This window comes from Mus caroli, unplaced genomic scaffold, assembly GCF_978045245.1.
Source record: "Mus caroli unplaced genomic scaffold, Mus_caroli_1 scaffold_8, whole genome shotgun sequence".
Taxonomy (NCBI): Eukaryota; Metazoa; Chordata; class Mammalia; order Rodentia; family Muridae; genus Mus; species Mus caroli.
Window position 1 is genome coordinate 118,869,651 of NW_028227263.1, and position 60,948 is coordinate 118,930,598.

Consider the following 60,948-nt stretch of genomic DNA (forward strand, 5'->3'; position numbering starts at 1 on the left):
AGGCTGGGTTTCAGTTAACAACAAAAATAATAGAAAGCCAACATACTCATGGAAACTGAACAACTCTCTGCCCAACAATAACTTGATCAGAGAAGAAATAAAGAAAGAAATTAAAGACTTTCTAGAATTCAATAAAAATGAAGGTACAGCATACCCAAATTTATGGGACACAATGAAAGCAGTATTAAGAGGGAGATTTATAACACTAATTGCCTTCATAAAGAAATTGGAAATATATACTAGCATCTTAACAGAACACCTGAAAGCTCTAGAACAAAAAGAAGCAAACATACCCATACTCATACTGAGTAGACAGCAGGAAATAGTCAGCCTCACAGCCAAAATCAACCAATTAGAAGCAAAGAGGACTATACAAATAATCAACAAAATCATGAAATTCTCCTTTGAGAAAATCAACAAGAGAGATAGATATACCCTTGTCCAAACTAACTAAGGTAAACAGAGACAATATCCAAACTAACAAAATCAATCATGAAAATGAAGTCATAACAACAGAAACTGAGGAAATTAGAACAAAATCATAGAATCCTACTACAAAAGCCTATACTCTGTACAAGTAAAACTAGAAAATATAGATGAAGCAGGTGATTCTTGTGATGTTTATAATTACTTTTGGGTGATCATTTTACTGGCTTTAAAATGTTTGTTACGTATTTGCATAATACTGTGAGTCACCTAGATAGAAAAAAGGGCCATATTTACTGTACAACTCTATAATTTCTAACATATATATTATCTATCCCTAACAAATTTACTTAAAAAGGAAAGGTGGAAGATATAGTGATATATGTAGTAATTTTTTTGTGTCTGGCATTGATTGAAATGTTCTGGCAAAGCCTTTGCTATGTTTGGGCCAATCAGTAGAGGCTTAGAAATTGTTATGAGACTGTTTGAACCTTGAAGAAATGTTGACTCTTTAGAAAATCTGCACTTGGGACTGCTCGAGAATGTGCAACCTTGGTCCTATGGCACTCCTGGAAAACCTGGAGTTCTTACTTGTGGTTATGGCTAGCCATGGCCAACAGAGACAGATTTGTGTGGGTTGTCTGCTCTCATGTGAAAAAAGGCCAAGATAACTTTGGTAGCTGGAACCTTACCCAGCCCCAATTAACCTTGTTTACTGCTTGATTAAAGCAACTGGAGTGCCAGGCAGTGGTGGTGCATGTCTTTAATCCCAGCACTTGGGAGGTAGAGGCAGGTGGATTTCTGAGTTTGAGGCCAGCCTGGTCTACAGAGTGAGTTCCAGGACAGCCAGGGCTATACAGAGAAACCCTGTCTTGAAGAAGAAAAAAAAAAAAAAAAGGAAAAGAAAAGAAAGAAAAGAAAAGAAAAAAAAAACAAACAAAAAAAAAACTAAAGCAACTGGAGTGAGCTAGTTGGGTGTTAGTCTTTTCCAAGAAGGTTGAACTCCTCAGTTTCTTCAGACAATGAAGGCTTAGCATCTTGGTGAGCTTTTCTCTCTACTGTGGCACCTATCAGCAACATCAATCAATACTTGCTGGGAAAATGCCCTAATATATTGTTTGAAATTCCTATCACAGAGAAGCACAGAATTGGCTACAGCAATATTGATGAGAATTACTTGTGTGGTGTGGATCTTGTTGATGCCAAGCAAAGTTTGGAGAGAGATTATGGACAAACAGAAAGACATTTGTCACAGTCCCAATCCTAGCTTGTCAAATCAAGAAAGACTATATTGCTACTTCATCAGTAGCTTTTGAAAATTCTTTTGGAAGAGCTATCAGATTCCTACTTAATTCAGTTTTTATTCACAAAATAGTACCCATCAAAATTTCTGTGAACTTAACAATTGTCATTATATTGGATAAGAATATAATGACACATATCTTAAAATATATAATTTGTGTGTAAGTACACAAAAGAGATACTTTTTCCCATAAATCCAGCAATTAGTGCAACCGGACAGATCCTACTTCTAACCCCTACCTAGGATTCACATAATGTTTCCTGCCTCTCCTGCAAGCCAGCATCAAATCTGCTACTGGCCATGATCTTTTTCGTCTTCCTGTCTCAGAAGCCAAACATCTTGCCTTCCTTCCCCTAGGTGCTATACCGGTTGTCTCACTGGGTAGTCTCTCCTTCTTTATCATCTATAGACTGCAGGAAGCCATGGGCAGAACAAAAAGGGAAATTACAAATTTAAGAAAAAAAGCAATAAATACACATCTTTCAGTAATTAAATATAGTGTTAATACATAAAGGGTAAATACATGGCTAAGAAACAAGATCCATCTTTTGGTTCTCCATAAGCAACTCACCTCATCTTCAATAACAAATATTACCATAGCACGAACATATGGAAAGGAAGAGCAACTGATTGGTTATCCAGTGCTATAAGATCAGTCCTGCAAATATACATACAAGGAACATTATATTAACATATGTATATATTCATGTCAACTAATGAAGAAATAGTCTGTGAAATTCAAAGTGCAAGGAAAAGTATATAGGAGATGGGTTTGGAGTGAGAAAAGGGGAGGGAGAATTAATGTATTTGTATTAGTCTCAAAACCTAAGGGGTTACCCCAATTTCAGGAAATGACAACAAAAAGCAAATGTAATCTGTTATCTCATAAACTAGATCTTAAGTAAAAAGTAATCAAATAATACAATGGAGGGCACATTTTGGTCAAGACAACAGTTAGTGCATCAAGAGAACATAACTAAATTCTAAACATATACACTTTAAACTTATGTACACTCATTAAACAATAGTTGATATTAAGCCAAACATTAAACCAAACAGTAATTGTAGGTAAATTAATTCCCCAACCTCCACACTAGACAAAACTAAATGGAAACACCATTATTAAATGATTTCATAGAGTAAATGGACCATCAAGACAAATGGACCCTTCCACCTTACAACACATTCTTCATAGCATTCCAAGAAGCCATATAAGAGTGAAGATAGTAAACTGTTAATAAACATCTTAAAAAGTGTTCAGCACCATTACCCACTGGAGAATACAGGCTAAAACTGGTGATAGAGATTTCATCTAACACCAGTCAAATTGGCTATCACCAAGATCTCAAAGAAAGACAGGTATTGGCAAAGCTGTGGGAAAATAGGAACATTTCATCATTGGTGTTGAGGGTAAACACTGATGTAAAACACCATGAAAACCATTGCAGAAATCCCCTCTAAAAGTTCAAAGTATAATTATCATATGGGTGAACTATATCTTTACTGCCCACATACCCAACAGACTCTGCATTTTAACTACAGAGACACTTCCTGATCCATGGTTATTGCTGCTCTACTCACAAGGAAATGAAATCAGCCTAGATGTCCATCAACTGATTAAAGGGATAACAAAAACATGGAACATATGTACAGTAGTGGTTTTTTCTGCTGTAGAGAAAAATGAAATTTGGAGGTAAATGTGTGAATCCAGAAGTTATATTGAGTAAGATAAACCAGAAACAGAAACACAAGTGTTGCACATACATTCTCCTTCACACATGTGTTTAGCTTTGAGTTTTTGATTTTCTGTGCTTCATGAGGAGCATAAGTGGGAGAGTGAAAGGCAAAATGGAGCTAGTAGGAAGGATTGCTTTATGGAGGGAGGAGAGTTAAATATAGGTAACTGGAAAGAAGAAAATGGTGATACTGCATGGAATACATCAAAAATGGAGAGGAGGTAAAGGGGGTAGCAAAAATGAAGGTTCTGAGAAGAAGATTTGAAGATTCATGAACTGTACTGCACGCCTTTATTCTCAGAACTTGCGTGGATGAAGCAGATGAATCTTTGTGAGTTCAAGGACAGCCAGGAGTATATAGAAAACATTATCTCAAAACAAAACAGAACCAACCAACCAACTAATGGAAAAACAGAAAAACAGAGAGAAGCTATATGTAAACCAATTTTTAATCATATAATTTAATGAAAAAAATGTTGGCAGAGAGATACTCTCCATAGCTGGAAACATCTGCTCCTAAAACAAAAATGCCAAGGCCAGGGGTGGGATAGCTCCTATTAAGCTATTGTCAGGGAAGTGCCAGAAGCCCTCAAATTAAGACAAGCACTTGCAGTTTATCTCATTTACTCACCATAGAGAGATAAGAACCTATTGATGAAAATTCCACACAGTGCAGGGGTGTGGTTGAGAAACAGAGAATTCCTCCTTGTCAGCTAGCTTGCATACTTCCGGAAGTTGCTGTGCAGGTGAAATCATTGACCTGTGAAACATGGGAACTAGGACATCAAATTCCAAGCAAGTGTGCACACTTGTGCAATTGTGGTCCTTGATTCATGACAATAAATACCTGGAATCTTTTTGAATTTGAGATCTACTCCATAGAATGGGATCCATTTTTGGTCTCATAAATCCTGTAAAAAATATGAGAACTTAGACTTTATAGAGGAACAAAATAGTGGTGTCTTGTGAAATTCACAGTATCCAACTGTCTTCGAAATATTTATCTTTCTACCCATAGACAAATCTCATCTTTAGACTTAATCCAAGAACCGTATTTTTTCAAAAAATGGTGAGTACAGAAATTCCTGACTACATAAGCACTGGGCATGATGAGGGATAGGTGGTTAACTTTAAACAAGACTTGTATGGCATTTACTCAAAGGCTCAGGAAGTATTCTGGAAGAGGAAGTATTCTAGAAACAATGCAAGAGCAAGCAGGTAGGGTGCCAGACTGAAAAATCCCATCTTGTGAGCAGGACATATCTGTGGAACCAGAATCTCACAGCATTTGTGAATGCTTGGAACTACAGAAATACATGTCTGTCAACAGGAGACATTGAGGAAGGGAGGACTCAGTGTGCCAAAACCTCACACTGCCAAGCTGTCAGTGATAGAATCAGGGAGATGGTTAGTTTGTACCCACTGGTGACTCCCATCCAGCACAGAGAATTTGAGCCTAATGATCACACAGTGGTTTTGTTGAATAAATACATCACAAGGTAATACCAAAATTCATGATTCTGAGAAAAGGACTGGAGGAATGAGGCTTTGTTGATCAGAGGAATAAATGTGTTGATAGAAATGGGAGGGAGATAAAGAAAAATGAGGGAAGAAAGTAATAGAGTATTTTTCTACATGAATGAAGTCATCAAAGAACAAAATTAATGAATTAAAATAACATAAATGAATCTAAAACAATAATACCTTTGTATCATAAACACTGTAGCATAATCATCCTGCATAACTTGGTTTGCTTATCAGAATGGTATTATTTTATGATGTATAATCTTCAAATTTAGACCAAAAAGCATTGAAAAGGGAATATGGATAATTTTAGCCATGTTTTAGCAGCTGAGCAGAAGTTAGAAAATGATTGCTTGATTCATATTGGATAATATATTTTTGGAAGTAGTGTTGCAATTAGTTGTGGGAAAGCATTATTTGAGAATGGGCCAAGGTATTTGTTTAGTGCAGAGGTTATATTGCACAGCTCTGTTTCAATCTTCCAAACCCACGCTGACAACATGTCCTTTAATTAGGACCACTAGTATATGATGTAGAGTTTGGTGTTAGCTCTGAAGTCATTACATTCTTCTATACCAGGACCATGGCTGTATACTGTCAATATATACCAACAGAAATCTTTGCTACTTCCATCAGAATCCTGGGGCTATTTCAGTGTCCTCCTTTATCTATGCAGATTGTGGCTTTTTCTTTTCTGAAATACCCATGGACCCTTTTGCACCCCAGAGAACTAATATGTTGCTACTTTGTAGAGAATTCTTCATAAAAAGAAGCAATCCTGTATGTACTGTCAAGGATATGGTTTAGACAATCATGAAATATAGGGAAGTAGTGCCTGTAATTCTAGCATATGAAAAGCAAGAGAAAGGGGAATTGCATCTTAAGCCTTCCCTTTTCTATTTCTATTTGATTCTAGCCTGTGCTACCAAGATCCTACCTCAATAAGAAAGAAAGAAAGAAAAAAAGAAAGAAGAAAGGAAGGAAGGAAGAAAGAAAGAAAGAAAGAAAGAAAGAAAGAAAGAAAGAAAGAAAGAAAGAAAAAAGAGAGGGAGGGAGGAAGGAAGGAAGGAAGGAAGGAAGGAAGGAAGAAAGAAAGAAAGAAAGAAAGAAAGAAAGAAAGAAAGAAAGAAAGAAAGAAAGAGAAAGGAAGGAAGGGAAGGGAAGGGAAGGGAAGGAAGGAAGGAAGGAAGGAAGGAAGGAAGGAAGGAGAAAGAAAGAAAGAAAGAGAGGGAAAGAGAGAAAGAGAGAAAGAAAGAAAGAGAGGAAGAAAGAGAGAAAGAAAAAGAAAGAAAGAAAGAAAGAAAGAAAGAAAGAAAGAAAGAAAGAAAGAAAGAAAGAAAGAGAAAGGAAGGAAGGAAGGGAAGGGAAGGGAAGGGAAGGAAGGAGAAAGAAAGAAAGAGAGGGAAAGAGAGAAAGAGAGAAAGAAAGAGAGGAAGAAAGAGAGAGAGAGAGAGAGAAAGAAAGAAAGAAAGAAAGGAAGGAAGGAAGGAAGGAAGGAAGGAAGGAAGGAAGGAAGGAAGGAAGGAAAGAAGAAAAAGGAAGGGAAGAAAAGGAGGAAATAAACAGTTATTGAAGTAATATAAGAATCATTCATTTATATCACCTTTGTCAACTGTAGTCTCTTTCCTTCCCTGAAGTGACTTTGGCTCACCCAAAATGAGGACAAAGCTAACACACATGATTCTAGATGCCCTATAACCCATCTAAATTCTGGACAGATATTAAGGACTCTCAGTTAATTCAGCATAAAGTCAGAGACGTGTATCACATCACTCACCTTCATAGGCCTTTGGGGACTTCAGGCAGGCAGTTTGAGAGCAAAGACTTGGGTATCTTTGCTCCACGACTGTCTTCATAGCCATCTGAATTGAATACACGGATCACATATTCCTAGGTCCGAGCCATATGAAACCCTTCTCCTAGCACTGTTCAATCTACTGACCTCATTTTTGAGGTCAAGAGATGTGCCCTTAGTAGCAAACTGGGGCTCACTTTAGGAATCTATCTAACTCTGTGAAGATTTTGCAAGCAGCTGAAAATAGATCTATCACATCACCCAGCTAGACTACTCTTGGCTAAATGCTCCAAGACTGTATCCTACTACAGAGCTACATTGCATCCATATTCATTCCTGGTTTGTTCTTGATAGCTAGGAAGCAAAATCAGCCTAGATATCTGTGGTCCTTTGAATAATCTTGGCCCAGGGAGTGGCACTATTAAGAGGTATGGCCTTGTTGGAGGAAGTATGTAACTGTAGGGGTGGGATTTGAGAACCTTCTCTTAGATGTCTGAGGACAGTCTTCTCCTAGCTGCCTTTGGAACAAGATTTAGAAATCTCAGTTCCTCCAGTACCATGCCTGCCTATATGCTGCCATACTACTGCCATAATGATAATATACCGAACCTCAGAATCTGTAAACCAGATCCAAATAAACATTGTCTTTTGTAAGAGTTGCCTTGTTCATGGTGTCTCTTCATAACAATGGAAACCCAGACGAAGACAGAAGTTGGTATTGGGGAATGCAGCATTGCTGTAATAGTCCTGACCATGTTTCTGTTTGGAGGAATGCGGATTTTCAGACATTGAATTTGGAAAGGCATGGAATTCTTTAAGTGGGACTTAATGGGCCATCCTAGTAGGAATATGGAAGACATTGGTGCTGAGGGGAATTTGAACTCTGGAGATTGTTCTTATAATGTTCTCTTTAAAAAAAAAAAAAGTGTTGCTGCTTTGTGTCCTTGTCCTTTGAGTATGCCTGAGGCTAAGGTGAAAAAACTCAGATTCATTCCATTGAAGAAGGAAGTATCAGAAATTCCCAACATAAACTTTGTCCTCTATTTTATTCTAAGGAAGAGCATTTTGATAGAGTAGCAACCTTTAAAAAATGCAAAATGTATGTGTCAAGTATTAAACAGTCACCAGGAAGTACAATCGATCTAAACCCTGTATTCAAGGATATTAAACAGATTAAGGAAGTGGTATCCTGTGGACGAGATCCTGCCTACATAAGCTTATTGTTTATGTTTTCAGTTGAATAAGGAATGCATCAGGTTAAGTTATTGTTACTGTTTTCATTTTGACTTTTAATTGGAATGAACTGCAATGTAGAAGTAGAGGGTACACGTGTGATCCAGATTTGAGGATGGAAGACACCAGCTTTTGATCTGGATCTTGAGGCATAAAGGCTGTGTGAAGTGCTTAGGCATTGTGCTACACATTTTTAATCTCAGGAGACAGTGGCAAGCAGATCTCTGAGTGTGAAGCCAGTCTGGATCAGAGAAAGTGGCAAGCAGAGAAATGTGTAGATCCATCTGTGGTGGTACATGAATTTAATCCCAAAATTTAGGAGACATAGTCTGAGTTTAAGGATGGTTTAAAGAGATGCTTCCAAGATAGTCAAGCTTTCATTGAAGGGTTTATAGAACAAGGGGTCTATATTAAAGGCCCACCAAGAAGTAGAACTGGCAGTTTTGGTCATGTGGCTCTGGTTTTAGAGTCAAGACTAAAGGGGCTACTGGTACAACCGATGATGATTAGCTGGAGATGAGAAAATAGTAATGAATAAGAAGAGACCTGTGAAGGTTCTTTGTCCCAGTATAGGGGAATGCCTGGACCAGGAAGTGGGAGTGGGTGTGTTGGAGAGCAGGGGAAGGGGGAGAGGATAGGATATTTTCAGAGGGGAAACTAGGAAAGGGGATAACATTTGAAATGTAAATAAAGAAAATATCTAAGAAAAAAAGAAAAAGAAAGAAATTACTGTCCTCTAAAATAAAAAAAAATAATTAAAAAAAAAAAAAAAGAAGAAGAGACCAGTTTCACTGAGGTGAAATCCTTTGGGAAGTGTTTTCTGAGAGTACAAAGAATCTGTGTTCGAGGAATGACCAAGGTTGTACCTTGGAAATGTGTAAGAGTCCCTCAGGTGGTACTAGGTTTGAAGTCAAGAAGGGGTCATGTAGAGGAATTGAGATTTGGCACTGTGATAGACCAGGAAAGGCCATTGGTACAGCTTACACCTCAGTCCATCAATTGATGAGCAGATAATGAGAATGTGGAGCATTTACACAAAGGAGTCATCATTTGTAAACAAAAATGGAAAATGAATGAAACTAGAAAGTGAGTATAGTTAGGTAAGGCCTATACATGTAAATAAGCCTTGCTTTCTTTCATGTGCATACCCTAGCTTTTAACTTTTATGTAAATGATTTTATGTGGGCATAGTATACCTCAAAGCTGATATACGTCACCAAGTATACTAGAAAGGAATCCAAGAAAGTTGGAGGAATGGAGACTTTCAAAGAAAATGGTGGAAAGAATAATAGAAAAGAGTGATAATATGATATTAAGGTATGAAAGAAATCACTGGAAATTGGAATGTGAAGCAGGTATAAAGGGCAGGGAAATGGGCAGATAATGGATAGGGAGGAGACCCAACCAAGATGATATAAAAATACTATAAGAAAACTGCTACTTTGTAAGTTAACTTTTTTATTGTGCAAAAAACAATTTCTGAGTTCGAGGCCAGCCTGATCTACAAAGTGAACTCCAGGACAGCCAGAGCTATACAGAAAAACCCTGTCTCGAGAAAAAAAAAAAAAAGAAAGAAAGAAAGAACGAACGAACGAACTTTGGGTTTAATAATATCTATCAAATTATAAAATTCAGAATAAATAAGCTAAAAAGATTTCAGATTTTCATTCATATATTCTATAACCCATGAATGGGGTTTTATAAAAAAAATTAAGTAATAAAATAGATGTTAAATTTTTTGTGAAACCCTAAGTTTAAGGAGATACATACTACTCATTAAAAATACATACTGAAGAAAGTCTTAATATCTTTTTAAAATTAATTTATTTATTTTAAACTCTGGACCTGGGAGGGAAAGGGGATGGGGGCGGGGCGGAACAGGGAACATGATCAGATATTGGGTGGGAGAAAAGGACTGAAATCCCTGAGGACCAGCAAAAAGAATGGAAACATGCAACCTCGGGAGGTAGGAGATTGGGGGGACCCTCCAGAATGTACCAGAGATCTGTGAGGTGAGAGACTCTCAGGACTCAAAGAGAAGGACCTTAGATGAAATTCCCTGCCTTGGGGAGAGGGAACTTGTAGAGCCAACCTCCAGCAGAAAAACAGGCCATCAAGTGAAGGATGGGTTTTCCATCCCACTATCAAAACTCTGAATCATAATTGTTCCTGTCTAAAACAACTACAAGGATGAAAATGGAGAGGAACCTGAGGAAAAGGAGGTAATCTAACTTTAAAAAAAAAAAGAAAGTTTTTTTATATTGCCATAAAGTATTTTTATTAGATATTTTCTTTATATACATTTCAAATGCTATCCCGAAAGTTCCCTATACCCTACCCCCACCCTGCTCCCCTACCCACCCACTCTCACTTTGTCTTGGCATTCTCCTGTACTGGGGCATATAAAGTTTGCAATACCAAGGGGCATCTCTTCCCAGTGATGGCCAACTAGGCCATCTTCTGCTACATATGCAGCTAGAGACATGAGCTCTGGGGGTATTGGTTAGTTCATATTGTTGTTCCACCTATCTTTTCAGAATCACTAGCCATCAGGGAAATACAGTTTTCAAAATGCAAAACCAACTAACTCAAACCTCAATTGCTCTTACAAAAAGACTAAAGAAGAGTTCCATAGACCACAGGCTGTTCTTGCTGTGGACCCAGCTTTGGCTTTCAGAATCTATCTTAGGGAGTTCACATCTGTCTGTGACTCTAGTTTTGTGAGACCTGTTATTCCATAATGGCCCAAAAATACTTAAAGAAATGTTCAATATCCTTAGTCATAAGGAAAATGCAAATCACAGTGATTCCAAGATTCCACCTTACACCCATAAGAATGCTTAAGATAAGAAACTCAACCAACAGCACATGTTGGTGAAAATCTGGAGCAAGAGGAATACTTCTCCATGCTGGTGGGAGTACAAACTTGTACAATGACTCTGGAAATTAATTTAGTGGTTTATCTGAAATTTGAGAATAGTTCTACCTCAAGACCGTGCTATACCCCTCCTGTGTATATATCCAAAAGATGCCTTAGCCTACAACAATGACACCTGTGCAACTATGTTCATAATAGCTAGGAAGTAGAACCAATCCAGATGTCTCTCAAGTAAAGAATGGATAAAAAAAATGTGGTTCATTTATACAACAGAAACACTAGTCAGTGAAATTTGCAGGCAAATTGATAGTGCTAGAAAATAGCATCCTGAAATAGTCATAAGAGACAGAGGGAGGGGCAGCTGGGGGAGAGGGGTGAAGAGGGGAATGTGGGGTTCAAAATCAGGTGTGGAGAAGGACAGGAGAGATGGTAATATGGTCATGAAAATGAATGGAAATCTGCAACTGATGTGGGTGGGGAGGTGGGGAGAATCTCCAGAACAAGACAGAGACCTGGTATAAGAGAGGCACCCAAGAATCAATGGGTGTGTCCTGAGCTGTGACTCACTACATTTGTGATAGAAAATCTGAAGAAGCCACCTGCTGTAGTCAGACAGAAACCCCAGTGCAGTGATAGAGACACCAAATCACCCATAAAAATTTCAACCTAAAACTTATCCTTTCTACAAGAAATGCAGGCACAGAGGATGGAGAAAGAGTTGAGACCCATACCATGGGCAAGAGCCAAGCCCTAACACTATTAATGATACTCTGTATGCTTGCAGACAGCAGCCTGGTATCCCTAAGAGTCTCTACCCAGCAGCAGACTCAGATAAGGACACTCACAGCCAAAGAGTGGATGGAGCTTGGGGACACTTATGAAAGGATAGGAGGGAGGATTGCAGTCCCAGAAAGGGATAGAACTGCCACAGGAAGTCCAAAAGAGGCAATTCATCTGAACCTTTGGGGAACATTCACAGGCTGAACCTAGGCCTCACTAGTCATATGTAGCAGATATGCAGCTTGGTGTTCATGTAGGTCCTGAACAACTTGAATGGGAGCTATCCCTGTAGGTGTGATATGTTCTACTAGCTGGACTGCCTTGTCTGGCCTCGGTGAGAAAGAAAATGCATAGCTTTGCAGAGCCTGGAAGTGGCAGCATGGGAAGAATTCCTATGGGATTCCCCACCTGCTTGGAGGAAAAGGGGAGGGGCAAACCATGAAGTGGGAAGGATTGTAGGAGTGGATTACAGGGAGGGGGCCATGAGCAGAATGTAAATTGAGTAAGTAAAAACAATAAAATTAAATTTTAAAAATTGAAAAGAAAGAAAAGAACATCCTAAGTGAGGGAACCCAGACCTGACCAGATACACATCCTGTGTACTCACTAATCTATGGATATAGGCCATAAAGCACCGGAAAAACATGCTACAATCCACAGACCCAAAGAAGCTAAGTAACAAGAAGGGCTGAAGTATGAGTGCTTGCATCTCACACTCAAGGGCAAATAATATATTCATGTGAGGTCGATGGAGGGAAGGAACATGATGAGAGCGTGGATGAGGATGGGAGCAGAGGCAGTGGGAATCAGGCATAGGGAGAGCCAGGGAGAGAAGGCCTGGAGAGCTAGAGGAACTCAGCAGCAGTTGGGGGGTCATCTCTAGGATGCACCACAAACCTGGGATGAGGAATGCTCCAGGGAGTCTATAAGGGTGACTCTAACTGAGTGAGACTTCTAGCAGTGTGGGATATAGAGCCTGAAGTGGCCATCTCCTATTGTAAGTTAGGACTCGCAGTGGAGGGATAAGAACACCAAACCACACACAAAATTTCTGACACAAAATTTGTCCTATCCATAAGAATTGCAGGAACTAAAATTGAGCAGAGACTGAATGACCAGCTAGTGACTCACCCAACTTGTGATCGATCCCATGGGCAAGAACCAATCCCTGATCCTATTAATGATACTCTGTTATGCTTGCACACAGGAGCCTAGCATAATTGTCTTCTGAGAGGCTCCGCCTAGCAGCTGATGGAAACAGATGCAAATATGTCCAAGGAAATATTAGATGGAGACTGTGGAATCTTAATGGAGAGTTGGGGGAAGGATTGAGGTACGTGGAACAGAGAGAGACTCTACCAGAAGACTGTCAGTGTCAACAAAACTGGACCCTTGGGGGATCCCAGAAACTGAACCACCAATCAAAGAGCCCCCCCCCATATATATAGGAGATGAGCAGCTTGGTCTTCATGCAGATCCCTCAATAATTGAGGTGGGGATTTCCTGACTTTGTTGCCAGGTTGTGGATCCTGTTCCCATAACTGGGCTGGTAGTCTGGCCTCAGCTTGAGAGGATGTGTTTATTCCTGCAGCAAGTTGATGTGCCAGGGTGGGTTGGAATCCAGGAGAAGCCTCCTCCTTCTCAGAGAAAAAGGGGTTGGAGCAATGGAGGGTGTAGCTGTGCAAGGGAGCTACTGAGAGGAGAGTGAGGTTGAGATCAGAAGTATGGAGAGCAAATAAATAATCGATGGAAAAAATTCAGGATTTGAAAGATTCCCATACACGTAAGATTAATATAATATATTATACTAAGTTAAAAAAAATCCCCTGGCTTCTAAATACCATTGACAGTACCTATAAAAACCAAAATCTTTGAACCATTTGGACTCCACATAACAGGCAGATATAACTTGTATTTATATATACCACATATATATAGTTAAGCTCATATATTTTAATATATTTATACATTATAAATAATTATTTTGTATTTAAATAAATTTAATTCAAATATAGTCAATTTAAATATACCTATATTTATTTTGTACTTTAATATATTAGAAATATATCATGTATATTTATATGTTATATATACACCTTATGTATATTTATTTGTATACCGATGTATATCCAATATCTACAATCAAGTTAAATTTTTATATTTAGGAGAGCAAAACATATACTAACTTTATCCATTATTATAACCACCCTCATCTTTTCCATCCCTGTCATCTTCATCATCACCTTCTCCATCACCATCTTATCATCAACACCATCAAATTTATTATAATATCAATTTCCTTTTTGATTTTCTTTTTAAATGTCTTTTTATTTTTATTATTTAGATATTTTCTTTATTTACATTTCAAATGTTATCCCCTTCCCTGGTTTCCCCTCCAAAAGCTCCCTACCCCATACCCCTCTTCCCCCTGCTCAACAACCCACCCACTCCTGCTCCCCTGTCCTGGCATGTCTCTACACTGGGACATCGAGCCTTCACAGGACCAAGCGCCTCTCCTCCCATTGATGTCCCACAAGGCCATCCTTTGCTAAATATGCAGCTGGAGCCATAGGTCCCTCCATGTGTACTCTTTGGTTGGTGGTTTAGTCCCTAGGAGCTCTGGGGGTACTGGTTGGTTCCTCCTATGGGGCTGCAAGGTCCTTCCGCTCCTTGGATCCTTTCCCTGGCTCCTTCATTGGGGAGCCTGTGCTCAGTCCAGTGGTTGGCTGAGAGCATTCACCTCTGTATTTGTCAGGCAGGTAGTGATAGAGGCCACAGAAATCACCAAGAAGAGAAAACAAGAACAAATCACCTTAAAACCCTTTAGAATACCGTAGCACCTATCAGAAACTTCAATTAATTAAGTAACTATTTCTTTATGTATTTGGTATTCTGTAGACACGTGTTTCTATGTTGTGTCACATGTGTGAAGGTCAGAGGACAGGTTGGGACTTGGTTCTCCCTGTCTAACTTTTATGACAGTTCTGGGAAGTAAACTCAGGCTGTCCGTGTTTCCCCAGCAAATGCTCTGTCCACTAAAGAATCTCACCAGCCTTCAAGACAATAAATATAAAAACGAAAGAGAGAAACCAAGGCCAGTGAGATGACTCAGTGGGTAGAGGCGCTTGCTACCAAGCATGACACTCTGAGTTTAATCACTGGGAGATATAGGTGGAACAAGAGTACTGACTCCTACAAGTTGTCCTCTGACATCGACAAATGCATGGCTCCCAACAAATAAATATAATATCATGTTTTACAAAGACGTCAAGATGTATTTCTTGTAATGTGTTATCTGACATAGCTAGGTATCATTTAGAGAGGCAATGTGAGGAAATCTGGACAGAATTTCAAGGCAGGTGTGAAGCATTTGTTGGTGGAGATCTTGTAGAGAGGATTCAGAAGCTTCTAATCTCTATTGCCCTAAATAAAATTCAGTCACACCTGTCCACTGCCCCACCACAGGACCTTTTATTCCTGAACAGGGTTCAGGTTTCCTGTAGACACATGGTTCTCAACCTGTGAGTTTAAACCTACTTGGGAGTTGAATGATGTTTTCACAGGGGTTACCCAAGACACCTGGAAGACATGGATATTTACAGTACCAAAATTAGAGTTATGATGTAGCAATGAAAATAATTTTATGGGCAGAGGCGTCACTATAACATGAGGAACTATTAAATGGTGACAGCATTAGTAAGGCTGAGTAACACTGCAGTGGGGCAACATAGAAAAGTGATTAAAATTTGTGTTGACCAGGCAGCTGTCTTCTCAACTCTAGCCTCTTCTCTGATACCCTCAAGTACTTTGTAAATTAGGTATAGGAATATTACTCTTGATATAGGTCAGTCAGATAGTGTGGTGACTTGGTGAGAAAAGCCTTACACACATCAGCTCTCACCTGATGTTAGAGATGCAGGAGTAATTCAGGGAGCTGTTAGATACCCAAAGACATCAGCTTCTGTGCTTTGTAAATGTAACCAGTCATTCAAGAGCCACCATTTACTCCATCACAGACAATTCTTAAATCTTGCCGTTAAAATCCATACCGATAAGATGTTTTCCCTTAGGGAAAAAATCACAAAATAAAGGGAATCAGATATTTTGATTTCTATGTTGAATGGATCCCATAACCTGTCTCTCTCATTGGGAGCAAAAAGCTGTTCAGAGAGGTCCTGGGATTAAACTACTGTCACTATCTTATATTATAATAATGATAATTGCATTACCAGTATCGCAAGAGTTTCCAGGATTCAGCTCGATGGTGATCACTTATACCTGAAACCTAATAGCACAGGTGAAATATTTTTGACAAAGCCTGCAGCCAATGATAGAGCCACAGCAGCCAATGAAAGGGAGAGGTGTACAGCCAATCAAGAAGCTAGCATAGCTTCTTAGTCAGTCTTAGTTTTTCACAGTGGCCCTTCAATAAGTACTAGCCCATGGGACCAGGCCCGGACTGGGTAAGGAACTCATTTTCTCTAATGAAATATCTTTTATCTCTGTCTGTTTCCTCCATTCAATGCTTTACTGATGGTCTACAGAATCATGAGTAAACCTTTGGCCCTCATTCATTATTTACTATGATTTTATATAACTCCATACAATTAACTGTACCATCACTGTATCATTTATTAATTCTTCTCTTACTTATTTAGAGGAATGAACAGAAGAGGGGGATCCAGAGATGACAGCTTTCTTTTTATTGTTGCAAGGAAGAATTCTAATGAAAAGTATGCCAATTTGTAGAGACTGTGTACCTGAGATTTCTTCCCTTTAAAAGTCTGTTTCCCTTAGTCTCAGGGAGGCTCAGCTAGTAAAGGTGTTTGCTACCAAGGCAGCTATCTGAGTTGTATATGTGGCACCCACTTGATAGAAGGAGGGACAACATTCCCAGAAGTTTTTCTGGCCTTCACATGTGCATTGTAGCACATGCATGCCCCCACTCCCCCCCCAAAAATGTAATAGGCTGGACATGGTGGCACACAACTATAGTCTCAGTACTCAAGAGGCAGATGCAGGCATACCTCTGTGAATTTTAGGCTATTCTGGTCTACATAGGGAGTTTCAAGCCAGCTAGAGTTTCACAGTGAAAACTGCCTCAAAATAATTTAAGTAAAAAAGAAAATTAAACTTCTCTGTTTTCCAACTCTAAATTAGATGAAAGAAAAGAATCCATCTAAAAGGAGTCAACACTCATGTTTTGTAATTGTGGATGAAAACATAGTTTAGTTGGTGCTGGCCAGGTCTGGCATGCATGGAGCTGGGGGTTCCTTCCTCAGAATTGTATCATATCAGTAACAGAACTCTGGCCACCTCAAATATGACTAACATGGCTCTGGTAGGGATTACCCTTCTCCCTCATTTCCTCTGCCTTGCTAAATGCCACTAGATTACACCCCTAAAGCTAGTCCCCAAAAGTCTATCCCCTTATTTGGCCAATCTCTCCCGTTGAAGCTGACTACCAAGGACTAGTTATCAAAGTACTGGAAGTCCAGCAATCAAAAGCCTCCTTTGGATTATCTAATTAACATTCCCAGTTCAAATGAAATACCTCATCATAACACCATCTTTCCCCTTGTACTATTATAAACCACCATTGTCCTATGTGCCATGTCTATCTCCTCTTTATCCTGAGACAGTCTTTTGTCCACCCCACCCACAGACATCTCCCGTGTTTGTCCCTTTCTCCTGCCCTCTATCACTCTCTGGAGCCAATAAATCTCTTTTGTGCTGAGAACTTGGTCTGAAAACTTGGTCTTGGGTTCTCTGAGCTGATGCTTTTTCTTTTAATAAGCAATGTTAGACCACAGCTGTGATCCCTGTTCTTGGGAGGTAGATACTGGAGGATTGGATGTAGTGGCATTTTTGAAAATTCTAGAGTTCTTTTTTGTTTTTTGTTTTTTTTTAAAAAAACAACACAGAAATATTATAAGTATGTGCTTTCATTTTATTCCCAGTTGTAGGGAGGTTGGGCTGCTTCCAGTTGTCTGCAAGAGCTGACCATAATTTGACTCATGATCTAACAGAAGCATGGATTTGCCAGCTGCAGATAATTTCTACAATTAAGTGACATTTAGAATTGAACTCTTTTCAAAGAGGGTATAAATGGTAGTACCCTAAAAGGAGTTGTTGGTCATTTCAGGAGGCTGGTTACAGTTTGTTAGTAGCCATGATGAAGCAAACAAAAGGGAAGAAACTGGATTCAGGGACCTCTTTCCCCTCTCTTTTTTTTTCTCTCCTATCTAGTGTCTGGGGTGTGAAAACAGAGATAAAGGGTGTTGAATGGAAGAACCTATAATGTACCAAAGGCCAGCTACAATCAGAATTTTAGGGCTGTTTTCAGACTTACGATGAATCTGAGGTCTGTCTGGGTTCAATAAGACCATATCTTAAACATATTAATTGAAGATCTTGATTTAGAAGCTGTGTATACTGGATAATTAATGGTGAAAGAAATGACTACTGAAATGGAAAGGTCTGTTCCTCAGATTTGGTGTGAATGCCAGTTCTGATTGTGAGATGAACAAAACCTGGGTAGAGAAAAGAAATCAATGCAGGGAGAAACTGAATTAAATCTGTAACCTGTTTTTCTGGTGCTTTGACTGGTTGGATTTGAAGTAATGTTTTGGTACACAGAAAAGGTAGGAAATCCTAGCTGCATGTTGATAGGAAAATCATTTCAACATCAACCTTTCTTTCCCTTTGATAAGCACAAGAAAAGTGCCATAGGTTGAGTAAGCCAGGTGTTGCCCTCTATGAGATGAGAGACAGGTGTTGGCAGGACCATTGAGGTTCATGTCATGAAATGATGGGCTAGAGCCTAAAGTCAGCTCAATGGTTCCACAAAGTTTCATGCAGTGAGGAATCTTGACTGCAGTTTGAGAGGTAAAACTGATTAGTCAAATGTTTGAGACACCTGTGTGAAATCCTGAACCTTCAGGGACAGTCTCAAGCCCAACAGGAAAAGATAATTAGGAAGAGATCGGACACACAGGTTTTTTAAAAAAAACTTGTGGTAAAATATTCTGGCATGGCACTTGTCCCTTTAACTACTGTTAAGAATCTGGAACTGTTGTTCTGTGATTTAATATACCTACTTTCTTGGATTCCCATCCATCTCCAGAACTGGTCAGTAATCTAGACAGAAAATTATTTCTATGAAATGTTTTGCCTCTCTTGTCCTCTTCTTTCAATCCCTAGATTCGACTTTCCCATCCTATGAATTCAATCTAAGTACCTCAAATAAGTGGCCTATGATATCTGATAAGTGGATGATTTCATTTACCATCCCCTTTATAGGTCTGTCCATGTCGTGACCAAATAATGGCCATGTGTTGGAAAAGCCTATGCCATTTCTTGATCCCGTGATGGGTATCTAGCAACTCCCAGCTCTTTGCTGTAGGGAATAGTGCTACTGTGACTGTTGGTATACCATGAAAAATTTTATCCAATATGTGAACTTGTACAGACTTCATTCTACAACCAAAGGTTTTGGGATGTATAAAGATGATGGCCTAGCACATTTAGGACTCCCTCTTGGCCTCTGTCAGGTGTGTAAGGTCCTGCTGTCTAGCAAGAAAAGTCATATATATCCCAGTTAACTTGGAATTTCTGTTCTACTTAATAGGACATTTAATAATTGCTCAAATTCATCTAGCCATTATTTACTATTATATTTGTTGGGTATTTTAAGTTTAGGCCTTTTCAAAACACTTTAATGTTCATTTATTCAGGCACGTCTTTGAACATGTGTGAAGTTGTTACTTGGGAATATCTTCTGGGTAGTGAAATCGTGGGACAAATGTAAGGTTCACTTTCTGTTTTGATGGAGGGAGCTTGCTAGGTTTCAACCGAAGAGTCTATTCACACTTTTACCTTTATACTGCCTTCACCGCACACCTATTAAGTCAGAGGCTCAAACATTTTTTTTAATGTGGTGTTTAAATACTATATATATAGAAATGGAAAAGTGCATCTTTCCGTTATTTTGCTGTGTGTAACAGACTTCAGTTTCTCGTGTACATATGTTCAGTTTTTTTCTTTTAAGGGATAGGAGAAATGTATGGTTAAGTTTTACCTACTTGGGAAACAGGAGCAGCGAAGCTTTGAGAATTTGAGGCCAGCCTGTTCTACATCAAGTTAGATTCAGAAGAGCCAGATCAACATAATGGGGCCCTGTCTAAAAATCTTACAGGTGACTTCTAGGATTTTTGTCTTCCTTTTTAATTGCGATTTTTTAGGGAAGACCATGGTTTCTGATTCAGAACATGATGTTTTAACATGTTTTTCTGATTTGAGAGTTTTCTTCCTAATGGAAGGGAGAGGGTGTTCATTGAAAGGTAGTGAGTTGTGATGTGAAACAGCTTTGTGTGAGTTTATTGCCCACATTTTCACCTGTTCTGAATGAAATTGCTTCTCTTTGTTAGACTTTTTTTTTAACTTCTCATGGTCAAGATAGTATTTCTTTCTAATGTACATGACTTTACAACTAGCCCCTTTTCCTAATGGACAATCAGAAAAGGCAAATGTCATGAGAGTACACTTAAAGGAGTCACACTTAAATTAGTTAAATTCCTAAAGACAGGGAATTGGTCTCATAGGAGGAGAATGAAGAATGGTAAACCTTCTGGGGAGAGGAGGAACAAGGGGATGGAGAAAGGCTGCTCGATGGGATTATAAGAAAATGAGTTATAATAATGAGAATGTGTAACATATAAACAATGGATTATGTCCAGTTATAATGAAAAATTAAAGTATTATTTTTTTAGGAAATGGATAGACATGTGAAGTATAAGGGGGATGACCTAAACTTAAAAAAAAAATGTTTTCCTGCAAATGAATATCATAATCCAAGAGCAAGGATTTCTTTCTGGGGCTGGACAGATGGTTCAGCAGTTAAAAGCACTTGCTGTTCTTCCAGAAAACCTGGGTCTTATTCCCAATACCCATGTGGTGGCTCATAAATATCTGTAACTCTAATTCGAGGGGCTTCAGTGCCTACTTCTGGCCTCTGATGACACAGGTTACACATGGGGTTGTATAGGCATGCATCTGGGCAAACCATAATTATAAAAAGGTTTTAAACTTTTACATTAGCAAAGGGTATATAGCCATGTCAAATGCAGTATGCAAGCATACCCTGAAGGGATCCTATTAGGTTTTCATTCCTAAAGCTGAGAGGTTCTGTGCCTTCCCAAGTGATTACTTACAGTTGTCATGTGACTGACTACTTTAAAGCAGTGCATTTATAAGCAGAATGAATTTTTGATAACGCTTTAAAAAACCTTGATCACATATTTTGATTTCAAGAAATTCAAACCTTGGAGGAACTAGAATTACTTCTAGTTTTTAGGTTTTCTTTTAAATGAAGCTTTTTCATAGATAAGTCTTTGATATAGACACTTCATTTCTTTTATACCTCATATATAATATTATATTTCTCAGGTATGAATATGGCTATAGTCTCACTTAGAAAGAATACTGAAAGGGTAATATTAGTTGTTGACTGAAGAAGGAGGAAATGCAGGCATAAGAACATGAGTCATTAAAGAGGATAAAATGTTTGTTTTTTAAGCAAAGAGAACCCAATATTCCCAAGTGGTCACTCATCCCAGTACTACTCAGGCCTGACCCTGCTTAGCTTCCAAGATCAGACAAGATCAAGCACATTCAGGGTAGGATGGTCACAGAAAAAGTGTTTTCCACGAATTATAGCTTTATTTACTTTTATTGTATGGATGTTTTTGCCTTGCATGTATGTCTGTTTGCTGTGTCAGTACCTGGTCCCTGTTGAGGTCAGAAGAGGGTGTCATGTTCCCTGGAACAGGAATTACAGTTTATAAGTGCTAAGATTCAAACCCAGGTGTTCTGCAAGTGCAGCCAATGCTCTTAAACCCTAAGCTATTTCTCCAGCCCGTGGAGGGTTTATTTTCCTTGTTTAATTTTTTCTCACGGTAGATATATGAATTCTTCTGAGGTAGTCATTTTGAAAGTTATGTCCTTTTTAAAGCCACTGACCTTAGCATAATAGGAGTTAGATGTGGTTAACATTGGTTGCATGGAACCACTTAGAAGTGACTTTATTTTTAATGACTTTATGGAGAGGGGTTTACCCCTGAAATTTTCCCTTTCTTAAATACTATATCAAATCATCCTTTTATAGTATTACTTAATATGTAAATTGTACTCCTATGCATAAAACATTTTATTTAAAGAAAAGTTAGAATAAAAGGTTAAACATATTAAAAGTGTCTGGTGTTCTAATTTATAGTTGGCTGATTATAGACAATAATGTGCATATGTTTTAAGAACATTTGAAGGATTTTTTGATGTTTTCACTACAAAGAAATATTTTTGGAGATGGGTGTTATTCTGTGGTTTGAACATTACCCAGTGTACAAAAGTACTGAACGTATGCAAAGCTCCCTATTGATGAGTATGATTTTTATGCCTCAATGAAAATAGAAAATCCTTTTCATAGTGGAGATTTTATTCAGCAACAAAAATTAATGAAATTGTGTCATTTGTAGGATACTGGGTACAACTCGGAATTAATACTAAGCATATTGGGTCATAGCATAAAAGACACGAGGCACTTTTCTCTAACATTTGGACCATGGGATTTTATATAGAGTATGTGTGTGTGTGTGTGTGTGTGTGTGACATATATATGATATTATAATATTTTATATTATATAATTTATGACAGAAAAATAGAAGTAAATTGTCTAGGGGAGTGGAAGGGACTACCAGTAGGGAAATGGAGAGAGACAGAGGGTAAAGGAATGTTGGAAGGTGCAGGTTAAAGTATATGTTTATATGAAAACATAGCCATAAAACTCATTATTCCATGCAAAAATATGTATCCGTTCTATAAAATGAAGTGACTGGGTGTGATGGCATTCATCCTTAATCCTAGCAAAAATTAGAAGTTAGGCAGGTGAATCTCAATTTGAAGCAAGCTTGGTTTATATACCAAGTTCCAGGCCAGGCAAGGGTACATGAGTGAGACCCTGTCTCAAATGATAAATCAAAGACAATTGGGTAGAAAGAAAGCCCTCAGGATTGAAAGTAGAATAACAATTGTCAGGGAATGTGAGCGTCTTATTTAACTGATAGGATTTCAGTTTTAGAAGATTAAAAACTGTTATGCAGAAAGACAGGGCAATAGTCTGATTTGTGTGATTGATTATATGTGGCAGTATATTAGGACAGAGTTGCCATAAGGGAAGGGGAACACAATTGTATTATCAGTCTTGGTCTGATTGTAGTTAGACTGACTCCTTTGTAAATTCAATTAACAAACTTCATTTTTTACATGTGTATTCATGGATCTTCTCTATGTGTTGAATAGGAGTCATCCTAATCAATTTTCTGAGTTCTATGTGAACCTTTTGAACATTTTGTTACTCGGTTTGAATATAATCCTCAAGTGCAGTAATTCTCAACTTCTGGGTTGCCATCCCTTTGGAGTCTATTTCCGGTACCCACATGGTAGTACACAACCAACTTTAACTCCAGTCTGAGGGGAATCTGGTGCCCCCATTTGGTCTCCATGTATACTGCATGAACACAGTGCATAAACATATATTCATACAAAGACCCTCCCCAAATAAACTTCCTTAGTTAAAAATATATTTGACTTATTCAACCTAGACCAAAGGTGTTTTAAAAATATCCGATATCAAACAGTGTTTATTTTTTATTTATTCTTTAATCTTATTTTACAGTTCAGATATTGTCCCCTTCACAGCCCACACCCTGACTGTCCATATCCCACAGCTACTCCCCCTGTCTCCAAGAGGATGCCCCTATAGCCACACCCACCTCACCAGACCTTCACTCTCCCTGGGGCCTCAAGTTTCTCAAGGGTTAGGTGCTTCTTTTCTGACTGAGTTCAGACACAGCAGTTTACTTACTGCTGTATATGTGTCTCATATCAGTTGTATATGCAACCTGGTTGGTGGCTCAGTGTCTGAGAGATCCTGGGGCCCAGATTAGTGAGACTTCTGGTCTTCCTATAAAGTCACCCTCTTCCTCAGCTTCTTCCAGTTTTTCTGTAATTCAACCACAGGGGTCAAGCAGCTTCTGTCAGTTGGTTGGGTGTAAATGTCTGCATCTGACTCTTTCAGCTGCTTGTTGGGCCTTCTGGAGGGCAATAATGATATTCCCCTGTTTGTGAGCACACCATAGCATCACTAATAGTGTCAGGCCATGGGACCTCCCCAGCCCCAATTTGGGCCTGTCACTGGACCTTTCTTTCCTCAGGCTCTTCTCCATTTTTGTCCCTGCAGTTCTTTCTGACAGGAACAATTCTGGATCAGAGTTTTTGACTAAGGAATGGCAACCCCATCCCTCCACTTGATGTCCTGTCTTTCTACTAGAGGTGGACTCTACAAGTTCCCTCTCCCCACTGTAGGGCATTTCATCTAAGGTCCTTTGAGTCCTGAGAGTCTCTCTCACCTCCTAGGTCTCTGGTACATCTAGAGAGTCTGCCCTTCCTCCTACCTTCAGAGGTTCTCTGTTTCCATTCTTTCTGCTGGCCCTCAGGGCTTCAGTCCTGCCCCCCTCCCCCACATATCTGATAATATTCTCCTCTTCCCCTCCCTGTCACCTTTCCTACCCAGGTTCCTCCTTCCATACCTCCTGTGATTGCTTTCTTCTCCTTCCCAAGTGTGATTGAGGCATCCTCACTTGGTCCCTTCAGCTTATTAGCCTTCCTGAGTTCTGTGGATTGTATCCTGGGAATTCTGTATTATTTTTGGCTAATATCCACTTATTAGTGAATACATACAATGCATATCCTTTTGTTTCTGTGTTACCTCACTCAGGATATTTCCTAGTTCAATCCATTTGCCTGAAAACTCATGATGCCCTCTTTCTTAATAGCTGAGTTATTGTGTAAATGAACCACATTTTCTGTATCCATTCTTCTATTGTGGGACATCTGGGTTGTTTCCAGCTTCTGGCTATTACAAATAAATGAACATAGTGGAACTGGTGCCCCTGTGGCATGGTAAGGCATCTTTTGGGTAAATGCCTAAGAATTATACAGCTGGATCTTCAGGAGAAGTCAACCCCACTTCTTTGACTCTTTTGATGAACTTCACTGCTTTATTGAAAAAATTCAGTTTATCATTCTCTGACTGTAGCCTTAGTATAAATGGTTATGTTTGATTTTGTTGGCTTTTTGAGACTGACAGAGTTTCTCTGTGCAGCCCTGGCTGTCCTGTAACTCACTGTTTAGAACAGACTGTCCTCAAACTCAGAGATTCTCCTGCCTCTGTCTGCTTCCAAGTGCTGGAATTAAAGGTGTGTGCCACCAGTTTCTGGCCATTAATTTTAACAATGAATTCATATAAATTATAGTAAAAGAGTAAAGGATGAATCCACATATATCTGAAGGAAGGTACACATGATATCAATAACTTTGGCTCTTTTTAAGTTAAGACTGAACTCTTGATGTCTTTTTTTCCTCGAGTGTCACTTATTTCTTGGTTTTGAAAATGTATCAACCTCTAGAGTCTGAGATCATTTTCCCAAGATGGTTGACTCATCCAGCTATGGCTTGCTGCAGTATTTTCAAAAACTCAGTGATGAAGAGTTCCAGAGATTTAAAGAGCTTCTCCAGAAAGAGCCACAGAAATTTAAACTCAAACCACTCTCCTGGACTAAGATTGAGAATATTTCCAAAGAAGACCTGGTAATGCAATTGTACACACATTATCCAAGACAGGTATGGGCTATGGTGTTGAACCTGTTTCTACAGGTCAATCGGAAAGACCTCTCAACCATGGCTCAGATAGAAAGGAGAGGTGAGTATGGGGAGAAAGGGGACACACGAAGAAATTTATCTAAATAGGAGATTCTTTCTTAAAATATTACATCCTAACTGCAGTTTCCCTTCCCACCACTCTTTTTGATCACCCTTCCCTCCCCTCTACATCCACTGTTCCTCCATTTACCTTCAGAAAAAGGAAGTCCTCCCAAGACTATCAACCAAACATGCCTAACAAGTTACAATAATACTAGGCACAAACCTTCATATTGAACAGGATGAGGCAAGCAAGCAGGAGAAAAAGTGTCCCAAGAGCATGTAAAAGAATCAGACATCCCCATGCTCACTCTTAGGGTGTCTTATTAAAAACACCAAGCTAACACCCATAATGTGAAAGTGATGTCAGTGTTGAGTTGTCCACTGGTTGAGAAAGGTTGGAGAGAGCAATGAGTGCTATGTACAGACCATCCTTTAAATGGGGTCAGGGAGGCTGTCCTAATGCACATGACTGTTACCAAGAAAAGAAAATGTAGAATCCATTGAAACTAGTAAGGCAGATGCTAATATTAATATTGTTTTCCTTCGCTAGCCAAGAAAATTGTTCACATATTTGCTTTTTAAAAAAATAATATTCAAAACAACAAATGGGCATTCATCCCCCCTCACTCATTTTCTCTCTCCTTAGCCCTTCTTTCTTCTCTCCCCCCTCTCTCCTTTTGTTTGTTCTTTCTATCTTTGAAAATATTTCACTATGAAGCTCAGGCCAGCTTCAAAGTTACTAGGTAGACTAGACATGTCTTGAACTCATGCTCTTTTGGTTTAACTTCCTAAGTTCTGTGTTGACTCTATTGGCTATTTTATTTTGGTTCTCAAAACTGAATTCAGGTCCTCTGCAAAACAGTATGCACTTGTAACCTGTGAGCTGCTACTCCAACCCATATTTATATATTTTACATATTAGTGTGAGTATACTGTTGAATGCGTGTGGAGATGAGAGGACAAATTGTTAGAGTTGCATGTCGGTCCAGTGTGCCCCATCCTTTAAGACGTATTGGCAGCCCAACACTCAACATTTTATAATGTGTATTTATAGGGAATCTTTTTTTCCCAAAATACAACAAAAATGTAACAGATTTAAAGTTCCATACAAATATCATTTTCTGTTTTGAAACTATATCTCTTATTTTATGAACATTTTGCTTATACATATGAACATACACCACATGCAGGCAATGCCTGTGGTGGCCAGAGAGGGCTGGAATCACTGAAGCTGAAATTAACAGTTGACAGTGGCAATGTCAGGACTGGGAACTGAAACCAAATCCTCTGGAAAAAGAACAATTTCTCTTAAATTACCAACATCTGTAATGCACCAATTACTGACACAAGTCTCAGTAAATCTCAGGACAGGACACAGTAGGTTCCTGCTTTCAGAAAGCCTGATACCAAAAGAAGCTAATAAGAAAATATCCAAGTGCAGTATGGATCATGTCCTAGCTGCCTGGTACCTAATTTTATGAATAACCAGAGAAACATTTTCTCTTAATATCATCTTTTGAGAACACTTATCTAGATACATTAAATAATGTATGTAAAAATACAAGATTCATATGATTTAACCAAGACCAATCTGAATAAGATTATTACCCATAGACTTGAAATCCTATAACCTGAAAATTTGTTTCACTGTCTTGTTACCTGAAGCAAATATTGCTTTGACTACGCACAAAATTATAAACATGTTTATAAAAGTGAAAAAAATGTAAATAGAATGATTCTTAAATGACTTACTGAAGATAGTGTTGTATGCTGGCCGGTGGCCTACTTGAACTGGGTACACTTGGGAGGCAGGCTGGGGATGAAGACATTAATGGAGACCAAGACATGATTCTGTTCAAGGCCCGCCAGTTTACTAAGAGAGTGTGTTTACAAGTGGGGAAGGCCCATCCCCTGCCAGTCCATTCTTGGGGTCTGGAGCCAGCCTGTAGGTGACTTGCAGGATAGAATATTCCTCTGGAATATCTCAGGGGCTTCTCAGCAGGTATCAGTGTCTTGGAGAGAGCAGTGGCAGGTGACAGAACAAAAGAGCCATCTAGGTTGGAAGGTTCCACCCTAGGTAATCTCCTTAGTGGCAGCAAGGTCAAAGTCTGGATCAGCCTGATTCAGGGCTGGGGAAGGCTACAATTCCTCCCTGATTATATAATAAATATAGCCGGACCGAGGCATAAAATTTATTTATGCTCCATAGCCCTGCCTGGGAGTTATGGTGAGGCGACCGTGCCTGCCTTAGGATCTCAGATATTCCCGAGCCATTTTTATCCATCAAGGAGCAATACATGCAGCTTGTTTGTGTTATTTTGCACAAACATAGCTCTGTGGTGTATTATTAATAAACCACGGCCTCTTGGCATGTACCTCTGTCTTAGATTGATATGGCTCCAAAATCTGGTTGCCCATCATTGACTAACTGGCCCTATTAGCACACCTTATTCCCAATTCAGACCAAAGCTATGATATGTACTTAGAATGCTTCTTGATGAAGATTAATAACTGCCACCTGTGCTGTTGAAGGTGAGGCTTTACATCTGCTGCAGTCAGGCTGAACAGCATGGCTGACCTGCTTGAGAAACAAAAGCGGGGCAGTGAAAAGCTGCCGCAGACCCTCTGGGTCCCGTGCCTGCGTAGGAAAGAGTCTCTCGAGCAGATGGGCAAAGAGTCGGATGGGACAGACAGAGACACACATACAAGAGAGGTGTCGAATCTGAATGTAATGTCTTGGTAAAACATGAGACTATTATATTACAGCAAATTTCATAAATTGTAAAACATAACAGATACGGTACATTGAAGTTTCCCAGGTGCAAGAGGAGTGACTACAAAAGAATTTGCAGGAACCAGATAAATGTTTAGGTTATAGATAAGTGTCCCTCCAGATGCAAGAGGAGTGACTTTAAAAAGACTATGCTTACTTAGAGATTAGCACCTGCTTCAGCCCTGACCAGGCAAAAGTTTTACACTTTGTTAATTGCTCCAGGGTGTTTAACTCTTGACAGGCTTCAAGAGTAATGTAGTGTCACTGACCCCGAAATTCTCTAGGCCTTGTTAAATTTTATCTAATTTGGAGAATTTCCATTATCAGGATAGTATATCAACTTGCTCTGGTGTGGAATGTAGTTTGTAGTAAATATTTCTATCTCAGTGAGACTTTTAGTCTCTTTTTGCAGATAACTGAGCTAATGGCTAGTGTTTTATTGTTTTATGGTAGAGCTAAATTAGTTACTGAATAGGTTAAGCTCCTTGCTGTTATCTGGGATCTTAGAACACTGGGAAAGGCTTTAGCTATGTTAGAATTCAATCTTAAAAGGCATTTACTATAAGGTAATGCTTAATAGAGTGCACGTGAGTCTATACATTAGACTAACGGTGAGTGGAGGATTAATATTATGATTTTTAAAATTTTGAGGAGAAAACTGTCAGACTTCAGGAAGAGAGTTCCCTTTGAAACCCATTGCTTCATCGGTCAGTTTCCCAGCTTTCGCTATGTCAAACTGACTCAGCCAAAGTACGTGACAAAAAGCAACAATATAAAAGCTTCTTTGTGGAAGCCCAGGCACTTTATTCAGTTGCAAATTAGCAACAATCAAGCTAGGGCTCTGGCATCCAGGTGTGGGGGAGCTGGCTTTGAGAATTAGCAGAAAAGCCAGAGATTCTCTGGAAGTGGAGGCTGTGCTCCAAATTAACTTTGCTAGGTGATTAAGATTTTTAGCTGTCTTCAATAGGAATCTCTAATATTGGAATTATTACTAGACCAGTCCAAGATTGAGTTAGAATAACTGGTCACAATGAGGGAGGGAGAAGAATCACTATAACTGTTTCCTGTGACTAATCTTTCTAAGTCAGATTCCACGGTCTCTAATGTTCTATGTCCCATAAGATTAAAAAGCTTGAAGCAAGGCACCTTAGTTTGTCCAATCTGGGACAGAGGCAAGCAAAGGTAGGTCAAAACATATAACCAATTCAGCTTTCTTGTCACCACCGTCAGGGCACTCAGTAAACTCACAGGTCAGCTTGTCACATGAATCCTTCTGACAGTTGTCATGCTTTGGCAGCATTCTGTGGAAAGAACCTATGCTTTTCCCTTTCCTAATAAGGTATCTGTTTAGGATCAAGCCATATGCCAATATGTAGATCCTTTTAAGATATTATAAGGCATTTATTAAGTTCTTTGACATCCAAATTTCAAAATTCTAAAATAAAAGTATGATTTAAATAATGTGCATGGGAATGCACAAAATAATATGTATGCAGATATAATTTCCCCCTTCTTTGTCTTTTAAGAAGCTAAAGTTTTAAAGTTCCACAATACCTTGTCCTTGAGAATTAATAATTTGTTGACAAAACATCTCAAATACTTGACTGTTATAGTCAGTATTAATGTAACATGGGTAGTGACTAATTGAACTTTCAATTGTTTCTCTTCAAGAGCAGTTGTAACTAGAAAGCTTGAAAAGTTATTAATAGTCACATGTGCATAATTTATTTATTTATTAATCAGAAATAAGAGCATTTATTTGTAGCAATTGATTAAGTATAAGTCCTCAAGAATTAACACTATTATGTGGACACAAGTAGTAACTGAGGAAACTAAGAGCAAATTCTTTTTTTTACAATTTGACATGCACATGTTCCAAGAATACCAAAATATTATCTTAAACCATAACTGTTTTGAATATATAAAGAGTGAGATTATATATCCAATCCATCTTCTATGTAGAACCTATAGACTGCTTGAGATATAAATCCAGCATGGCATTGCTTTAAGATGTCTTGTCCAGACAATTCAGAACAATTTATTAAATGTCCAAAAACAGCCTTTTTAAAAGGATAGCATTTTTTCTTATGAGTTGTATATGCATAAGCAATTTCAAATTTGAGAATTAATAGCATCTGAGGGACGAACAATCTTAAGCAATTGTGAACTCTAAGATATAATATTGACCATTAGTATACAAATTAAGGTTTGAATGTTCAGCATTTTAAAACACCATCTACAGCACACAACTTAATTATCTGTACTGAAACAGGAGGAAACTCAAAAGAATAAATGTGTGATCTAATTCACATCTACTTATTTCCCGTAGAGGGGTTGTTTTTAAACACAGTAACTGGGATGCATGCAGCATGAATTTTTTTTTGTTGTTGTTTTTGTTTTGTTTTTGTTTTTCGAGACAGGGTTTCTCTGTATAGCCCTGGCTGTCCTGGAACTCACTTTGTAGACCAGGCTGGCCTCGAACTCAGAAATCTGCCTGCCTCTGCCTCCCGAGTGCTGGGATTAAAGGCGTGCGCCACCACGCCCAGCAGCAGAATGAATTTGTAGAAGATACAAAAGCATGCATAAAAACAATTTGTAACTTATCTTTGGGATGTTGATTGTCAATTTTATTTAAAATGATGGTATGCAATAGATCAATTATTAATATTCTGTAATAACCAATTTAATTGCTGTTTTGAACAAGGAACAGACACTGTGTCAGGTTCTTAAGACAGTTTTTGTTATAGTTATTCCAAACTATATGAATTTATCTTATAATTCTTTGTTAGTACCACAGAGGCCTTAATAGATGTTAAAACTTTACTTTGAGGTGAAGAAGTATGATTTTACAACAATGTTTTCTCTTGTCAATTGTTGTGGGCACATAACTAAAATAAGCAGGTAATATTTAATTACCATTGATTATAATTGATAACAATGATAAAAGCTCTCTTATTTTCTGCAAAGCCTTTTGTTCTTTGTCAGTTAATTTGTGTCTCACTTAATAGCACCTAACAAAGGCTAAAGTTCTCCTGTGGTGACTTTAAGGTAAGGTCTTAGCCAATTAACATTTCCTGGAAGCTTTTGAAAATAAAATTTTGAAGCAAATCAATTTATCTTTCTTAGATTTTCTGTACCACGATATTATGGTATAAGTAAAACCCTAAGTATTAAAAGAATATTGCCTCTGAATCTTTCTGGAGCAACAGCTACTCCCCAGAACCTAAAAGCTCCTTGTGTGAGATCAAGGATTTAAAGTAAACTTCCCTTGAGAGGCATTACTAATAAAATACTTTCCACTTAGAAAACAATATACACTGAAAGATTCAAACTCTTAGCTTCTTATATTGAAGCAGAGATGATAAAAATTTTTCTTACATAATGTAAAGTCATCTCAGCCATACCTAGATGCAAAATTTTCCAGTGATCACCAGTTCACACTAGAAGTGAACCCTTTACCAAGCAAGGGAAAAAACAAACCTTTAAACCTATAATAACCTTACATGAAGTAGGCAAGCCAGATTGTAATGCCTTTATAAGTTCTATAGTCTGATTGACCCTTTATAAACTTTGAATTAGAACTTTAATTAGAAAAACATCTGGATAGATCTGCAACAGTGTTCTTTCAGCCAAAAGAAAATTTCCCTGGAGGCAAGGAGAGGCAAGTTTCAAGAACCTCCCCCAGGAACACTGTTTGCAAGACAAAAGAAAGTCACACAAGGACTACAGAGGCTGCTCTGAGATTTGTTCCTCTTGCTGTGAGGACAGATTTTAGAAATTTTAAGTTTCTTTTGCAATATTAGACTATAACTACAACTTTGGGAAAGAAAAACCCAACTTCAAAACAATTTATCCCCTTAGAATAAATGTTAGAGGCATTACTATCATGAAATTTGGCTGCCAATTTATACCTATGAATGCATGGCAGTGCAAATTTTAATGCTTCATTAAAGAGACATTGCTTTGAATCTTATCTTAATTCTACTTTCAAGGATAAGAATCACATTAAATATTATTTCAACTAGAAGTATCCTTAGAGGCCTAATTTTTTTGGCCTGCTTTATGCCACGTGTTTGAAAGACAGTTGCCAATTTAAAACTTAAATTTCTAGTAACCAGTGTTACACCTTTTTGATCATAGCCGATAACTTATAAACTAATACACTACGATGAAGACACACAGAGCATATTACACCTCTAAGTCCAGTAAAAAACCAAATGAAGTGGCTACACGAGTCTTATAAATTTAGACCAATCAAAGAATTTTAATTTTTCTAGCTATAATTATAAGATAAAAAAGCACTTTGTCATTTGCTAAACACATTAATCACAATTGCAGAGAACTCTCCAGGCAAAAAACCATCTCTCAGCTTTTTGCCCCAAAACTAAGAGGCTGCAGACTCCCTTTCTCAAAAAAAAAAAAAAAAAAAAAAATGTTTTTCCAGCCGGAGCCCTCCTGCTGTGCCTGATTAAAGAGTGGCCACTCTCTTGCTAAGCCAGCAGATAAAGTTTTAGACATCTTTATTTTCCAACATGAAACACAGAGCATTCAGTCATTCAGACAATGAAACAAAAACACACATGAATTGACACATAAATGGACCGGTGCACCAGACATTAGACAACACAAAGAGGGCAGAGAACTTCTGCTGTAGAGCCAGAGAGAATAAAGCAGGGCGTCCCCCGAATTCTCTCTGTGTCTGGGAGCGTTTCAAAATCCATTTTCCTCTATATATTTTACTCCATTATTTTAAGCCCTATTCTCTAGCCTGATGCAGTTCTCGACTGTGGAAAACTGCCTGTTTCATCATTTTAATCCCTATTCCTCTCGTCTGAAACAGCTTTTAAAAGCTGCAGACAACCACCTGATTCACAGTTTCTAGTCTCACACATATTTCGCTGTCAAATTCTAAGTGGAAAAAGTGCCAGGTTAGCAATGTTTCAAACTTAGCCCATATCGTTCAGTACCTCCAGCAACACTTTTTAAAAAAATGAAGTTTAAAGCCAGCACTAGCATAAATACCTGTTGCTCGCCGAGCCTGATACAATCTCTGATTCTTTCCTTTCCTTGGAGCTCCATACAAGACAGCGATTTCCTCAGTGTTTTCCTGCCGTTCCCAAGGTCCCTGGCTCAGACGCCGATCTGTTGTATGGCAGCCTGCGACCTACTTGCACGGGGTACACCTGGGAGGCAGGCTGGGGATATAAGAGACTTAGATAGCGAGAGATTAATGGAGACCAAGACATGATTCTGTACAAGGCCCGCCAGTTTACTAAGAGAGTGTGCTTACAAGGGGGGAAGGCCCATCCCCTTCCAGTCCATTCTTGGGGTCTGGAGCCAGCCTGTACGCTACTGCAGGATAGAATATTCCTCTGGAATATCTCAGGGGCTTCTCAGCAGGTAGCAGTGTCTTGGAGAGAGCAGTGGCAGGTGACAGAACAAAAGAGCCATCTAGGTTGGAAGGTTCCACCCTAGGTAATCTCCTTAGTAGCAGCAAGGTCAAAGTCTGGATCAGCCTGCTTCAGGGCTGAGGGAGGCTAAAAGTTAGCTTTCCTCACTTTTAGACTAAATAGAAACAATCTAAGTCCTACCTCATAAAAGCATGTAAAAATGAAATACTTACAGATTTTCTCCTGGGAGGTACCATGCCCTTTGTAAATTTGAAATGCAATAAATACACAGAATTCATGCTTTACAGTAGCTGCTATTCAGAGGTGAGTTATAAGTTTGGTCACAATGCTTTTAAAGACAATATATGAAATATAACCATGGATATGAGAAAACGGTGTGGGACCCATGTTGGGTACCAAGATAATTCTGACTAGTTGAGTAATTTTTCTTTGTCAATTAAAGCATGTAAAAGCAGGAAGAATTCTAAGGAATGTGAAATCAAAGTTTATTGGTATTATAGAGTTGTCAGGTAGAGAAGGAGTCCTACATACAATTGACTCTAAAGGGGATCCAGATTTTTCTTTCTTTTAACTGGCCCTGCCTTCTGAGGACTTCCTTTTTCTATTGGCCTTGAATGTTCATATGCCATATCTAGCATGGGGATTGGAGGCCCAGCATGGAAAGAATTGTATGCAATAGTATTTTCTACCTAGAGATGTGGGTATAGAAAGAACTGGTTGAGTGGTTAGGGTTGGGTGGGGCCCTAACCATTCTGTTTGTAGTTCAATGGGAAAGAAACCTACACCAGGTTCACATGAATGGAAATGGGAAGTTATTGCAGGAGAAGGTGAGGGTGGCTTTCCTTTTATTTGCTCACCTCAGAACCCATGGTCATGCAGAAGTATAGATTATTCATTAGACATGTATTTAGGAAATATTGTGATTCATTCTTAGGACTATTCTATTCCTAATTGCCCTGTATTCTGATTTCATCAAACCCAGATAAACAAAATAAATACAAAGAGTTTATGAGGAATTTATTTCAACACATATGGACATCTGAGACCAACACTTATATGCCTGATAGAAGCTACAACATCATTATAGATCGTCAATACAAAGCATTACTGGACATATTTGATTCTGAGTCAGACCCAACTACTGCCGTTGTATTAGGTACTAGAGGAAAAGGAAAAACAGTTTTTTTAAGAAAAGCAATGTTGGATTGGGCATCAGGAGTTTTACTGCAGAACCGGTTTCATTATGTTTTCTTCTTCTCTGTCTTCTCACTTAACAAAACCACAGAGTTAAGCTTAGCTGAGCTTATCTCAAGTAAATTGCCTGAGTGTTCTGAGACACTGGATGACATTTTATCCAATCCAAAGAGAGTCTTGTTTGTTCTGGATGGATTTGATTACCTGAAATTTGAATTGGAACTCAGGACAAACTTGTGCAATGATTGGAGGAAGAGGCTGCCAACACAAAATGTTTTGAGCAGTTTGCTACAGAAAATAATGCTCCCAGAATGCTCTCTGCTTCTTGAATTGGGAGAGTCAAGTTGTTCAAAAATTATTCCTTTGCTGCAGAATCCTAGGGAGATCATTATGTTAGGATTATCTGAACAATCTATATATTTCTATTGTGTGTCCTTCTTCAAAATTCAGTTGGGTGTAGAAGTCTTTAAGGATTTAAAGAAAAATGAACCATTGTTTACTTTATGCAGCAATCCTAGTATGTTGTGGATGATCTGTAGTTCTTTAATGTGGGGGCATTATTCGAGAGAGGAAGTAATCTCTTCCAGTGAATCAACATCAGCTATCCACACAATATTTATAGTGAGTGCATTCAAATCAATATTTGACTTGGGCTCATCTAAATACAAGAGGTCCCAATTAAAGACCCTGTGCACCTTGGCTGCAGAGGGAATGTGGAAACAGGTATATGTGTTTGACTCTGAGGACCTCAGGAGGAATAAGATATATGAATCTAATAAGACAGTATGGCTGAAAATGAAATTTCTGCAAATTCAAGGTAACAACATTATGTTTTATCATTCTACACTACAGTGGTACTTTGCTACCCTGTTCTATTTTCTCAAACAGGACAAAGACACATATCACCCAGTTATCGGAAGCCTACCTCAACTTTTAGGAGAAATATATGCTCATAAACAGAACCAATGGACCCATGCAGAGACATTTTTCTTTGGAATTGCCACTAAACATGTGCTTGCTTTGCTTAAACCATGCTTTGGCAATATATCATTCAAAACAGTAAGAGAGGAGATCATTAGATACCTTAAAAGTCTCAGTCAACCAGAGTGTAATGAGAAACTGATGCATCCCAAGAAGCTGTTCTTCTGTCTAATTGAAAACCAGGAGGAAAGATTTGTAAATCAAGTGATGAACCTATTTGAAGAAATTACTGTTGATATTAGTGATAGTGATGATTTAGGAGCAGCTGAATACAGTCTGCTGCGAGCCTCAAAATTGAAAATCCTTCACCTGCATATACAAAAGAAAGTTTTTTCAGAAATCTATGATCCCGAATATGGTAGCTTAGAAAACTTTAAACTGGACCAAAAGTGAGTATGTCTCTAAGCCTTGTCTACTGTACTTGACTTTTCTTCTGCCTTACTATCCAGAGCAATATTTTATAGATGTGTCAATGCAAATTCATGATGAAGCCAGAGGAAGACATGGGTATCTTTCTCTATTGTTCTCTGCCTTAATACCTTGGGACAGTCTCTAATCATCTTGACAAGGCAAACTAACCAGTAAGATAGCAGGAGCTACCTGTTTCCATCTTCTAATGCTGGGCAACAGCCTCAAGCAACCATGTCCATCTTTTTACGTCAGTACTGTGAATCTGACCTCAAGTTCTCTTGCTTGCACAACAAATATACTTACCCACTTAACCCTCTCTCCAGCATGGCAAAGCTATTACTTGTCTATGCTTGATTGTTTAGATGGTATAGTCAGAAAGGATTTCTATTGAGCCTTGATACTGCTGTTTGGAGCTGTGTGGCCCTCCATGTGTTAAGTTCCTCCATTTATACAAAGAAGAAATTTACCACACAGCCAGTATTAGGTAGAAAGGTAAGCAGCTTCATTTCAGTGCCTGACACTTTTCCTTTATTCATACTGTTTAGAGTGTCCTGGTGATTACATTGGACAGGATTTGAGAATTTGTGTATGTTTTAAGGTGGTGCTCATGCTATGTTTCATAGTTGACTTGTCACATATTAAATTTAGTCTGCTAGCTCATACTTGATCAAAATGTGTAAATCTTACTCGACATAGTTTGCAGTTCCATCAGGAGTCCCAAACATCTATACTAATTCACATAAAAGTTACATTTCTCACTAAAAGAGGAGGAGCTTGCGAACCTGGTAAATTTAGATGCCTTCAGCAGTGAATCATAGATAGTAGTAATGAATCCACAGCAGAGATTTAATTCTAGTTTATCTCATTTCAAGCCACCTCTCTTTATTATAATTTTTATTTAGTGCATTGATTTGTAGTTTTATTCCTATATATAGAGAGAATTTGGTTACTCTCACTTTCTATTCAGTTCTGTTTCCCTTCTATCTCATCACCTGACTTCTTTACAAGTTCCTTTCTCACACTGACATCTTTTTGTTTTGTCAGCTATGGAGTTTAGGGTTAAACTAAGTGAGTCTATGGGTTTAAAACAGTGTGTTAGACAATGGTGGGCTCATTTGTTGGTGTAACACAAAAGGTGACTCCTCTTCTCCAGAAGCCAATAGTTCAGCTGGGAGAAGTAGATCTGTGTGACCTTCTCCCCACCTTATATTGACTGGTATGAGGCATGGTCTTTTGCAGGCCAAATAAGGCATCCATAGCTGCTGTGGATCAAGACTGCAATGTATATTCAATGCTCAGATGGCATTTTGTATCACAGTGCTCTCTCTCTTCTTTTCCCTCCCTGCTTTCCTTTCCTTTCATTTGTTCTCCCTGTATTTCCTCACATTGTCTCTTCTTCCCTCCTCTCCTCTCTATTCTACTCTACTCCCCTTTTTTGAAGAAGATTTTTTTTATTTTATTTAAATACGATGGGTGTTTTGCCTGCATATATGTTTATGTACCATGTGAGTACAGGGTCTGTGGAGCTCAGAAGAGATGATTAGATTTTCTGTAACTGAAGTCACAAATGGTTGTGGGCTTCTACATGGATTCTTGGAATCAAACTTGGGTCCTATTCAAGAACATGAAATGGTCTTAAACTTTTAGGCATTTCCTGCCCTAGGGATCACTTTCTTAATCACTATGCTATATGGACCCACTTTGCTTGTATGAATTTTTTCCAGTGTCAAGGGTAACTGCCAGTTTTGAGAAAGGGTTGGGAGTGATGTGCCTATTTTAGGAATATCTTGAATTTACCCACTAGAGAATAATGATGTGTTATCTCATTGCAGATTTTCAGCCATCAATTGGACTAGGTTATCCATTCTTTTCTGTAACTTACGTGTGTTGGATCTGGACAGCTGTCATTTCAATGAAAAGGTCATAGAGGTCCTCTGTCATTCTTTGTCTCCAACTCCTACTATGCCTCTGACTGTTTTTAAGCTCCAAAGATTGTTGTAAGTTTGGTAGTCATTCATTCTTTAAGTAGATAGAAGAAAAATTCCCTCTTCCTTGTGGAGACAATTAATACATAAATAAATGCAGAACTAAAATCAAAAGTAGTAAATATAATAGTACCAAGAGTCATATATTTGAAGGTTTGTGTCTCACACACACATACATACATCTGATTTATATATAGTTTTTAAAATGCCTATACATCTTGTGTGTGTGTGTATGTGTGTGCACTAAAATAAAACTAGGCAGGTATTGACTATGTTATAAGGACTATAATGAATGCTAATTAAAGGTCTATATTTAATTATTTTAAATGTGAATATGTATGCTTGCATCTGAACTGGGTTCTCTGGAATTAGAGCTAAAAACAGTTGTGAGCTTCCTAACAATGGGTTCTGGGAACTGAACTCTAGTTCTCTGCAAGAACAATATGGGCTCTTAACCACTAAGCCATCTGTCCAGCCCAGTGTTACTTAATCTTCATGATGACAGATATTTGTCATCATGAGGAAACATGCCCTGGCCTGGCAGGAAATGCCTAAAAGTTTGGCTACACTTTTCCCATCTTGAAAGTGAATAAATACAAAGAGAACAAACAAACAAACAAACAAACAAACAAAAAACAATTATATCTAATTTTCTTAAATTCTGGAATCCATCCTATGATAATGATGCCTTAAAATATAGTGCTTAATAATCCCATTGATGGTGGCATATCCTTTAATTCCAGTGCTAGGGAGGCAGGTAGATCTCTGAGTTTGAACCCAGTCTGGTCTACAGAAGGAGTTTCAGAACAACCAGTGCTTTAAAGTGAAACCTCTGCCAAAAAACAACAAACAAACAAAAAAGCAAAACAAACCAACCAAACAAAACAAAACAAAAGAAAAAGAAAAAAAAAGGGAAAACTTTATTTCTTAAAGAGAAATGGGTCATTCTTTTGGGATATATGGCTGGGAATATTAATACAAACTTAAGTATTTGTATTTTATATACAATGTAATTCTGCTTTGTTTTCTGTTTCTATGATAAACACTGTGATGAATGGCAGTCTTGGGGAGAATAATGCTTTTTTTTTTAACATTCCTTTGTCATAAACTATCATCAAGGGCAGTCAGGGCAGGACCTTGAAAGCAAGAACTGAAGCAGAGATCATAAAGGAATGCTGTTTTCTGGCTTGAATTCCCATGACCTGCCCCCACAACCTTTCTTATTCATATTAGACTTAATTTCCCAGGGGTAATGCCCCTCACAACTATGTATCTACCCTGATTACTGATCAATGACATGCCCCACAGACATGCCAATCTGATGGAGGCAATTGCTCCATTCAGGTTCCTTTTACCAAAACAATATGAGGTGGTAACCATATTAACCTGTGACAAGGCAATGTAGAGTTTAATATGAAGATAACCATGAGTCTCCTTACAATGTTCTAAGTGTTACGCAGATGTGGGTGGGTGAGGGAAATGGAATAAAAGGGAAAGATCTGAGTAGCTTGAGCCTTAGTGCTTATCTGGTACCTAGAGACAACCAATAAGAATTTATGGGGTAGCCAGAATGCCCCCAAAAACACAGTGTGTAAAACAAAGCCTGGGAAAGGATTATGTAAGTTGTTCTGCCATGGACCCACACATGTTGGTATAATATGAAATTTGGTCTTTATCTCACAGTTGTTCCTTCATGACTAACTTTGGAGATGGTTCATTATTTTGCACATTTCTTCAGATACCACAACTGAAATACCTGAACCTGTATGGCACTGATCTCTCTAATGATGTGGTTGAGATGCTGTGCTCAGCTCTGAAATGTTCAACATGTGGAGTGGAGGAGCTCTTGTAAGTAAATGAATTTTTCATACAGTAGTTTCCTTATAATGATTTTGAATAATCACTTTGAAGGCTTAACTTTAGATGTTTTTTAGCACATGTTGTAGAAAATAAGTTTCATTTTGACTATTTCATTTTCCCTTTTTTTGCATACATGCATGTGTGCGTGCATGTATGCAGACACTGTATGCAAACACCTGTATACAGGTGCCTTCAAAAGCCAGGAAAGGACTTTAGGTCTCCTGGAGATGGAATTATGTGCAATTATATACTATCTTGTGTGGGTGCCTAGAATTGAACTCTAGTTCTATGTTGAAGCAGCAAGTGATAACTGCTGATTCATATCTCCAGATTCCCCATTAGGACATTTTTTAGGCATGTTTATAAAATGTTCCTGTCAAATTCATTTAAATTCTGTTGGTTCCCATTTCCTTCTAAAAATTTCCCCCTTTTTGATGGCTTATTTTTCCTAATGGCTTGAATACCAACATAATACAATATATGAATTTTATTCTATTTATTTACTTAGTGCATGAGACATGATCCTCATAGAAATCAGAGGTCAACTTGTAGAGGTGCTTGGTAAAAACTTATCAGCATAGAAACTATTGATTAATAAAACTTTCACATGGCCCTTGATGGGAGGCTAGAGAAGAAAGATAAGAAGCAGCTCTGTAACTGGGCTATGTGGAAATTGTGTGAGACTTCAGAGAATTTGGAAGGGTATAGATGGACTGTCACTTTAAGTGACATGATAACTCAGATGTGTGTTTAACACCATTAACATTTGTGCTACAGTGGCTTATGTTAGGCAATATGCAGTTTGTACTTTTTTCCCAGCTGTGTAAAGGGATTACAAACCTTTGTATTTTCATGAGTGCTTAGTGATGGTAGCAGAAATATTTCCTCTATTTGGACTGTTGTCTTGATTCCAGACATGAAGTTTCCTACAATTTCCAGGTGATGGGATAAACTATAATTCTAATGAGGTGATCTTTGGTGAGCTACTTCATAGTGGCCATTTCCCGCAAGGACAGAGCTGGCACCATGTTCTGTAACTATCATTCTCATTGCCTGTCCTCCACGAGTACTTCAGTTTGGAGTGATCCGATCATGCTTACATAGAAACGTGTCCATTTAAAAATAACCAAACTTCAGAGTTTTCATCCTGCTTAGCATTAACTGTTATCTTGGCCTGAAGAAGACCCTTGGTTCAGTAATTGTCTATTCGAATGGAATGTTGGGAATGTTGGTAAGGATTAGTTGACATAAGAAGGTCCAGTCTACTGTGTCTGGGCATGGTTAACTGAGCAGGTGGTTATATTCTAATAAGACTAGCTAGCTAATCACAAACCAGCAAACAGCTCCTTCATAAATCTTGAATCCAGCTTCCTGTGCTTATTGTCTCAGTGATGCTGTGACCTGGAAGTTATCAGCCCAATCATCTCCTGTTGGCTTTGGTGAGAGTGTTTTATCATGGTGATAGAATGAAATTAGAAATATATCCACGTGGAGCACACTGCATCCATGAAGCAAAGGTTCTTGTTCTGGGGATCCTTCTAGAGATTTTCTATGCACATGTTCTCTCTGAGTGTTTCTATTATCCTTATCATATCTTTTGAATATACTAAACTGGCATGTGAGACATCCTTTAAGATTCATGACATCTTCAGAAAGCTAAACACAATGAGAAGAATGTAAGAATGTCAACCTGTAGCTGATTGATCAGAACCACAGGTTAGATACAATGGGCTTTATAACTGATACCAGAAATCTAGAAGGGAGGGTAACTGTGAGAGACTTGAGAAGTGTTTGTGTGTGTGTGTGTGTGTGTGTGTGTGTGTGTGTGTGTGTGTAAGTGTTAAGAGTAATCAGACTTATAGGGTTGCAGATCATATTTTAGTGATGGGGTCCATATGTGCATTAAAGACATGGCTTCTGTCTACTACATTCCAGGAACACTATATCTCTTTCTGTTGAGTGTTGTGACAACCAATATCACCAAACATTTTCAAATAGATCTTAGAGAGTAAAAATCACCCATAACTGAAAACTACTGGCTTGGGCTTATTCCCAATCAGTAGAACTCTATAAATTCACTATGATAGCTAAGCAATCATGCTTATAAATTAAATAAGCCTATAATATAGGTCTGCACTGGTATTAGAATCTGGGGCATTTGTCTAAGCAATACACAGTCTTATATAGATCACCTAAAGATTTTATTCCTAACCTGTGACATGTTTCTCACATGTAGGTTGGGAAAATGTGACATATCAAGTGAGGCTTGTGGCATAATTGCAACTTTCCTTATCAACTCTAAGGTGAAACATCTCTCATTGGTTGAAAATCCCTTGAAGAACAAAGGAGTGATGTTACTGTGTAAAATGCTGAAGGATCCAAGCTGTGTCCTGGAATCACTGATGTGAGTTATTCTAGGAGAGCATGCCCTGGAAATGTTGCAGAATGCTACACATTGGTCTGAGGATCATAAAGGTGGTCACATACTCTTTAAGGAATACAGGAGAACTTGTGTTATGCAATTAGACTCTGTCACTATCTATGCCTCAGATGTCATACCAGTAAGTTGAGCAAATGCAAGCAGAGATACCATGAAACTCAGTTCAGACAAGTCAAGGCTACTTCTGAAACTTCTTTTACATAATTTTAGCTTAGTGAATGTAATTATCATGAATAAAGATGAGGCATCGGGAAAGAGATTGGAAGCCATACTGGATAACTTACTATTCCATCAAAGGCCTTAAGATGGAGAATGTGCTCAAAGGCACCTTGCTTGTGGAAGAGGAAGAGTCTAGAGACACACAGTATTATGTGCTCTGTGATCATGTATTAATGCAGTAATACATACCTGTGGGGCTTACAGATATGAACAATCATATAAAATGTAGGAACATTGAATAGTGACAATTATAGAGACACCTGTTTATCAAAGAAAACTAGTTCAAATTAAGCATCCTTTATGTGTACTGCTTATGAAGAGAGTGTTTAAATTTCTTTTGAAATATTTGCATTTTATGAATATGGGTAATTGTCACCAAGCTCAACACTGAAATTTATTTACATGCTGTGTTGGTGCACATGGCTTGGGGTTAGTTTTACACATTATTTTCAGTGCCTTTGTGTTTGTACATGAGCACAGTTGTGGAATTTTCTTATTGTGGTATCATGCATGGGATGTTGAAAACATTTTGTATTTTGGAACATCACATACTTCCACTTTAATTAAGGAATGCTTAATATGAAATAAAATAAATGTTTATTTATTTCCCTACTAATTTTATGTGTATGTATGTTTGTCCTTGCATAGGTTTATATGTATGCATAAGTTGTATGTAAATGAGAATGCAGAAGTCAAAGGAGGTCATTAGTCCTTGGCATTGTAATCATAGGAGGTTATGAGCAACACATAACTGTTGTGCGGGTGCTTGGAAATGAACCCCAGTCCTCTGCAAGATCAGAAAGTGATTATAAATGTTGAACTAACACTCCAGTCTTGAAATGATGTTTGTGAAAGAAAGGGAGAAAAGAATGCACTATAAAAAGTTGAATAATGTTTCAAAAGAGAGAAAAAAATTACATTACCAGACAAAATTTTTTGGTTATGTAATTACCATTTGATATTATGTAGTAGATTAAATTTATACTTGGTGAGTAGTAATTATAAAGAGCTACACTGATCACGAGTTGCCTTAAATATTAGTCTTTAAAATACCAGCCTTTAACCCATACAAGTAACAGGATTGGGAAAATTATTTAAAATAATAGGATTTGGCTGGAGTAGGAGCTAAGTTGGTAAAAACGCTTGGCCACTCAAACATAATGACTTGAATTTGATCACCAGAACACATGTGAAAAGTCCAGGGCTAGTGACACACTGAGGAACTGGAGGCAGCAGGATGGATCCCTGGGGCTCGCTGGACAACCAGCTAAGTCTAATAAATGAGTTGCAGGCCAGTGAGAGACATTATCTCAAAGGAGATTCCTTGTGTTCCTGAGTATGTCATCTGAGCTGTCCTCTGATCTCCACATGCATGTGTACAGAGACAGACAGACAGACAGACAGACAGATGCACAGGCACACACACAGGCTCAGGCACAAGCAATCGCACATACATGCACATGCACACACACACAGACAACAAAAGAGTATAATGAAAAAACTTAATGGAGTCACTAGAAAAGGATTTATCATAAATGATAAATTTCTTGTATGGGTGGAAATATTAGTCAACTTCCTGTTCTACAAATAAGTTGTCAGGTAAATCAACAGTCAATTTTGCCTACATCTGTGGTGATCTAGTTTTTCAAAAATATTTGAAAATGTCTCTATCCCAAGAGAGAGAGAGAGAGAGAGAGAGAGAGAGAGAGAGAGAGAGAGAGAGAGAGAACTTGCAAACATATGAAGGACAGAAGACAATTTTGTGGGATTTGGTTATTTGCTTCTATCCTATGGGAATTAACTCAGGTCCTTGTGGCCACCAGTCTGAGAGGAGAAAGGGGCCAGAGGTGGAGATCACAGTTCAGACGGCCATGAATATGGACAGCATGATATGCAGAGACTGCTAGAACAAGACAAGTCTAGTTTATTGTTTCAGGGATAGGGCATAGAAGGGATTTTTAGGGGTACAGGTGGAAAGCACTAATTGGTCATGCCATCAAAGGAGCAGTATGGGCTGATTGATTATACTACAGGACCTAATTATCATCTAGGTGGGAAGCCAGAGTAGGATGGATGTGCTGAGTTATACAACCTTGCAGAGAGCTCTGTACAATGTCACCTGTTAGACAAGGGCACACAAGGCCAACCAGGTGCCAAGCTCTGAAAGCCACCCATTCCTGAGGGACTACTACCTTATAGCAAGGTTCCCCAGATGGTCCTCAGGCTTGGTAGCAAGAGTGTTTAGCTATCTCACCAGACTATTTCAGTTTGTTTTTCATGCAAAGTAGAAATTCAGTATAGGAAGAACATGAAAAACTGAGGAGGCATGTGAATTCAACAGTAAGTTGCTGACATGCGATCCTCTTTCAGGTTGTCTTACTGCTGTCTCACATTTATTGCCTGTGGACATCTCTATGAAGCTCTTTTGAGCAACAAACACCTCTCTCTCCTTGATCTGGGATCAAATTTCCTGGAAGATGTTGGAGTGAACCTTCTGTGTGAAGCTTTGAAATATCCAAACTGCACCCTCAAGGAATTATGGTAGGACTATGCTTTCATTTATTGCTGGGGGTGCTATTTCCGATGTTGGCATTCAGAAAATAGGATAGCATTGTCTGAATGTCATTGTGACTTAGAAATTGTCTTAGGCCTGCCACCCATAATACCTATCTTAAGATATGGAGTCCTTCGTCATTGGGTTAAGAGGATGAGTCCCCAGAGAGTACTGCTTGATCACATGGTAAAACATTTACACTCTATCAAGGCTTGAGAGATGACTTAGTGGTTGAGAGCACTTGTTAATGAGTCATAAGGACCAGACTCTGCATTCTAGCACCCATGTTTGATAGGTCACAATCACCTGTAACTACAGCATCAAGGGAACCAATGTCCTTTACTGGCCTCCATGGGTAGACACCCCTCCCAACATGTACACATACACTCACATGGGCTCATGTACACTGACACAAGTGAAAAAGAAGGTATGTCAAGGTATGAGCAAGAAGGATATCAGTCTTTCTCAACATACTGTAGCAACCAGTTTATTGTAACTCCTCTCTCTTGATAGATAAGGAGATTAAGTATAGACCTCATATGACAGAATTGAAGTGATGGGCATGTATGTATATCAGGCACAGAGATATTGTGTTTATATATGAAGATCACAGTTTCTAAATCTTTACACTATTGGTTTTAGTAGTATGTCTTTATCAATTAGATGCCAGTAGCACTCTCTGTCATGGGGTGGCAAACCAAAGTACATCTAGATGCCATATAAGCTGGTCCAGGAAGGGTTTGAGGAGATGTTAATAGTATTTTTATATCATTTAGATTCCAGTAGCACTCTCTGGCCTAGGGTGGCAGACCAATGTACATCTAGATGCTATAAGAATCCCCTGGAGAGTAAAATTCTTCCATGCTTGAGAGCTATTTTATACATACATATATCCCTACATAAATCCATATGTATATATACCTCGATCACTCATGACTCTATGCATGTGTCTTGTATATATTTACATATCTATCTGCCTATCTCATATCCACCCAATTATTATCTGTAATCTATGAAATCAACATGTCTCCTTTGTCTAACATTTAAAAATTTATTGTCTTACTTACATATCATCAACCTCTTCATATATTCATTTGCAAATCACTTTACATTACAATCTATATATCTACTAATTTGTATATGTTCATTATTCATCTAACATACATCTGCCTAATGTCTATAATTAACATATATGCATAATCTATGTATTCTCAATTCCTTACCTATCTTATACCAACTATATTCCTTTTGTCCCTCAACATCTCTATTGTCACAGACCCTCTGGGTCCCTTTGTCTGCGTGGACGGGTCTCTGGGTACAGATGTGCAAGGAGTCAGCAGGAATGACAGACAGATGCACACAGGAGATTGTGTAGAATCTGAATGTATTTTTTCAGGTCAAGCATCAAACTTTTTTTACAGCAGAATAGCAAAAAACCAGATGAGATACAATCCACTAAGTTACAGTGACATAATACAAAAGGAATGTATACATCAAAAGAAGGCGGGAACCAGACCACTGTCACTAAGAAGGGAGCCAAGTGTAAAACTAGTCTATTGTTAAGCCCACCACCAGGGTTTCTACTTTAGCAGACCTTCTCATGAATACTGAAATACCACAACCCCCCTATTTCCTGGGCCCTGATAATTTCTAGTATGAGTGTAACTTTTAAGTATCTGTGGAGAATCTCCATTTGTCAGACGAATTCACCAACTTGCTTCTAATATGCAATGTAGCCTGTACTGAAGATTTCTATCTCAGTGGGATTCCCTGGCTCTTTCATGGTAAATACTCTGCAGACCAGCCCTGAGCTGCTGTCCTTACTAACTACTCTGCAGACCAGCCCTGAGCTGCTGACTCTGTCTTTTGTAATGCTTAATTGGTTACTGAATAGGTAACTTCCTTACTGCATTTCTACCGGATTCCAAGCTCATTGGCTTCTGGCACATTGGAACACTGGTGGGAGACTTAACTATATCAGAATTCAATCTTAAAAGGCACTTATAATAAAATAATACTAAAAGGGAGCACGTGGATCCATACACCAGACTAACTCGGGGATAGGGTATGAGTATATGGGTTAATGAGAATGCCAACGCTCCAGGAGGTGAGTTTCCGTGAAACTCTTTGCCTCGTGAGTGTTTCCAGGCCTCTCGGCCTGCCAAGCAAACTTCACTGGAGTGTGTGTAGCACTCTATTATTTTTTTTTAATTTTTAATATTTTTATTACATATTTTCCTCAATTACATTTCCAATGCTATCCCCAAAGTCCCCCATAGCGCCCCCCACTTCCCTACCCACCCATTCCCATTCTTTTGGCCCTGGCATTCCCCTATATTGGGGCATATAAAGTTCGCAAGTCCAATGGGCCTCTCTTTCCATTGATGGCCGACTAGGCCATCTTTCGATACATATGCAGCTAGAGACAAGAGCTCCGGGGTTCTGGTTAGTACATCATGTTGTTCCAACAATAGGGTTGCAGATCCCTTTAGCTCTTTGGGTACTTTCTCTAGCTTCTCCATTGGGAGCCCTGTGATACATCCAATAGCTGACTGTGAACATCCACTACTGTGTTTGCTAGGCCCTGGCATCGTCTCACAAGAGACAGCTATATTTGGGTCCTTTCAGCAAAATCTTGCTAGTGTATGCAATGGTGTCAGCATTTAGAAGCTGCTTATAGGATGGATCCCTGGATACGGCAGTCTCTAAATGGTCCATCCTTTCATCACAGCTACGAACTTTGTCTCTGTAACTCCTTCCCTGGGTGTTTTATTCCCAATTCTAAGAAGGGGCACAGTGTCCACACTTTGGTATTCATTCTTCTTGAGTTTCGTGCGTTTAGCAAATTGTATCTTATATCTTGGGTATCCTAAGTTTTGGGCTAATATCCACTTATCAGTGAATACATATTGTGTGAGTTCTTTTGTGATTGTGTTACTTCACTCAAGATGATGCCCTCCAGGTCCATCCATTTGGCTAGGAATTTCATAAATTCATTCTTTTTAATAGCTGAGTAGTACTCCATTGTGTAAATGTACCATAATCTCTGTATCCATTCCTCTGTTGAGGGACATCTGGGTCCTTTCCACCTTCTGGCTATTATAAATAGGGCTGCTATGAACATAGTGGAGCATGTGTCCTTTTTACCGGTTGGGACATCTTCTGGATATATGCCCAGGAGAGGTATTGCTGGATCCTCCGGTAGTACTATGTCCAATTTTCTGAGGAACCGCCAGACTGATTTCCAGAGTGGTTGTACAAGCTTGCAATCCCACCAACAATGGAGGAGTGTTCCACTTTCTCCACATCCTCACCAGCATCTGCTGTCACCTGAATTTTTGATCTTAGCCATTCTGACTGGTGTGAGGTGGAATCTCAGGGTTGTTTTGATTTGCATTTCCCTGATGATTAAGGATGTTGAACATTTTTTCAGGTGCTTCTCTGCCATTCGGTATTCCTCAGGTGAGAATTCTTTGTTCAGTTCTGAGCCCCATTTTTTAATGGGGTTATTTGACTTTCTGGAGTCCACCTTCTTGAGTTCTTTATATATATTGGATATTAGTCCCTTATCTGATTTAGGATAGGTAAAGATCCTTTCCCAATCTGTTGGTGGTTTTTTTGTCTTATTGATGGTGTCTTTAGCCTTGCAGAAGCTTTGCAGTTACATGAGGTCCCACTTGTCAATTCTCGATCTTACAGCACAAGCCATTACTGTTCTATTCAGGAATTTTTCCCCTGTGCCCATATCTTCAAGGCTTTTCCCCACTTTCTCCTCTATAAGTTTCAGTGTCTCTGGTTTTATGTGAAGTTCCTTGATCCACTTAGACTTGACCTTAGTACAAGGAGATAGGAATGGATCGATTCGCATTCTTCTACATGTTAACAACCAGTTGTGCCAGCACCATTTGTTGAAAATGCTGTCTTTCTTCCACTGGATGTTTTTAGCTCCCTTGTCGAAGATCAAGTGACCGTAGGTGTGTGGGTTCATTTCTGGGTCTTCAATTCTATTCCATTGGTCTATTTGTCTGTTACTATACCAGTACCATGCAGTTTTTATCACAATTGCTCTGTAGTAGAGCTTTAGGTACGGCATGGTGATTCCACCAGAGGTTCTTTTATTCTTGAGAAGAGTTTTTGCTATCCTAGGTTTTTTTGTTATTCCAGATGAATTTGCAGATTGCACTTTCTAATTCGTTGAAGAATTGATTTGGAATTTTGATGGGGATTGCATTGAATCTGTAGATTGCTTTTGACAAGATAGCCATTTTTACAATGTTGATCCTGCCAATCCATGGGCATGGGAGATCTTTCCATCTTCTGAGATCTTCTATAATTTCTTTCTTCAGAGACTTGAAGTTTTTATTATACAGATCTTTCACTTCCTTAGTTAGAGTCACGCCAAGATATTTAATATTATTTGTGACTATTGAGAAGGGTGTTGTTTCCCTAATTTCTTTCTCAGCCTGTTTATTCTTTGTGTAGAGAAAGGCCATTGATTTGTTTGAGTTAATTTTATATCCAGCTACTTCACCGAAGCTGTTTATCAGGCTTAGGAGTTCTCTGGTGGAATTTTTAGGGTCACTTATATATACTATCATATCATCTGCAAAGAGTGATATTTTGACTTCATTGTATCCCTTTGATCTCCTTTTGTTGTCGAATTGCTCTGGCTAGGACCTCAAGTACAATGTTGAATAGGTATGGAGAAAGTGGACAGCCTTGTCTAGTCCCTGATTTTAGAGGGATTGCTTCAAGCTTCTCACCATTTACTTTGATGTTGGCTACTGGTTTGCTGTAGATTGCTTTTATCATGTTTAGGTATGGGCCTTGAATTCCTGATCTTTCCAAGACTTTTATCATGAATGGGTGTTGGATCTTGTCAAATGCTTTTTCCGCATCTAACGAGATGACCATGTGGTTTTTGTCTTTGAGTTTGTTTATATACTGGATTACGTTGATGGATTTCCGTATATTGAACCATCCCTGCATCCCTGGGATGAAACCTACTTGGTCAGGATGGATGATTGTTTTGATGTGTTCTTGGATTTGGTTAGCAAGAACTTTATTGAGGATTTTTGCATCAATATTCATAAGGGATATTGGTCTGAAGTTTTCTATCTTTGTTGGGTGTTTTTGTGGTTTAGGTATCAGAGTAATTGTGGCTTCATAGAATGAGTTGGGTAGAGTACCTTCTGTTTCTATTTTGTGGAATAGTTTGTGAAGAACTGGGATTAGATCTTCTTTGAAGGTCTGATAGAACTCTGCAGTAAACCCATCTGGCCCTGGGCTTTTTTTAGTTGGGAGACTATTAATGACTGCTTCTATTTCTTTGGGGGATATAGGGCTGTTTAGACCATTAACCTGATCTTGATTCAACTTTGGTACCTGGTATCTGTCTAGGAACTTCTCCATTTCATCCAGGTTCTCCAGTTTTGTTGAGTATAGCCTTTGGTAGAAGGATCTGATGGTGTTTTGGATGTCTTCAGGATCTGTTGTTATGTCTCCTTTTTCATTTCTGATTTTGTTAATTAGGATGCTTTCCCTGTGCCCTCTAGTGAGTCTGGCTAAGGGTTTATCTATCTTGTTGATTTTCTCAACGAACCAGCTCCTTGATTGGTTGATTCTTTGAATAGTTTTTCTTGTTTCCACTTGGTTGATTTCGCCCCTGAGTTTGATTATTTCCTGCTGTCTACTCCTCTTGGGTGAATTTGCTTCCTTTTGTTCTAGTGCTTTTAGGTATGTTGTCAAGCTGCTAATGTGTGCTCTCTCTAGTTTCCTTTTGGAGGCACTCAGAGCTATGAGTTTTCCTCTTAGAAATGCTTTCATTGCGTCCCATAAGTTTGGGTATGTTGTGGCTTCATTTTCATTGAACTCTAAAAAGTCCTTAATTTCTTTCGTTATTTCTTCCTTGACCAAGGTATCATTGAGAAGAGTGTTGTTCAGTTTCCACGTGAAGGTTGGCTTTCTATTATTTATTTTGTTATTGAAGATCAGCCTTAGTCCATGGTGATCTGCTAGGATGCATGGGACAATTTCAATATTTTTGTATCTGTTGAGGCCTGTTTTGTGACCAATTATGTGGTCAAATTTGGAGAAGGTCCCATGAGGTGCTGAGAAGAAGGTATATCCTTTTGTTTTAGGGTAGAATGTTCTGTAGATATCTGCCAGATCCATTTAATTCATAATTTCTCTTAGTTTCTCTGTGTCCCTGTTTAGTTTCTGTTTCCATGATCTGTCCATTGGTGAAAGTGGTGTGTTGAAGTCTCCCACTATTATTGTATGAGGTGCAATGTGTGCTTTGAGATTTACTAAAGTTTCTTTAATGAATGTGGCTGCCTTTGTATTTGGTGCATAGATATTCAGGATTGATAGTTCCTCTTGGAGGACTTTACCTTTGATGAGTATGAAGTGTCCCTCCCTCTCTTTTTTAATGACTTTGGGTTGGAAGTCAATCTTATCAGATATTAGAATGGCTACCCCAGCTTGTTTCTTCATACCATTTGCTTGGAAAATCGTTTTCCAGCCTTTCATTCTGAGGTAGTGTCTATCTTTTTCTCTGAGATGAGTTTCCTGTAAGCAGCAAAATGTTGGGTCTTTTTTGTGTAGCCAGTTTGTTAGTCTATGTCTTTTTATCGGGGAGTTGAGTCCATTGATATTAAGAGATATTAAGGAAAAGTAATTGTTGTTTCCTGTTATTTTTGTTGTTAAAGTTGGCATTCTGTTTTTGTGGCTGTCTTCTTTTAGGTTTGTTGAGGGATTACCTTCTTGTTGTTTCTAGGGCGTGGTTCCTGTCCTTGTATTGGTTTTTTTCTGTTATTATCCTTTGAAGGGCTGGATTCGTGGAGAGATAATGTGTGAATTTAGTTTTGTCGTGGAATACTTTGGTTTCTCCATCTATGTTAATTGAGAGTTTGGCTGGGTATAGTAGCCTGGGCTGGAATTTGTGTTCTTTTAGTGTCTGTATAACATCCGTCCAGGATCTTCTGGCTTTCATAGTCTGTGGTGAAAAATCTGGTGTAATTCTGATAGGCTTGCCTTTATATGTTACTTGGCCTTTTTCTCTTACTGCTTTTATTATTCTATCTTTATTTAGAGCATTTGTTGTTCTGATTATTATGTGTCGGGAGGTATTTCTTTTCTGGTCCAGCCTATTTGGAGTTCTGTAGGCTTCTTGTATGTTCATGGGCATCTCTTTCTTTAGATTTGGGAAGTTTTCTTCTATAATTTTGTTGAAGATGTTTGCTGGTCCTTTGAGTTGAAAATCTTCATTTTCATCCACTCCTATTATCCGTAGGTTTGGTCTTCTCATTGTGTCCTGTATTTCTTGGATGTTTTGAGTTAGGATCTTTTTGCATTTTACATTTTCCTTGATTGTTGTGCCGATGTTCTCTATGGAATCTTCTGCACCTGAGATTCTCTCTTCCATCTCTTGTATTCTGTTGCTGATGCTAGTATCTATGGTTCCAGATTTCTTTCCTAGGGTTTCTATCTCCAGTGTTGCCTCATTTTGGGTTTTCTTTATTGTGTCTACTTCCCTTTTTAGGTCTAGTATGGTTTTGTTCATTTCCATCATCTGTTTGGATGTGTTTTCCTGTTTTTCATTAAGGACTTCTACCTGTTTGATTATGTTATCCTGTTTTTCTTTAAGGATTTGTAACTCTTTAGCAGTGTTCTCCTGCAATTCTTTAAGGGATTTTTGTGCTTCCTCTTTACTGTCTTCTACCTGTTTACCAGTGTTCCTTTGTATTTCTTTAAGTGTGTTATTAAAGTCCTTCTTGAACTCCTCTACCATCATCAGGAGATATGCTTTTAGATCTGTGTCTAGCTTTTCCGGTGTGTTGGGGTGCCCTGGACTGGGCGAAGTGGGAGTGCTGGGTTCTGATGATGGTGAGTGGTCTTGGTTTCCGTTAGTAAGATTAATACGTTTACCTTTTGCCATCTGGTAATCTCTGGGGTTAGTTGTTGTCGTTGTCACTGTTTAAAGATTGGAGCAGAAGCTGTGTTCCACTCACCAGCAGTCTCAAAATCCTGTGGCGGGGGTCGTGGGTAGCTGACGGTACCCCGGTGCTGGTCCAGCCGGAAGAGGCCTGTGGTCCTACTCAGGCAGATTTTCTGCTTCCCTAACTAATGCAGTCTCAGGTCCCGCGGGCAATTGGATTGGAGCAGAAGCTGTGTTCCACTCTCCAGAAGTCTTAAGATCCTGTGGCGGGTGTTGTGGGTAGCTGGCGAGTGTCAGCAGACCCTGCTCCCTAGCTACCCCGGTGCTTTTCTGACCGGAAGAGGCTTGTGGCCCTACGTAGGCCGGATTTCTGCCTCCCCAACCAAAGCAGTCTCAGGTCCCGCGTGATTGGACTGGAGCAGAAGCTGTGTTCCACTCACCAGTAGTCTCAAAATCCTGTGGCGGGGGTCGTGGGTAGCTGGCGGGTGTCAGCCGACCCTGCGCTCTAGCTACCCCGGTGCTGATCCGGCTGGATGAGGCCTGTGGCCCTACTCAGGCCGGTTTCTGCTTCCCTAACTAATGCAGTCTCAGGTCCCGCGCACAATTGGATTGGAGCAGAAGCTGTGTTCCACTCACCAGAAGTCTTAAGATCCTGTGGCGGGTGTTGTGGGTAGCTGGCGAGTGTCAGGCGACCCTGCGCCCTAACTACCCCAGTGCTTTTCTGACCGGAAGAGCGCACTCTATTATTTAAAGTGTCATGGGAAACCATGAACTTCAGGCTCAGGAAGGGTTTAAGGACATGTTATATTAATTACTGGGAGAAATTCAACACATGGTGATATTGCACATGAATCTGAAATCAGTGATAATATAGCTCCACTGATTTTTTAATGATATATGTATTATAACCAGAGGTAATGAGAGTAGAAACACCACATAAAGAGATCAAAGGAGAAAAACTTAGGTAAGCTGCAGAAAATCTTAGGTGAGCCAATGTAGAGCAGAGGACCCCAGTTGGGACTTTATGGTTCATATAAATAAGTCAAGCTGTTAAGATGGAATTTCATGGACTGGGGATATAGCTCAGTTGATAGAATTCTTATTTTGTATACACCAATTTTGAGTTTGACTCTCCAGCACAGGCTTAAATAAAAGCTATGTTAGCTACATAACTATAATCTCAGCACTGGGGGATAAAGTTAGGAAGTTCAAAGTCATCCTCAGCTATGTAATGAGTCTGAAGCCTGACTTGTTTACATGAGATTCTATCTAAAAAAGGGGGCAAGAATGGGAAAATGAAATGTGGCCAGTGAATAATGGCCGCTGGAATGGAGAATCATTCTCCACAAGGGGACATTATAACCTAGGTTATCCACCCCCTGGATACATGTACATACAAGCAAAACTAAGTGGACTTATTAGGTTGCATATACATGTACATATGTGCATGCACACACATATATCACATGTATGCATGTAATGAGAATAATTAAAGAAGAGATTGTTGATATGAAAGGGGTACTGGGGGGAAATGGAGGAAGAGGTGAAGTGATATTGATGGCTGTAGATGCAGTACTCATATGAAGTTCTAAAAAATAAAATTAAAAATGAAACAAAACAAAAGGATTGGGGAGTAAGTGTATTTACAACTATGTTTTCCCCAGGTTGCCTGGTTGCTATTTAACTTCAGAATGCTGTGAAAAGATCTCAGCTGTCCTTACTTGTAATAAAAATCTAAAGACCCTGAAACTTGGCAACAATAACATACAAGACACTGGTGTCAAACGGTTATGTGAAGCTCTGTGTCATCCTAAATGTAAATTGCAGTGTCTTGGGTGAGTTTCTCTTAACTGCCATGGTGGGAGGGAGGACTCACAACTTGATGAGGAAATGCTAGAGGATTAATAGGGTTAAGAAGTCCAACTAGCATAGGCTCATAAATTTTGAGGAAATGCACAGGTCTTGTACAGCTGCTGTGATATTGAATGCAATACTCCTGTTGTCTTACCCCACCTCGATATCTGGTTCCTCTAGTCTTTCTGACCCTTCTTCTGTTGTATCCCCTGAATCTTGAGGGGAGAGATTGATGTAAATGCTTCATTTGTGCCTTTGAACACTGTACCCTCTCTGAATGTTGACTATGTGAGTCTCCATATTATCCAGTCCATGACAAAATGAAGCTTCTTTAATGAGGCATGAGAGCTAAACATTTTTTTCAACTTGTGGGTCTCAACCTCTTTGATTTGAAATAAGGATTTGCTCAGTGTTGGTAATGTGGACATTTGGGATTGGCTAGATGTTTGATCAGATGCCTGGATCTGGCACTGAACAACACAATCTTTTTCTGGAATATTCCTGCTCACAGGTTAGACATGTGTGAGTTCAGCAGTGACTGTTGTAAAGACCTGGCATTGGCTCTTATCACTTGCAACACATTGAAGAGCTTAAATCTGGACTGGAATGCCTTGCATCACTCTGGGCTGGTGATGCTCTGTGAGGCTCTGAACCACAAACACTGTAAACTGAATATGCTTGGGTGAGTACACACTGTCTCCCATGGTCAGGAATGGTTTCAAAACAAGCTCTTCTGTGTCACTTTTCATAACCTCAGCTCCAGGGTTGAGGAGTTCTGTTGTGTAGGCCCACTGTCACACATTAACAGATTGATACCTATGCACTCATGGGTAATCATCCTATGGTGGTGATTACTTCAAATATCATCAGTCATTTTTTAAAAATAATACGGCTTATTTTTATAAGTTGCCATTCTGTTCTAAAGCATGAAATCACAAAAATTGCAGAAAATGAGTAGATTTAGAAGTATGGCAACCAGAAAGAAATAAGGTACATGTTCTCTCTCATATACAGATCGTAATTTATCCCCCCCCCCAATAAATACATGTACATATGCACAAGGGTATAATATACTGGACATGAAATAAAAAGATAAATGGTTATAAATATAAATTCACATATATAGTATACCTTGTGTTATTCAGTATATACATATATAGTATACCTTGTGTAATTCAGTTGGTCTCTCAAGACAACACATTTTCAATGACAAATTGATTTTTATAACTATTTTCTTTATATGTGTGAATATTTTGTCACACCTCCACCCTGTTGATTTAAATCCTGTACTAGGGCTATAAAGAGTAATGTTAAAGCAAGGATTAGGGAAGAGCTCTAGGGTGTTAGCTCAGATGGTTAATCATGGTAAGAATGCTATAGTTGGGGCAGGACTGACCAAAGGAGAGGGTGGAGAGTCTGGAGCTGAAATTGAGCAAGAGATCTAAAAGAGCACAGCACATCAGTGTGAACTCTTTGTGTAATTAAAGGTGACGTAGCACATGCTTATAGTCACCAGACAAGGAAAAAACAGAGGGGAGAAGAAGCTTGAGGAAGCCAGCTGTACTTTCAAAGAGACCCGTGTTCCAGTTTTAAGTTTTAAAATTCAGGGAGACTAATGGTCAAAAAACTAAAGGAAAATTTTCAAGAGAGAAATGTTATTAATTATATTGAATATTCATTCTCAGGACATTATTTGACAAAAAATTAAAAAACCAAGCCCACATCTGTGATCCTTTACTTCCAGGCGATATTGAAGAAGGCATAGAAAGGTGGTAAGAGGTGGAGATAACCTATAAAGCAGCACCTGCTAGGCTCAATAAGGTAGACACACACATGAACAGACTGTAGCAGAGGTTGCCTCCACAAGACCTGCATAAAATCAAGCCAGTCAAAATTCCAACATAGATAGAGGAGGATCTTCTGAGACCTTACCCCTAGCTGAAGAGTTATTTACATTTAGTGGCTTCAAGGGGAAGGAGAGTTGGTTCTTTTCAATGATGTAATTATTGGAGAATATGCAACCCTGCTAGGTTGCATATTCTCCAGAGGAAGGTCCTAAAAGCATACATTTATGGAAATCTCTAGTTAGATTCACTGAGCTATTGGGCAGGAAAAGGACATGAAATTTGGAAAAGAATGTGGAAGGGTCAGAGAAGGGAACGGGGAAAGAATATGATCAAAACATATTATATGCATAAGAAATTCTCAAAAATAAACACATTGATTTTTAAAATATAGATATAATGATAATAATCATTTGGCAATGTTTACTGTCTGTGGAATCAGTATTGGGTTTTTTTTTTTTTTTTTAGGTAAGTTTAGTAATCATGGCATAGTTGAAATAGTCAAAGAGAATAGGTGAGCTAAGGTATAGGATATGTCATTAAGTGTCTCACAGAAAGTTGATAGGAACACAAAAGGAACAGACTTAATATGAATAATTATAAGATTGGTGGCTAGGACATGAATTACACCATTGTTCATAAGTTTAAGGAAAGCCAACACTATGTAAAGTTATAATGCATGAGTAAGAAATTATGCTCATAGGCACTTAAACAGTGAGTGGGTACAAACAGCCATTTATGCTTCAATATTGTTTAACTTTAATTTTAATATCTTGATATTTTATATGCATATATAATATATATGTATATATTATATATGTGTATATACACACATATATATGAATTCATATATATATGAATTCATATGAATTCATATATACATGAATGAAAGGGTCTCTACTCTCTGGGAAATAATGATGCTTTCCCTCCATTTATTTATTTATTTATTTATTTATTTATTTATTTATTTATTTATTCATTCATTCATTCATTCATTCATTCCTAGGAACAGATGACAGAGAGACAGTCATAGGTGTAAAGAGAGGCAAATGATTGTCAACAAAAACTTGGGATGCTGACATGGCTCAGTGAGTGAAGGCACTTGCTGCCACACCTGACAATCCAAAATTCCCATAGTAGAAGAGGGAGGGTGGATTCTGACCTTCACATATTTGGAGAAGCATGCATCTGTACACACACACACACAAATTAGTGATTTTTTTTAAAAAGTAGTAAACAGAAGTTTCTTTTTTTCACCCCAGACTGGACAAATCTGTATTTTCTGAGGAATCACAGACATTACTGCAAGCTGTGGAAAAGAAAAATAACAATCTGAATGTTTTGCATTTTCCCTGGGTTGAAGAGGAACGTGAAAAGAGGGGTGTTCGTCCGGTATGGCACAGCAAGAATTGATCTGTGATGAAGGCTTATCCTCTATTATGTTTCTCCCATATACCCTGTCCCAAGTTGCACACCATGGTAGTGGTGGCTGTTTCCAGGGCTGTTCTTCCACATTGTCCCACCCCCACCCTTCTTTATATCTCCCCATACCACTTTGCAATGTTTATATTACAAGCACATTTAATAAACACTAAGCGTGTTTGAAAACATGAATGTTTCCTCAATGAATGTCTTAAAGTGTAGGAATTTGAAACTTAATGGACACCGATCCTCTTTAAACTATCACTCCCAACCAGAACTGTAACTTGTCTTCAGTTGGTGTCATTCTCAGAGCAGCTAATATCCACCTGAACTTCCTGTGTGTAGTTCATTCTGTGATCCTTAAATACAGGAACATTGTGATGCAGAAAGTAGTAAGACAATGTTTAGAAACATGGATCCAAAGCCGGGCGTGGTGGTGCACGCCTTTAATCCCAGCACTCGGGAGGCAGAGGCAGGAGGATTTCTGAGTTCGAGGCCAGCCTGGTCTACAAAGTGAGTGCTAGGACAGCCAGGGCTACACAGAGAAACCCTGTCTCGAAAAAAACCAAAAAAAAAAAAAAAAAAAAAACATGGATCCATAATTTTTGGAAAAGTGACCTCAAAATTTCTCTTTTCTAAGTTCTAGGGATCAGACCTAGGACTCACTCTTGGGACTGGAAATATACATGAGAAATTTAAATGTCCCTTACTTTTCAGAAGATCAGAGTTCAAAACCTAGCAGTACACTGTGTGCTTCCACACTCCAGCTCTAGGATATCTGATCTGCATTCCAAGCCTCCATAGGCACATACATGCATGCACACAGATATTATACACACAAACTTTTAAAACTTGACATTTTATATGTTAACTCTTAGTCACTATTGCAATTGCTATAAATTACAACAAATAGATCAGTTCTGTTTAAATAATATATTAAATTTTAATCTGTTAACTGTTCTCAAGTAGTAGTTCATGAAAGGGGTTATATATCAAATAACCTACATATCAGATATTTACATTATGATTCATAACAGTAGCAAAGCTACAGTTCTGAAGTAGGAATGAAGTAATTTTATTGTTTAGGGTCACCACCACATGAAAAACTGTATTAGAGGGTTGCAACATTAGGAAGTCTGAGGACAACTGAATAATATTTAAATTATTTTTCTTTTTAAAATATTCATTTTATGGTTAAGTGAGTCCAGGGTGTGTGTGTGTGTGTGTGTGTGTGTGTGTGCGTGCCATGTGTGTGCAGAAGATTTTAGAGGTTTAGAGGGCAGGCATCAGGTCCCCTGAAACTATAGTTACAGATGTTAATGAGCTGCCAGGTGGGTGCTGGAGAATTGGACCTGAATCCTCTGTAGGAACAGTACATATTCTTATTCCCTAAGTCATCTATCCATTCTTTAAATTATTTTTTTTAAACTAGAAAAAATTATTACTAGTTCAGGGAGCTTTGTTGATAGAAATAATTGACTTATTACCACTCTAATATTTGGCTTTAATTTTCTTCTGATACATTTAAGGCAAGGTAGATTTCTTCCTTAATGTAATAGAATCCCTCCTCTTTAATTTTCTTTTTTTCCATTAATTTATTTATTAAGCTTACATCCAGATCCCTCCCCCTTTCCTCTCATCCCAGTCTCACTCTTTTTTTTCTATTCTTTATTTAAGTTTCAAATGTTATCCCCTTTCCCAGTTCCCCTCTGCAAACCTCCTATTCCATCATCCCTTACCTCGCTTCTATAAGAGTGCTCCCCACCCACCTACCCACTCCTGCCTAACCACCATAGCATTCTTCTACTCTAGGGCATCAAGGCTTCACAGGACCAAGGGCCTCCCCTCCCATTGATGCCAGATAAGGACCCTTCAGCTCCTTCAGTCCTTTCCCTAACTCCTCCATTGAGGTCCCTGTGCTCATTCCAATGGTTGGCTGTGTGCATCCACCTCTGTACATGTCAGGATCTGGAAGAGCCTCTCAAGAGACAGCTTTATCAGGCTCCTGTTAGCAAGTATTTGTTGGCATCCATAATAGTGTCCTGGTTTGGTGTCTGCATGTGGAATGGATCCCCAGGTGGGGCAGAACTGGGTGGCCTTTCATTCAGTCTCTGCTCTACTCTTTGTCCCTGTATTTCCTTTAGACAGGAGCAATTCTGAGTTAAAAGTTTGGAGATGTATGTGTGGTACCATCCCTCCATCAGGGGGGCATGCCTAACCTCTGGATGTGCTCTCCACAGGTTCTCCCTCCCCTTTGTGGGATATTTCAGCTAATGTCATCTCTGTGGGGTCCTGAGAGGCTCTTGCTTTCCTTGCATCTGGGACTTTCTGGTTGCTACTCTCAGTTCTCCATCCCCCATTGCTACACAGCTCTATTCAATTTCCTGACCCCTCTCTCTGTACATTCCCTCAATCTTCTCCCATACCCGATTCTTCCCCAGGGCCACTCCTCTTTCTTTTTTTTTTAAAGATATTTTCTTCTTTTACATTTCAAATGCTATCCCCAAAGCCCCCTAGACTATACCCCGGCCATGCTCCCAAACCCATACACTCCCACTTCCTGGCCC

The 60,948-nt window shown here is 38.7% G+C and overlaps 1 protein-coding gene across 3 annotated transcripts; it reads left to right on the forward strand.

Moving 5' to 3' along the window:
- Positions 1–25,221: 25,221 nt before the first annotated feature.
- LOC110299026 (NACHT, LRR and PYD domains-containing protein 9C) lies at positions 25,222–58,372 on the forward strand. 3 transcript variants are annotated; one of them, XM_085840961.1, is made up of 9 exons: positions 25,222–25,492; positions 34,661–36,242; positions 38,097–38,261; positions 39,933–40,097; positions 42,346–42,513; positions 45,139–45,309; positions 54,926–55,096; positions 55,627–55,797; positions 58,222–58,372. In XM_085840961.1, exons 1-9 carry the CDS (start codon positions 25,222–25,224, stop codon positions 58,370–58,372), a joined length of 3,015 nt encoding a protein of 1,004 aa, XP_085697087.1. The 3 variants fall into 3 exon arrangements, with proteins under 3 accessions (XP_085697087.1, XP_085697088.1, XP_085697089.1); XM_085840962.1 differs by having other exon boundaries at positions 34,661–36,214; positions 38,069–38,261; XM_085840963.1 differs by lacking the exon at positions 38,097–38,261.
- The last annotated feature ends 2,576 nt before the right edge of the window (positions 58,373–60,948 follow it).

Excerpts from the sequence above, each read along its gene's own strand:
- LOC110299026 (XM_085840961.1), top strand. The coding sequence starts at position 25,222 with ATGGTTGACTCATCCAGCTATGGCTTGCTGCAGTATTTTCAAAAACTC. Across the intron at positions 36,243-38,096 it reads AACTTTAAACTGGACCAAAA|ATTTTCAGCCATCAATTGGA; the intron begins GTGAGTATGTCT and ends ATCTCATTGCAG. Across the intron at positions 55,798-58,221 it reads TGTAAACTGAATATGCTTGG|ACTGGACAAATCTGTATTTT; the intron begins GTGAGTACACAC and ends TTTTCACCCCAG.